The following is a 71,071-nucleotide window of genomic DNA, read 5'->3' as shown; positions in this document are numbered from 1 at the left end:
CCATAAGGGTCAAAATTTTCCATTATGCATTGCTAGTATGCAATAATTGAGCAGGCTTATTTATAAATTTAGATTTTTTTGGCCTTCAGTTTTCCTTCAGGGTCACACATTAGGGTGCTTCTATTCTTTCTCCAATTTACCTTTCTAATCTTGTTAAGTCTATATATATTCTGTTTTCTAATTCCAACTTATTTCCTTTTTTACTATTTCCCCCTTCTGTATCCATATAGACATTTCCTATCTAATCCTCATTCATAATCATGTTTCTTTCTATAGTTTCCTCATTTCTATCTCACATCATAAGATTTAGGACTGGTGAGATCACGTAGTCCAAATGCTATCTTACAAGATTTAAGAAATGTGTTCAAGGCCACAAAGACAAGAAGCAGATTCAGGATTTGCTTATCCTTCATCTCACATTGGTTTCTTTAAGCCTTTTTCCCTTTCTAAATTATTGTCTTTATAATCCCATTTCTTTTTAAATTAATCCTTAATTTTTTCTCTTACTGAATAATTCTAACATTTATTTCTATCCCTTCTTTTTACTTGTATCAAACCTTCCATTTTATCCTTCCCACTATCATTTTTCCTCCTTTTAGTCTGGGCTGCTTCCTAAATTCCCTCCCCTTTCTGTGTTTCCATCTTTTCTCCAGTATTATTTTAATTCCTATCCCTTAGTGAGCATAGAACGACTATACTAGAAGTTCATATGAGGTAGAGCTCTCATTCATAGGCAAATAAAACCAAAGCAGGCCAAGAGAATTACTGATATATAACCAAGCTTGTGCAAAAACCCAAGTGACCAACTCCCAGATCTATGGTTCCTTCCATGAGACCACGCTACTTCTTTCTCTTACATTGTTTGCCTGCCTCTCTGCCCCTCCCTATGTATACATGCGCAATAACATATATACTCATGCATATGTGTATAAGCACACCCATATTCTTTTGGCCAATCCAGAACAGGAAGCAATGACAGGCTTTCCATTTGACTTTGAAATACATTTACAACTATTTTGAGATTACAAATTTAACTTCCTCGTCATTTGGCTCTTCCCTATAATTAACTTATCCTTATTTCCTATTCTCTTCCTGCCGCTATGTCCAGTTTTTTCTCTCTATTCCCTTTTCCTCTTTGATCCCCACTTCCCCGTTTCCTTCTTCTACCTCTGACCTCTCTGTCTTAAATTCTAGCCACTCGTGCCCACCTCCTCCTTCCCGTCTCACAATCTCTTCCTTAATCTCTACCCTTAACCATAGGGTTATATTATAGTTTTTCTACCCATCTCTACAGATGATTGATTCAATGTGGAAGTTGTCAATCACCGTCCCCATTTCTCTCTGTGTGGCTTGGTCAGTCCCAGCTCACATTCAGCTTCCTGCCCACTAGTCTTCCTGAAACTTCCATCTTAATCCATGAGTGGGTGTCCCCCTCCCCCCGTACACTATCGGTCTACCTTTAAGAGAACATGCCTTTATCCATGTCTATGTCAGCAGATCTTGACTGACTGTAACATGGCTTCTTCTCAGACACAGTGTCTGTCAAAGCCAAAGGCTGCCCCATGTGTGGGGATGCATGTATGTGGGTAACGTGTAAAAAATAAGTGTTTCTGGGATGAAATGTCTGTCTGTCTAGGTCTGCACATACCTGTACCATGCCTTCCTGAGAGAACACGAGGCCTTGCATATGATATTGTGAATCTGTGTGACATGTGGAGCTGGTGAGGGAATGCGTCTACCCAGTCCCAGCTCTAAGCATCCATCGTGTGTGTGTGTGTGTGTGTGAGCCCAGTGTAACAGACCAAGCAGAACCAAACCTCCCTCCTCTCTTGTCTCCCTCCCCCCACCTTCTTCTTCTCAGGAAGCTCCTTATACTTCTTAGATAAGATCTTCGTCAGATCCAGGTTGCTCATTTCTGGGTGAAGTTTTGCATACTTAGCCCGCTTCTCCATAAAAAATCGGAAATAAGGGGTCAGAGGCTTCTTGGGAAAGTCCGGATGTTTCTGGAAGGAGAGAGGCCAAAGTGATAGCCAGGCTCAGCATTCTCCTCCCCTTACCCCATACTCATTTTCCCTCTATCCTTATCAAGTCTCAAAGAGACCCACCTTGAGTTTTTTGCCTTTGTAGGGATTCTTGACATGCTCCTGCGCATCTAGAATAAGTTCTGTCAGTGTTCGGAACTTTCTTACCTTGAGGAGGACAAAAAAAGATATTGGGGATGTCAGGGACTGAGATCCTGACCTAATTTTCTTAAATAATAACAATGTTACCAGGGTAAAAAGCAAAGCTCCAAGCTAGGTAACACATATATCAGCAAGAAAGAAAGAATTGGGGAGGGGTGTGTGTGCGTGGAAAAGAGGTCCACATCTATAGATACACAGAAGCACCTCCTCTATCCAGTACTAGGGGAAAGACAAGTTTTGCAAAGACAACCACACACACATTAATAAGTAGATAAGAACACCCACATGGAACAAATTATGGTAGCCTGTCTTGGGAGATTAGAGCAAATATGGGTTCAAAAGAGATGGTTACCTCATTGGAGATCTCAACCCATTTAAGTTTGCACATATCCCCAGAGAAATCCTTAAAGGCAACTTTTTCCCAGTCCATGTGGGACTCTGTGGTTTTGAACTTGGAGCTGTCATTAGAAGGCAGATTGTTCTTCATGCATTCCAACAAGGTCAGCATATCTTCCTGGGACCAGCGGTCTGTTGGGAAGGGAGGCAAGTGAATGTCATTATCATAAAAGGTTCCAACTCAGTAGAATATAAGCTCTCTGAGATCAGAAACCATTTCATTTTTGTCTTTGTATTCTTGTCGCTTTACTGGATATACTTGGCACATGGTAGGTGTTTTCATAAATATTTCTTTGCCAGATTGCATTGACCTCCAAACTCCTCTAGGATCCAACTTGTCTCCATTAGGAATACAAGACAGAAAATTTATCATCCCACATAAAAGAGGGGAGCTGAGGCTACCTCCAATTTATCATCCTTAGAAACCCTTTAATTCCGGTCTCCTACCACTTCAGAGATGGGAAAGTAGCATCCAATTGATCAAGGACCCAAGTGACACAGCTATAATAACACCTATTTCCCTTTGGTGCTTCAGCAGTGTTTTGATAAGATTACAGATTGGAAAGGGACCTTAGATATAACCTTTTCCAGTCCTCTTATTTTATAGATGAACAAAGAGAAACTCAGAGATGAAGTGACTTGTCTATGGTCACATAGTAACAAGTAGCAGAGCTGAAATTTGAACTCAGTCTTGCTGCCTTTACACATTGGAAATTAATTCTAGATGCTTTTCTTCTAATAGTCAATATCAAAAAAGATACTGAAACCATATGGAAAAGAACAGAACATCAAATTAATGGACAGAACTTTAGTTTAAGCTAAGTAGGAGAAGCAACAAAAGGAGGCAAGCTTATAATATGGAGTCCTTTTGGGGAGGAGGAGGAAAGGAATGGAGGAAAAAAAGGAAGATTTCCTATCATATTATTCACATAGAAAAGGGAGGAGCAAAAGCTTGCAAGGACATAGAGGATGCCCTTCCCAATGGGGCCGGATGTAAGGCCCACTGCGCAGCCCACGGAGTTCAGCTGGTTTCTCTGAGGGGAGGAAGTGGGGGAGGCAACACATGGTAACAGCTGCCAAGTTGTAGCTGAGGCTTTACACCCTGGCTGTGGATGTGGGAGAGACCCTGAGAAACTCACACAGATGTTTATCACTTGAAAGCAGAGGGTAAAAGGAGGGACATCTTTAATGCCCCATATCCCACAAGAAAGGGGAATTTCCATAGAGGTAAGAAAAACAGAATTGAAATTGGTCTAAAGTGGGAAGAGAGAAGAACTACCCCTTGGTTGGACAGGGAGGTAGACTGATAGAAATCTGAAAAAGCAATAGTCCCAAGCAGAAAGGGCCAGTATGGGGGGAGGGAGGTGCCTTGGGAAAGAATTGGCTCAATTCTCTTAAGAAACCAAAGATGGGGATTTGAAACAGCTGTTCCAAACAAATCCAAGTCCAGATCCAAAGCAGGCATCTGGGTTTCGTTTTCTGCATTGTATCTATATCTGTTTAAGGATGGTGAGGGAGAAAAAAGGGAGCTGTTAAGCAGCTGGCCCAGGGACCCAAATCAAAGTGGTTTATTCATTTTCATTTTTATCCATTAAGTAACCTGCAACAGACAGAAGTCCTTTCTAGCATAGGTCACATGGACCCATAATCCTCTCAGGGCAATGCCAGATGCTCCACTCTCTATCCTCTTCTTCCCTACCTCCTCCCCCTGACCAAGCTGGATTTCTTTAGTTTTCCAAGAATGAAAAGTGAATTTGAACTCTGTAGTTGAATACAGATTAAGGAGTAAAGTAACCATAATAAAGCCACCCCCAGAAAAATCATATTAATAAAATGGAAGTTTTGGTCATCTCCCCCTGCCCCCAAAACCCCAAAGCCCAAGCTTCTTCTACATATCCTTGCTTTTCCAAAATCAAAGTGAGATATGAATTCTTTAAGGTCTCACATTAAATGAATTTCACATCTGCCTCCATGGTGGGATGGAGCCCAAGAGAAATGGGCCATTTTGTTTTCTGAATGTCAAATACTTAAGCAAATTCTTATTCCCAAAGATCAGGATGGATAAAGGGATGTATTCTATGTATATGAGGAGAACAGGGGACATTTCCTGAAAATGGATGACAAATAACTTAGATCTGCCCAGTCTTTGTAGAAGCAGAAAGAAGCAGTGCTTTAAGGGTGTTTGGAGAGTTGTAATGTATTAAACATTTATTGGGCACCTGCTGTGTGCAGATCATTTTGAGGATACAAAAATAAATGAAACAGGTTGTTTGCCCTCAAGGAGCTTCCAGAGTCTTATATTTCGGGCTTTATGGGAGTTCCTTCAAGGTCCCCATCCCCAAAAGAATGATTTGCTCAAAGTACAAGTAGCAGGTAGTTCTGAAGGCAAAGCACAGAATATGTTGGAAGAAGTGAAGAGAACATCATATCTCTAGGCTTACAGACTTCTCATCTTAAATGAGAATAAATGGTGTTGGGGAGAAACTGAGGCTAAGGAAGTGACAGCTTTAAACCCCCAAAGAAAAGAGGCTTTTTAAGCACTGGGTGGGGGTGAGAATAAGAGTTCTCCCACCTTGGCCTTTGGGTACGGCCATCTCCAGGTCGGTGGGGCAGTCAGCTTCTCCGTTCATTGTCCAGCTATCCAGCTTCCACTTCTGTCCGGTTGAGCCAGCCCGGGAGTGAAAGGCGTTTCACCCTGGAGAGAGCACACCCATTCCCCAATTCAGCCAGGTTGGGAGCAGCAGGAGGTTCCCCTTCAACTTCTCCCCCTAAAAGAAAGGGGGCAGTCTTCACACTTCCCACCCACTCTCTGGACTGGCAAAGGTCCCCGTCCCCCCCTTCTGTCACTCCTCCCTACTCCTCCCCCCTCCCCTTTCTCCCCCTGCAGCAGGGCTCAGCCTAAGGGAGGTGGGCAGGCTTGCAGGAGTACTCCCAGGCCCCCACGTGTGTGGTTGCTCAGGGCTCCAGGGTGCAGCGAGCTCCACCCCAAAGAAAAAAACAAAACTCTCTCCTCGCGCAGGGGGAGGGGGATGGCCGGAGGGGAGGGGGGGGAGGAGAAGGGCGGGTAAAGGGCGCGCGCCGCCGCGGGAACAGGCGCGCGCGCGCGCCAGTCTCCTCCTCCTCCGCCCCCCCCTCCATTCCCTGCTCCCCCCGCCTCCGCAGCCCGGCGGGGACCCGGACGCTGCGCAGGCACCGCCAGCCCCGGAGCGCCGCGGCCGCACCGCCCCCGGGGACCCGGATCCGGATTCCTACCGCCCTCCCCCCCCTTCCCCGAGCCTCCAGCCCGGGCCAGTCCGCCCCGGGCCGAGCAGCTGGAGCTCCCCCTGCCCCCAGCCCCGGGGGACCCCGCCGCCCCCCGATCCGGAGCCGGGCTCAGCAGCAGCCGCGGCCCCAGCGGCCGGAGTCAGCACCTCCTCGTCCCCCGGGCCCCGCGGCCCAGTCCGGGCGGCGCCCCCGCCCCGGCCCCGGCCTCCGGGGAGCCGAGCCAAGGCCGAGAGGGAGGGAGGCAGCCAGGCGGGGAGGCGGGCGGGCGGGCAGGCGGGGGCGTACAGGACTCGCCGTCCCCGCCGCCCCCTCCGGCGATCCGGGAGAACTGCGGCTCCCGCCCCGGGAGGAACGCGGGCTCCCCCGCCCCGCGGCCAGGCTCGGCCTGGGCCTCCCCGCGCCTGGCTGCCCCGCGCGTCCTCCTCCGTCTGCCCCGCGTTCTCTCCCCCAGCCTCCTCCTCCTCCAGCTCCCCCCGGGGCAGGATTTCTCCCGGGGGCTCGGGCCCCCTCGCGCGGCCTCCGTCCTCGTCCTCTTGCTCCAGCTTCCTCGGCCCCAGCCCACGTTCTCCGGCCCTTTCTCCCCTTCGGCGCTCTCGGGGTGTCGTCTCCCCCGAGCTCGGCCCTCGGTCCCCTCCCTCCACGTTGCTCGATCGCCTTCCCCCGGCGCAAAGCTCTCGCTCTTCTTTCCCAGCCCCGGCCCTGATTACCGGGCGCAGCTCCGCGTCCGGACGCCCCGCTCCCGCGGCTCCCTCCTCCCCCGCTCTGCCGGGCACAGCCGCAGCTCCCTCCCGCGGCAGCTCCTCCTCCTCCGAGCGCGGCTGGGGCGGCGGCTGCTGAGGCGGCGGCTGCTGCTGCTGCTGCTGCTGCTGCTGGGGCGGCGGCGGCGGCTGTGGCTGCGGCGGCGGCGGCGGCTGCTGCTGCTGCTGCTCCTCGCGGCGAAAAGCACAAAGCACAGCGCCCTCCGCCTGCAGGCAGCCCGCCCGCCCGCCCGCCCGCCGGCCGGCCCCGGGCTCTGCTAGCACACCCCCCGTCGCCGCTGCAGCCTCCGCCGCCGAAGCGGGAAGGAGGAGGGAGAAGGGAGGAGGAGGAGCGGGGAGGGGGGGCGGGAGAAGCGGGGCAGCGAGCGCGTCCTTCCCCGTAGAGCGCACACCGACCCCCGGGGAGCGAGCGCCCGCCCGCCCCGAAGGCTCCTCTCCCTCCCACAGCCCAGCCCGGGCGGGCTCCACGGGGGGCAGCTGGGAGGAGGGGCGGGGAGCTGGGGGGGACCCGGGCGGCCGAGGCGGAGGGAAGGAAGGGGGGGGAGATGGCGGCAGCAGCGGTAGCTGGTGGCGGCTAGGGGGGGGGCCGAGGGAAAGAGACACGCAGCCGCCCGGATGGCGGCTGAGATCGGGGCCGGGGAGAAGGAGTGAACTGGCGGCGAGAGCGACCTCCCCAGACCCGTAGGAGAACTAGCAGCCTCGGCGAAAGCTGGAGGGCGCAAGGCCCGTGCTCTGGAGAGGGGACACCGTGGGTCCCTTAGACCTTGAGAAAGGAGCAAAGGAATCCCCTCCATAATCTTGTATCTTTCTGCGGAGCTCGGCACAGAAATTGATATTCTTTCTCTCCCTTCTGGGGAATAATCTCTCCCTCGGCTGGCTAGCTCTTCATTACCATTACCTTCACCCCCAAATCGGCGCTGCGGGGCCGGGGGACAGGCTGGCTGCAGAGCAGCGGCTACCGCATCTCCCCTTTCTCGCTGGGCTTCGTTCTCCATCCCCAAAAAACCACGGTTCCAAAATGCTGCTTTAAAAATTGTAGCAAATTTTGCCCCCACCCAAATAAAATTTTCGTTTTTCTCTACACCCCGGAAACGCCGCGGGAATCGGGTGAAGTGGCGCCTCCAAGGAGCAGGCTCAATCCAGCTTGGCGTGGCTCGCTCGGGCCTTCCCCGAGCGCATGGAGGTCCGCCTCCCGCAGCTCCTCTCGGTTCCCCCATTACCCTGAAATACGGCGACGCAGGGGCTTTCTTACCCGGCTCCGTGTGTCTAGGTGTGGGTGCGCGGGCCGGGGGGAATCCGGGGAGCGCTAGCTGGGCGAGGGAGCGGGTCGTGGAGCCGATCCGCAGCTCCCGCTGCAGCCGACGCCAGGGGAGCGAGTAGCCAGACAAAGCCCGCGATGGCGAAGCGGAGGGACGGCTAATGGCGAGCCACACGCGCGGCGCTCCGCCCGCCCCGCTCCGTCCGCCCGCCCCGGCGCAGCGCAGCAGCGCTCCGAGCGCTCGCCCTGTCAGTGCCCCAGCCCCGCCGCCGCCGCCTCCCAGGCCTTCCCCGGCCTCTCCTTTCCCCCTCCTCTTCGGCCGAGCTCCCTCAATCTCCCCCCACCGACCCCTCCCCTCCCGCTGGGGGGCTGGAAAAAGAAAAAAACACACTTTCCCCCATCTTTTTGGCTGTTCCCCTTCCTTCTTGCACTCACCTGCGGAGCCGCCGGGAGGGCCGGGGGTGGGGGGCGAGTGGGGCTGGTGCCGGGGAGCGTTGGTTGAAAGCTAGCCAAGCTCTGCAGCGCCCGACCCGGGCGTGGACTCCGCCGCCAGTCCCCGCAGAGAAATCGTCCTCCTACCCCCGCCTCCATCGCTCTGCTTTTTTCTTCCAATCAGCCGGGCGCTTGGCGGCTCCTCCATCCTCCAGCCAAGCTCCACAGCCCTACAGCGGACTCCACTCCTCCATCTGCTCTCTCCGGCTCCTCTCTTCCCTACCCTGGGCTGGAGAAGAAGGGAGGGGAGTGGGGGGAAGAGAGAGAGACGGAGGTGGATTTATTAGGGAACCTGCTTCTCTTTTCCCCTCACAACACCCCTCCCTCTCTTCTTTTCTCTTTTCTCCCTGGCTTCTCTCCCTCTTGCTTCTTTTCAACTCTCCCTTCTCGCGACTGGGGTGGTGTGTGTCTCTGTGTCTGTGTGCGCGGTTTTTTTTTTTTTTTTTTTTTTTTTTTTTTATTGCTCTTTGCTTTTGCAACACTGAAGCCAAAAGAAGAGGAGGAGGAGAAAGAGAAAGGGGGGGGGGGGGCATGATATGTCAAATTTCTCCTCTTATTTTCCAGAAAAAAAAAGCCCCCCACTCCCTCCCGTTTCTGTTCCTTTAAGGCCTTCTCGGGTGTTTTTGACCCTTCGTAGAATTTGTAATACGCGTGATTTTCTCCAAAAGTTCTCCCCTAGGGTGGGCGATGATGCTGAAGAGGGAGGCTTGACACCAACCGGAGAGAAGACTCCCTCTACCTCCCACTCCTAAACGGGGGGGAAAAAAAGCCCAAACTCGAGGGAGAAGGGAGAGCTAGGAGCAAGGCGGAGCTCCGGGAAAAGGGCTTAGGAGAGGGTGGAGACGAGGAGTTGGATCTGCCTTCTCTCCTCATCTCAGTCTGTCTCCTTTTCGCCCCAGCGAGATCCCCCTTTAATTTTTTTTTCTCCCCTTTAATCTAATTTCTTCCAACTCCACCTTTGTTGTTATGGGCGTCACGGTCCGCCTAGCCAATCCCCACCACGGGATCAGCTTGCTTGTCAAAAAGGCTTGGGTCATCCCAGAGAAAACGGGCGACTGGAGCAGTCTCTCCCCCTACCCCCCAGCGACCACCACCGCCCAGCGATGGGAGGCGCAGGAGGGACCCCGGCAGTCCCAACCCCGCCTGCAAAGGCTGCTCGGGATCCCCCTCGATTCCTCGGCGGCCTTTTTCCTGCTAGGCCTGCGTCAAGGGCGGGGAGGGAAGGAGGAGGCATTTCTCAGCTTTTACTGCCCCTCCTGTGCTTGGGAGTTTATCCAAGGAGGGAGTTGTAGGAGGGTGGGGGGCGCTTCGGCCCTCCCCCCCCTCCGGAGGTTTATGCTAGCTGCTGGTTTCTCTGCCCTCCACCGAGGAAGTGGCTCATCAAGCCCTGGAAACCCAAGGGGCCGGCTAGGAGAGGGAGCCGCGTTACCCTACGAGGTTAGCCCTAACGCGTGGGTGAGAAGTGGGGGAGGGGGTTTGCTTTCCCCCCAAAGCAGCGCCATCTTCCCGGGCAGAGGGCTGCCAGGCTCGCACAGCGTCCTCATACACTCTCTTGTGCGGATACAGTTGCTTTTCTCACCCACAAGGCATGTGTTTAGGGGGTTGGTCAGACGCTTGTGTATTCCCTCCTGTTTCCAGGGAAGATTCAAAATACTTTCCGAGGATAAGCTGACTACTTACATAACCGGGGTGGAGAGCTCAGTCCAAAATTTGTGCTGTATTCTTTTGAGTAGGGTTTATTTCATTTAGGAAATTATCCCTAGTGCTTAGACTCAGTACACAATCAATGCTTGTTGATGGTTGATATCGTGACTATAGTGGATGTGTTCTCTGTACTCAGAAGTATGTTACAGACATTATTTCCACCTGACAGGGCCTTGGAAGGTGAGAATGCAATGGGCTTCCCTTCCTCCTTCCCCCACTGTACAGAAAAAACCTGAGGTCCAAGACCTCCCTCCTCAGAGTTAAACCTGGAAACCTGTGTCCTGGCTGTCCTGGCCTGCACTTGCATGCTGCTGGGCCAAGAGGCGATTATGTAAAGTACTTTGGAATGAAGTTATGTGTTCCTGACTTATAAGAACGGGAATTATGGATTTTTTTATTCCTTTATTGACAGAAGTCACAGATGGCTCCCTTCCCATTTGGAAGCAGACTGTTTTGTTTATGTCCATTGCCTTCCTTTGATGGTAGGAAGTGAATAGCAGGGAATCTGTACATTTGAACCCAACTGCACCCAGCCTGAACCAACCCTTCTTCCCCTAGCAATACTATTCTCCCCATCTGCCCCCTTCTCAACCTCCAGGATTCCTGGCTTGAAAGACACTGAGCAAAATTATAGGACTAGTATTTCTAAATTCCTAGCTTGGACTTTTGACTAAGCATGAGCCTGACTAAAAATTCTCCAAATCGCTCCTTATTGTTTGAAATGCAAGCCCACAAAATAGTACTGAAATTCTTCATTGGTTATAATAGTAAAAACAGGTAATTGATATTAATTTCATTCAAAAGCTCCAACATTTAGAGTTAGAAGGAATCTTTAATATCATTAAGCCCAACTGCCTCATATGACAGAAATTATGACACTCAGAATCATGCATTAATTACATTCCTAAAGTCAAATTTGAACTCGGGCTTTTCTGACTCAGTCCAGCAGCATTCTAGACACTCATTACTTCACTTATCTGTATTAAAGCCTAGGCAGAATAGACTCAGGGAATTCTGGAAATTTTGCAGTTCATTCTGCTATGTGGAAAAACAGTAGGGAAGCCAAGTTTTTTTTGTTTTTTGTTTTTTGTTTTTTTTTTAAAGCTTTCCTTACCCCTCATGGAACCTATATTCTGCTACAGGAGATAGATGGAACATGTGTGTGTGTGTTATATAATAGAAGGTTAAAGCATGATGTCGATTTTTTTCTTCGCCTTTCAATTTCTTTCATTTCTATTTTTATTGTAATGGGCATGATGGTCTGGTCAGATAATCCCTCTCAGCTTGCTTATGGAGGCAAGGAAATGTAAACAAAATGTACACAAAATTTGTGGATTTTTGAAAATTAAATTTTATTTTTTTGTTTTCACTATCCTTAAATACTAAAAAAGTTAAGTTTCCCTATACATGGCAGAACACAAACCCATGAATCTCCATTTCAGACTGTTTTTAAAAGTACATAATAAATTCCACATTTTAATTTCAAAACTGGCTTGTCTGTGCTTTCTTATGAATTTCCTTCTTTTCTACAAAATTTGTAAAAAAAAGTTTCAGTGCACTCTTTTGAAAAATCACTTTTGCTAAACTTTGTTGCCCCCATACAGCTGTCATCCCAAGTCCAGGGGGAAAAAAAATTCGATGAACAAGCATAGTCAAGCAAAATGAATTTTAATAGCCATATCCAAAAATATGCCTTTGCCTTGTTAGTCTAATATCTCAGTTAGGAGATGGGTAATAATGCTTTTTTATAGCTCCTCTAAGAGATATAATTGGTCATTGCTTTGATCCAGAGTTCCTGTCTTTCAAAGTTGTTTTCCTTTATAATGTTATTGTCCTTTTACAAATCATTCTCTTGGTTCTGTACCACTTCATGCTGTCCAGATTTCTCTGAAATCATCTTTTTTGGTCTTTTTCTTTTTTTTTTTTTTTTTAATAGTAACAATAGTTAGGCACTCCCCAATTGCTGGACACGCCCTTACATTCTTGTTCTGTTTTCCCCCCTCCCCTACTATCCCCTTTTAATATTCTCTTAGAATTGGAAAATTTGTTTTGTTTGTAACTGTTCCTTCCCTGCTATTATCCTTCCTCTTAACCTCAAATTATATACTGTCCTCCCCCATTCTTGTTTCCCTATTGAATTTGACATATTTCTACAAAAAGCAAAACTGCATTGTGTGTTTGTTCAACCCTCCTTTGTCTATTTCAAATAAAAGTAAGGCTTAACTGATAACACTCCTCTTAACCCTTACTCCATGCCTTTTCTATTTTTTAACTGCATATCAATGATAGGAAATATCTAATTTCAACCATTTTTTTCTCCTTTCTACACTAGTATAGAATCTTCCTTTTATTCTATCATCTTTTTTCCTTCTAAAAAATCTTTAAAACAAAATCAATATCCCATCAAGTTTGTTTTTCTAATTTAGCTCCTGCTATATTTTCTCAAGATATTAAGATTCTAAAAAGATACTAGTTTCTTTTTCTATTGGAGTATTAGTACTGTATCATTATATAAATAACTCCTTCCATTTGCTAAACTAAGTTTAGTATTCTAGGTTTCTCTGGACTCTGATGCTGCTATTTCAAAATTCTACTTGGTTCTAGTCTTTTCATCAAAAATGCTTGAAATATGGGGGAAAAAATCAATTTCCCTTTAGGATTATATTTAGCTTTACAGGGTAAATTATTCTTGGTTATAAATCCATTTTTTTTTGCCTTTTGGGATATTGTATTCCAAGATCTTCCCTATATTATAGAAGCTACCAGGTCTTGTGTGATTCTGTTTGTAGTTCTTTGGTGTTCAGATTGTTTCCTTTTGGATGTTTGCGATATTTTTACTTTGATATGGGGATTCTAGATTTTGACTACGGAATTTCTAGGATTTGTCCTTGTAAAAAATATTTTCCAGGAAGTGATTAGTGGGTTCTTTTTGTCTTTACTTTACTCTTCTTTTAATAAATCTGGACAGTTTTATGATTTCTTGAAATATAGTGTCTAGGCTTTGGGGGAAAAATCTTGCCTTTCAGGAAGTTCAGTGTCATAAGAATTATCTCTCTTTGACTTGTTTTCTAAGTCAGTTTTTTATATCAGCTTACATTTTCCTCAATTTTTTGATTTTGTCCTAATAATTTTTAATCTTTTGTTGTTAACTTCTTTTGGTTCATTCTAGTTTTTAGGAAGTAATTTTACTACTTTCACTCTTAATCTATTAATTCTCCTTCCAATTCTTTTCTCCAGATATTTAATGTTATTTTTTATTTCTTCTAGATATTCATGGAGTCCTTGTGGAAAATCCATTTTTTCTTTGAGTTTCTGCTTGCAGTTGTTATGGAATTGCTTTTCTAGGATAGATTTGTACTGATATCTAGATCTACCATGATTTTTTACACTAATCGGTATCACCTTTAGATGGTTTGCTCATTTTTTTCAGCTTTATTTCTTAAATTGGACTTTCTTTCAAGGCCTACTGTACTTTATTGGAGTGAAGTGGTTAGCTCTTACTTGGCCTCCCCCTAGATTAACTGGGTTAGTGTGTTAACCTGTACCTCTTGGAAGTGCACAATGATGGATCTTCAGGGCCTCCTATTTCATCTCAGGCCCAAGTGTTAGGGAGCTCAGAGCCCCAGGGACCTGGGTTGACCTGAGCACTAGGCACTGAGCATTATCATTGTTACTCCCCAGGTGTCTTGCCCTCTCTCCCTTTTTCTCTTGATCTCTCCACCCTTCTCTCTCCCTGTTCATCCCCACCTTCTTTGGTTTATTCCTAATAATTCCCCCAGGAATATCAGTTAATCTCCAGCCCTAAAGTCAGGAGGACCTGAGTTTAAATATGGCCTCCGACACTTAACACCTCCTTATGGGATCTTTTAAACATAGAGTCCTGAAGGCTACTCATTTCTTGGGCTTATTTGTGATCTAGCTAAAAAAATTAAGAACTTCTTTGCCTGACCTAACATTTATTTTGCTGGCTACCCCTTTTCTATTGTTTGTAGTCTTCTGACTAACTTTCAGAGCACTTCAAGTGGAAGAAATAATTTACTGAAGCTTCTCCTTGTATTAATAATTATTTCATAGGATACAAGTTCCAAGTTTTTTTTTTTTTCTGGAGCAGGTATATAGGAATTAGGTTATCTGTTTCTTTTCAAGGAAATATTTGTTTAGAATGACTCCAAGCAAATGGGAGGAATACTTAGTATCCCAAGTATCCCTAACCTGATTTGGGGCAGACTAGTCAGTTAAGAGACTGGAGACCCACTTCCCCTTAGGGATAACAACCACAAGTTGCAAACTTGATTGAGGCTTCAAGTCTTGGGAGAGTTTCTTTTGGCCCTCTTGTTGCCCTTCTTCCTACGGACCAGGACCTCACCTCAGAGCTTCCTATTAAAGTGTCTTCGTTGGTGCTTGAATTAGGTGGACAGCTCAAAGAGTTTCTGACCCTCTTCGTGTCTTTAAAAACACCACGTCAACTGGTTTCTTTTCTATTACTTTTAAACATGTCAAGTCTCCCCCATGCCCAAAAAAATACGCTAAATTCCCCTTTGGCTATTATCTTATGTCTTTCCTTTTCTCAAACTCCTTTGAAAACATTGTGAAATTATGTGATGATCAACTCTGATGGACTTGGATCTTTTCAAAAGTGAGGTGATTCAGGCCAATTCCAATAGATTTGTGATGGAGAGAGCCATCTGCATGCAGAGAAAACTATGGGGACTGAGTGTGATTTATAAAATAGTATTTTCACTTTTTTATTGTTGTTTGCTACATTGTTTTCTTTCTCATTTTTTCCTTTTGTTCTGATTTTTCTTGTGCAGCATGATAATTGTGGAAATATGTATAGAAGAATTGTACATGTTTAATATATATTGGATTACTTGCTATCTAGGAAAGGGGTGGGAAGAAAGGAAGGAGAAAAATTTGGAACACAAAGTTTTGCAAGAGGATATGTTGAAAACTATATTTGTATGCATATTGAAAATAAAAAACTATTATTTTAAAAAAAGAAAATATTGATGTCTGTCCTCACTTTTCATTTCTTCTCTCATTCATTTTTTAACCCTTTGCATTCTGGCTTTTGACCTAATCACTTAATTGACACTTTCCAAAGTTACCTGTGCCATTAATTGCCATATCTGTTGGTCTTTTCTTAGTGCTAAGCCTTTTCAACCTTTCTGAGTTTTTTCCTACTTAATAGTATTTTATTTTCCAATTATATGTAAAGATGGTTTTCAACATTCATCTTCATAAGATTTTGAGTTCCAAATTTTTCTCCTTCCATTCCCTCTCCCCAAGACAGCATGCAATCAGATATTTATTTTAAATGAACAATCATGTTAAACATATTTCCACATTAGTCATTCAACCTATCTGTTTTTTTACCCATCTACATTTGATACAATTGAATACCCTTTCTCTTTATTTATTTAACATTTTTACCCAGTTACATTTAAAATAATTTTTTCTTATCTGTTTTTAAAACTTTTTAGTTTCAGATTCTTTCCCTTATTCCCACCCCCCAACTTCTACTAAGAAAGCACATGTGAAGTTATACAAAACATTTCCATAAAATTGACTATCCTTTCTTCCTGGATACTCTCTACTCTTGGTTTTTGAAATACTGTTTCTGGATTTGATTTCTACTGAATATGACGTCTATCTATCTGACCATATTCTAATTTCCTTTGCTGGCTTACCATCCATAAGATATCCCTTATCTGTGAGTGTTTCTCAGGGTTATATCCTGGGCCCCCTTCTTCTTCTATATTCTTGGTAATATCACCAATTCCTACAGATTAACTATCATCTCTGTGAAGATGGCTCCCAGTTCTTTATATGTAGCCTCAGTTTCTTTCCTGAGCTTCCATTACTAATCATCTGTTTGACTTTCAAACCCAATGTTCCAGGAACCTCTGAAACTAAACATGACTAAAACAGAACTCATGTTTCCTCTCAAACTCATTTCTTTTCCAATCATGCCTATTTTTCTTGAAGACTGACTCTTTCTCTAGATCATTTTACAGATGAGGAAACTGAGGCAAATAAGGTTAAGTGATTTCCCCGTGTCACATAGCCAGTTTCTTAGGCCAGATTTGAACTCAGGAAGACTCATCTTCCCGATTCCCTAATTGTTCCATTGTTTTAGATAACATGTAATAAATATATCATATTTAATTATATAATATATAACATAATTACATATGATATATATATACAGAAATTTATCAGACTTTTTAATGATATGTAACATAATTATATATTATAATGTACGGTATATTGTGATATATAATATACAATTTAAATAATATAAGCATAACCATTATATTTAACATTTTATATGTTAATTACAGGAATATAATAATTAACTTTATATTCGTGATATATATGTATTTGTCACTCCCTCCCTCACTTTAAATGTGCCTAGCACATAGTAGGCATTTAATACTTATTGATTGATTCCTCCTCCCAGCTAGTTAAAAATGCCAAGGATGGTAGTAAGTATGAGCCTTGTTCGAAAAAAAGGTACACTATCTTTAATAGTAAACTTATGAGGTATTATTAAGAAAGTTCCAACTTCTACAATTATGCTTTTCTTCTTGGAATTAATAAGGGACCAAGATAGATAAAACATTTAACAAACCTTATTGTTATATATCAAGCACTATATTAAAATTTCAGAATACAGATATAAACAAAATGAAAGCTAATGCAGAAGTTACATTCTACTGGAGAAAAGACAATACATAAATAGGAGTTGAAAAGAGTGGGAGGGAGTAGGAAATTTATCTTGGGGTTCAAGGTAGAGAATTAGTCTGGTATACCATAAGATGAGCTGTGGTTGTTTGGTCATTTCAGTCATATCTGATTCTTTGTGGCCCTATTTGGATTTTTTTTTTTTTTTTTTTTTTTTTTGGCAAAGACATTGGAGTGGTTTGCCATTTCCTTTTACAAGAAAAAGGAAAACTGAAATAGAGTTAAGTGACTTGCCCAAGAATCAAAAAGCTATAGTCTGAGGCCCCATTTGAACTCAGGTCTTTCTAATTCCAAGCCCTATGCTCTATCTACCCAGCTGTAAAGTCTTAAGGAAAAGGGCCATTAAAATTCCTTATACACTAAATGTGAGATGGGATGATTATAATCCTTAGCAGGAAAAATAGACCTGATGATGACTTGCATATTTGTTTTCAAAAGATAGTCTAGCTTTCATCATTAGATTGACCACAATTTTCAAAGATTCTCTGCTAGTATACAGAGTGTATACCAACTGAAGAAATTACAAATTAAAATTAAGTGTGATTTAGATTCCCCTCATTAGTGACAATTAATTACTTAATGCTCTGTAGTTTAAAAAAAAAAAAAAAAGTATTTTTGTTCGGATATTAGTTGATCAAAAGGCCTATGAGGTTCCTAAACTCAGAAATTCTCTGGTTCCATAGATAAAGCAAGTGGGCCCTAATGAGCCTTCCAGAAAGAAGCTAAAGGTAGGGATGAAAAATACCTTTCAGGTGTGGAGAACAGCTTGTAGGGACTCAGAGAGGGGTATGATGAGTTTGAGAAATAGCTAGTAATCCAATTTGGCCCAAACATAGAATTCATGGAAGAATAGAATGAAAGAAACAAGAGGAAAAGTTAAATTTGGTCAGAATATCAAGGGCCAGATTTGTAAAGAATACTCTGGAAGTATTCCCTCTAAGATTTCTGTCTTTTAGGAATTTTTAGGAAATGATATTGCAGTATCCTGGGCTGAAGTCACTGGTCTCACCTGAATGAAAAACCTTATCATGACCTAATCAGTGTCAAGGAGACAAAGTCTAATTCTCAAGTCCTCAGATTTCAATGGAATAAGTAGCCTAATCAGTTTCTAAGGGAAGATTGATTCAAGTGTAGAGAGAAAACAGGATTTCCTGAGATTAAAAAACTCAGTCTTCCTCAGACTAAGAAACTGAGATTAAGAGTCTCAGTCTTCAATTAATATTGAAGGACTAAGAAACTTAGTCCTGAGACTAAGAAACTCAGAAACTTAGGCAAACTTACTAAGGAGGGATTGCTTTCTTATTAAATTCAAGCAAGGAAAATTTCTCTTGAATTTACTTTTGACCCAGTTAGAAAGGGAATGTGAAAGAAAGGAAGGAAAGAACAGAGAAAGAAAGAGAGGAGAAGCAGAGCAAGAGATAGTGAAAGAAAGAAAGAAAACTTTAAAAAATAGCATTTGCTCAAAATGAGGCAGCCTGGCCTACTGGAATAGAAGAACTTGGGTTGACATCCTGGGTTAAAACCAGTTAACAAGGCATTTAATCTTTCAGTTTCTTAAGCTACTTTTATTTATTTATTTTGTTGAGGCAATTAAGTGATTTGCCTAGGGTCACTCAGCTTGGAACTAAATGTCTGAGGTCAAATTTGAACTCAAATCCTCCAGACTTCAGGGTTGGTATGCTATACACTGCCCCACCTAGCTGTCCCTCCGAAGCTACTTTTAAATACCGTTTCTTTTCTTTTATTCATTCATTTATATTTATTTATTTTATTATTTATATATGCCCAGAAGAGAAAGATTTTATGTGAATTGTTCTTAAAAAAAAAAAATAAAGCCAATATATCATTTTCAAAATTACTTGTCTATATCTGCCTTTGAACCCTACTTCTGTTCTCTGTTGTTGTTTTTTAATGCTACAATGTCTTTTGTTATTGTTTGGCATCATTATTACTAGTCTTCTTTCCTAAAGCTTCATTTTAAAAAACCCTAAAATTTGTTGCAAATAGAAATAGTCAAATAAAATAAATTCACACATTGGTTATGACCTTAGAAATGTGTATCTTTTTTTAAATTAAATCTTTTTATTTACAAAGTGTATGCATGGGTAATTTTTCCAATATTGTTTTATAACTTTTTGTTGCAAATTTTCTCCTCCTTCTCCCTCCCCTCCCCCAAGCTGGCAGGTAGTCTAATACATGTTAAATATGTTGAAATACATATTAAATCCAGTATATGTATACATATTTATACAGTTATCTTGTTGCACAAGAAAAATCAGATCAAGAAGGAAGGAAAAGAAAAACTGAGAAAGAAAACAAAATGCAAGCAAATAACAGAAAGTGTGAAAATGCTATGTTGTGTTCCAAACTCAGTTCCCACAGTTCTCTCTCTAGGTGTAGCTGGTTCTCTTCATTACTAAACAATTGGAACTGGTCTGAATCATCTCAATGTTGAAGAGAGCTAAGTCCATCAGAATTGATCCTCATATAGTCTTGTTGTTGCCATGTATAACGATCTCCTGGTTCTGTTCATTTCACTCAGCATCAGTTCATGTCTCTCCAAGCCTTTCTGAATCCTGCTGGTTGTTTCTTACAGAACAATAATATTCTATAACATTCATATACCATAATTTATATAGCCATTCTCCAATTGATGGGCATCCACTTAATTTCCAGTTTCTTGCCACTACTAAGAGGGCTGCCACAAGCATTTTTGCACATGTGGGTCCCTTTCCCTTCTTTAATATCTCTTGGGGATATAAGCCCAGTAGTAACACTGCTGGATCAAAGGGTTTGCACAGTTTGATAACTTTTTGAGCATAGTTCCAGATTGCTCTCCAGAAGGGCTGGATTTGTTCACAATTCCACCAACAAGTATCAATGTACTAGTTTTCTCACATCCCCTCCAACATTCTGCATTATTTTTTCCTGTCATTGTAGCCAATCTGACAGGTGTGTAGTGATATCTCAGAGTTGTCTTAATTTGCATTTCTCTGATCAATAGTGATTTAGAGCACCTTTTCATGTAGCTACAAATAGATTCAATTTCTTCATCTGAACATTGTCTATTCATATCCTTTAACCATTTATCAATTGGGGAATGGATTGAACTATTATAAATTTGAGTCAGTTCTCTATATATTTTAGAAATGAGGCCTTTATCAGAACTCTTCTATGTAAAAATTTTCCCCCAGTTTATTGTTTCCCTTCTAATTTTGTCTGCATTAGTTTTGTTTGTACAAAAACTTTTTAACTTAATATAATCAGAATTATCTATTTTGTGATCAATGATGATCTCTAGTGCTTCTTTGGTCACAAATTCCTTCCTCCTCCACAAATCTGAGAGGTAAACGAATTTGTTTATGATATCATTCTTTATGTCTAAATCATGAGCCCATTTTGACCTTATCTTGGTATATGGTGTTAGGTGTGGGTCTGTGCCTACTTTCTGCCATAGTAGTTTCCAATTTTCCCAACAGTTTTTGTCAAATAGTGAATTCTTGTCCCAAAAGCTAGGATCTTTAGGTTTGTCAAACACTAGATTACTATAGTCATTGACTATTTTGTCCTGTGAACCTAACCTATTCTATTGATCAACTTCTCTATTTCTTAGCCAATACCAAATGATTTTGATGACTACTGCTTTATAATATAGTTTTAGATCTGGTACAGCTAGGGCACCTTCATTGGCTTTTCTCTTCATTAATTCCTTTGAAATTCTTGACCTTTTGTTCTTCCAGATGAATTTTGTTATTTTTTTCTAGGTCAGTAAAATAGTTTTTTGGGAGTTTGATTGGTATAACACTAAATAAATAGATTAGTTTAGGTAATATTGTCATCTTTATTATATTAGCTCGACCTATCCAAGAGCATTTGATATTTTTCTAATTGCTTAGATGTGACTTTGTGTGGAAAGTGTTTTGTAGTTTTGCTCATAGAGTTCCTGACTATAGTTTAGGTCTTTGTGACCTCTTTTGGGGTTTTCTTGGGAAAGATATTGGAGTGGTTTGCTATTTCCTTCTCCAATTCATTTTAAAGATGAGAAAACTGAGGCAGAGTTAAGTAAACTTGCCCAAGGCTACACAGTAAATGTCTGAGGTTAAATTTGAATTCAGATTTCCCTGATTCTAACCATTGTGCCATCTAGCTGTCTGTTTTTAACCAGTATCAAATAATTATTGCTTATAGCTTATTATAGCTATTATAGCTTAGTTTGAATTGCTTTGTAGGTGAGTTTGTGATTGAGTAATGTTTCCTTTGCACTTCCTTTCCAGTATTTCCTTAATATTCTTGATCTTTGCAAAGTTCTCTGGAGGATTTTTTCCCCCTACGTCTGAAAGGTGAATGTTTAAGAATGGTCAAAGAGTAATAATAAATTTGATGAAAGATGTTTTTTCAAGGATTTGCAAAAATTGAAATTACTATTATTACTTTTAAGCAAATAAAAAACTATAATCATAAACCTTGTATTCTAGGTCCAGTATTCTATCCATTGTAATACCTAGCTGCTTCTAAGAGGAAGAGCTCCATTTAAATGAATTAATTAAATTTTATTTTTCAATGAATAAAAGTTGATTTTTACCTCCCCTCCATTGGGGAAAAATTAAAAAAAAAAAAACCCACAGTCTTAAATTCTTCTAAAAAACGGGAATTTTCATGCAAAACAAATTCCTTTTTTGGCCATTGTCCAAGTGACTGGAACTCAGATCTTCCTGAGTTAAGGAATGAAAGTTCAAGAATTGACAGCAATGGTAAAGGTTGGGGGTGGAAGGTTTTTTTTTTTTTTTTTTTTAATTAAGTTTTACTTTATTTTTCCAAATAATAAGAATGAATTTTCTCTTCCTCTTGCTGCCCAATTCCCCACTCTACGAGGATAAAAAGAAAAACAAAATTCTTGTAACAAATATGGATTGTTAAGCAAAACAAATTCCCTCATTGACCATTTCCAAAAATATATACCTTAGTCTGTATATTTAGTCCATCTCTCTGTCAGGAGGTAGAGTTCATCATTAGTCCTCTGACATCAAAGTTGGTCATTAAATTTATCGGAGTTTTAAAATCTTTTAAAGTCATTCATTTTTTACAATATTGCTATCATATAAATTGTTCTGGATTTGCTCACTTTATTCTGTATCAGTTGATTCAAGTCTTTCCAGGTTTCTTTGAGACTGTCCCTTTTATTATTTGCATGGCATGATACATAGTATTCCATGATTACATTAAAATCTAATACTTTGCTCAGCCATTCCTCAATTGATGGATATTCCTTTAGTTTCTGGGGTTTTTTTTTTGTTTGTTTGTTTGTTTGTTTGTTTTTACCACCATAAAAATCATTGCTACAAAACTTTCTGTACACGTGGGTCCTTGAGCATTTTGATCTCTTGGGCTATAGGGTTAGTAATGATATTGCTTGATATTGCTGGGTCAAGGAGATTGTACCCTTCAGAATTGGACATAATTTCAAACTGGTTTCCAGAAGGGTTACATCAGTTCATTACTCTACCAACAATGCATTAATGAGACTATTTCCCCCCAAACACTTCCCTTTCTGTTTCTTTTTCCTTTTTTCTTTTAAGATTATCAAAGCATAACAAACCCCACTCAAGTCCTCTATTTTCTTTGACTCCCTCTATGACTCCTGGTGACATTAATGTTCTGAAAGAACTTATCATTCTTCCCCACTTATAATGTGAACAGTTCATCCTTATAAAGTCCTTTCCAATGACTTGTATATTTACCTTTTTATTTTTCTCTTGAGTTCCATATTAATATTTAAAAATTTCCATCAGCTCTGGTCTTTTCTGCAAGAATACTTAAGAAGTCCTCTTTTTCATTGAAGATGAAATAGATTAATCCTGTAGATTATATTCAGTTTACTGGGAAAGTTATTCTTGATTCTAATTCTCTATATATTTGCTGTTTAGAATATCATATTCCCTACATTCTATTCCATTACAATCATAGTGTTAAATATTGTGTGATCCTGAGTGTGGTTGTCATATATCCATTTTGATCTCATCTGGGTAGATGGTATGAAATATAGGTCTAAACCTAATTTCTGTCAGACTGCTTTCTGATTTTCCCAGAAGTTTGTGTTAATTAGTGAAGCCTTATACAAGATGATGGGCTAGCTAGTTGATGCAGTGGCTAGAGCACTAGGACCTGGAGTCAAGAAAACTCATTTTCCTGAGTTCAAATCTGTCCATAGAGACTTGTTCTTTGCTGCTGAAATATGTATCTATATCTATCTATCTATCTACTGATCATCATGGTATTATAGACTTGGAACTCTGAAGGAGTAAGGTTTTCTAGTCCAAAGCTTCTTAACCTGTGGGTCGTGACCCATGTATGTCACATAACTGCATATGGGAGTCATGGGACTCTGATTTGTTATCAGTAAATGTTTGATTTGTATACCTATTTTAAAAACCAGGGGTTGCATAAAAATTTTTCAGATGAAAAAGTTGTGAGTGGAAAAAGTTTAAGAAGCCATATTCTAATCCAATTCCTTCCTTTTACAAATGAGAAAACACAAATGAGAATATGTGTCATGTTTATTAAATTTGCAGATTCTATTCCACATGTATTCCTAAAGTGCTTTCTATAGGTAAAGTACTGTGCTAGGTTTGGGAATATAAAGACAAAAAAAAATTCCTGCCCTCAAGGAGCTTACATTTTTCAATTTTACCTCCTTTAATTATGCTTGGCTTTATTGTCCTTTGTAGATATTGCATTGTTGTTTTGTTTTGTTTTTTCTTCCTCTCCCCCCCAATTAAAGTTTTATGTTGATAAACGAATCTATCGGTGCTATTTTTCCAACAACATATACTCACATCATGAATGTGTCACATTTTGGTAATTCTCACAATATTTCCAACTTTTTCATTATTATATCTGTTATTGTGATTTGTGATCAGTTATCTTTGTCATTACGATTGTAATTGTTTTGGGGTATCAGGCATGAACTGTGCCCCTATAAGATGATGAAATTAATCGATAAATATTGTTTGTGTTCTGACTGCTCCACTAACTTGCTATTCCACCTTTCTTGCTCTTCTCAATCCTTCTTATTCCCTAAGTCACAACAATAATGGTTAGGCCAATGAATAACCCTACAATGCTCTCTAAGTGTTCAAGTGAAAGGAAGAATTAATCAGTATTACAAACTTCATTGTTGTCTTATTATAAAAAATTGCCACAATCTCCCCAAACCTTCAGTAACCACTACCCTAATTAGTCAGAAACCATTGACATTGAGGTTAGTGGTTCCACTAACAAAAAGATTGCAACTTGCTGATGGCTCAAATGCTGGTTAATATTTTTAAATTAAGGTATATACATAGTATTTTTTTACATAGTACTATTTCATACTTAATAGAATACATTATGTCAAAAACATAGATTTTATATGTACTGTGAAACAAAAAAACTCATGTGACTTGTTTTATTCAATTTTCATTTTTTTTCTGCAGTCATATTTCCAACATAGGCCTATACACACATAGGTAAGTTGGACATAGATAAGATAAAGCCAAATAATTTGAAGAAGGGAGATTACTAGCAATTATGTATGTATGTATGTATGTGTGTAGGAAGTATTCTAAGGTGTGAAGTCAAAGAGGGAATGTATTTCAGAAATGAGACATGATATGTATAAATGGACATGGCACAAAGCTGGGAGGGATATCTAGAATATTCAAGGATTGAATCATAATCTAAAAAAAGACATCAGGTGAAACTTGATAGAAGTAAGTATAAAATTCTACTCTTGAATTTCAAAAATCAACTAGAAAATTTCTTATTAAAAAGATCTAGGCATTGTTTTGTTTTGTTTCTTTTTAAATGTGATGATCAGTTTAGTGCCAGCTCTGGAATCATGAAAACTGAATTCAAATCCAGTCTCAGATATTTACTAGTTGTATGTCTCTGGCCAAGTCACTTAACTCTGTTTGCCTCAGTTTCCTCATATATAAAATAAACAGGAAAAGGAAATGACAAACTACTTTATTGTTTCTGCCAAAAAAAAACCCAAATAACAGATATTTGATCTGTTTGTCTGACTCAGGATAACAGAGTCAGACAAAATTAAAGCAGCTAAACAACCCCAAGAATTTTATAACATCATAAGGTTTGCAAAATATTTTACAGATTTGTTATTGTTGCTAAGTGATATTATCCCAACAACAATCCTGAGAGATAGTTGCTATCATTGTTCCCATTTCACAGATTAGGGGGACTAAGGTTGACAGAGGTTAAGTAATATGTCCTTGTTAATATACCTACTAAGTGGCTGAGGTAAAATTTGAACTCAGGGCTACTTGACTGATACATTTTCTGGTTACCTAAAATGGAGTCCAACTTGAGCCACAAAAATTTTACTGTGATCTTAGATTTTACTGAGAGGCCTAGTGTCCTGAATGAAGAAAGTGTTAATGTTTCTGGAAATATACCACTTGTTTGGTGTTTGGTATCAAGTGCCATATTTTGGGAAGGGCATTGCTATAGTGAGGGATTAACCCTCTCAAAAATAGACATTTGTCTTAGGACCAAATACCAGGAGCTTCTAACTCCATCTTCTCTTTTTACTTTCTCTGCCCCCCCTTCTGAAATCATCAAAGAAACAGCCAAGGGTAATTAAAAATAAATAAATAAACAAACAAATAAATAAATGTGTGTATGTGTGTGTGTGTGTGTATGTGTATGTGTATGTGTGTATACATGCATATATGTGTGTATATATATATGTAACATATATATATATTTCATTAACTATTTCCCAATTACATGTAAAAAATTTAACATTTGTTTTTTTTTTAATTTTTGATTTCTAAATTCTCTTTTATTCCTCTCAACCCTCCCTTATACCTTGAGATGGCAAGCAATGTAAAAATTATAATATAAAGTCATGCAATACATTTCTATATTAGTCACGTTGTAAAAGAACACACACACACATACAAAACCCTAAGAAAAATAAAGTTTAAAAAAAGTATGCTTCAATCTGTACTGTTTATCATTTCTCTCTCTGAAGATGGATAACATTTTTCATCATCGGTCTTTTGGAATTGTCTTGAATCATTCTCTTCATCAGAATAGTCAAATCTTTCACAGTTGATCATCAAAACTATTTTACTGTTACTGTGGTTCTATCTACCTCACTTTGCATCAGTTCATATAAGTCTTCCCAGGTTTTTCTGAAACCATCCTGTTCTTCATTTCTTACAGCATAATACTATTCCATCACAATAATATATCACAACTTGTCCAACCATTCCCCATTTCTTATAGCACAATGGTATTTTATCACAATCATTAGTCATTCCCCAAATGAAGGTAATTTGAATAATACTTCCCAGTTTCCCTTGAGGAAGATGGTGGATGGAAAGGGAGCCAGTGTCTTTCTGAACTCCAAAAGCTTCAGTGGGAGGTGCTGACATAATGCATGGAATCCAAAAAGCGTGAAGAGCAAAGAGGCAAATAGCTGCAGGATCAACATGAGGCAACATAGAGTAGAAAACAAAGCACCATTTGAGTCACTGAAGAAAGAGATTTTGCCACAGAGGGCCGCTTTGTCTAGAGAGAGGTGGCCTGTAGGACCAGGGTGGAAAACAACTGAGGTTTTAACAGAGCCAGGGCCATTTCTCTGGCCTTGTGCTTATGAAGAAGCATCAACATTGCTGGTTGAAGCTCTAACACTTCACAGAACGGGCTCTTTGGGTTGCCCTAGAAATAAGGTAACTAAAACCCATCAATGACAAGAGAACCAAATATCATGAGGCAGAAAAACAGGACAGAGACATCCTGGAGCCTCCAGGGAGTTCTGGACAGCAATGGGAAAGACCTGTGTCACTTGCCAAGGATGGAGGATATTGGAACAAACTAAGCATTGTTATAGAACAGTGACTGGAAAACACCTGCCAATAGAGGAGAATCATAGAAACAGAGGGGAGATTGCACAAATCCTTGAGTAAGTGCAGTCTACTGAATGAGGGTAAGTAGATCTCAATTCTATATTCATTGGGGTATGACTCTTTCCTGTTTCTTTTACAGCATATATTAAAGGGAGGGGTGATTAAGAAAGTCCTTGACCAGTTAATGAATTCTCGAATCAAATTGAGATTGTTGGGTATGGGCCTTTGTTTAAAATTATATTTATTTATTTCTGGTAAATTTATTTATTTTTAATACACATTACTTTATGAATCATGTTGAAAGAAAACAAATCAGAGCAAAAGAGAAAAACCATGGGAAAGATTAAAAAACACATAAAAAAGAAGTGAACATAGCATGTGTTTTCAGTCCCCTTAGTTCTTTTTCTGGATGCAGATGGCATTTTCTGTCCAAAGTCTATTGAGATTGCTTTGGAAAATTATATTTATTTTGAATGTAGTACTGGAGTTGATCAGGGAATCCCTGGAAATTTCAATTTCTCCTTAGCTCACTTAATGAAATTAAAGAAGATAGCAGGCATGTCACAGAGACAACTAGACGCTAATATCAGTTGTTGGTTTTTTTCCTTAAGGCACAAGACAGTCAGAAACAATTTTTATTAATTTAAATTATTTTAATCTAAGTATTTTAGCTTAGGGAGGCAGTTAGCCCATGTCTTTTATTTTTTTTCCTTTAAAGTTATTTTGAATCAAACATTATTTCAAATGCCAATCAACTTATTATTATTATTACAGAATCCAGCTGTGTGCTAAGGAATTGGGAGTTGATCCAACCAGCCCAGAACTGAGCAAATGGAAAATTGGGGATGGATGTGAGAGGTGTTATTGAGGGAGAATTGATAAGACTTGGCAACTGAGCAGCTATTGGAGGTGGTAAGGGAGGGTGAATAATCAAGGTTACTAATTCAAGTGACTGGAAGGATTGTGATATTCTCAAGATAAAAAGGAAAATTTGGAGGAAAGGTGAATGTTAGGGAGGAAATGATGATTTCTGTTTGGGATATGCTGAGTTTAACAGACTGATGGTCTGTATGTGTATGTGTGGGGGATATATAGTGACTATGGATCTTGATAAGTCTCTTGCCTCCAAAATGCCCTAGGAAATTCTCTATGACCAAATTGTGGAGAAGGCACCAAACATTGATAGGTGCAGTTTTGTTTTCTTTATTAAAGGTTTTTATTTTTCAAACCATGTGTGAACAATTCTTCAATATTACCCCTTGCAAAACCTTGTGTTCCAATTTTTTCCCTCTTTCCTCTCTGCCCTCCCCTAAGTGGCAAGTAGTTCAACATATGTTAAACATGGTAGAAATATGTGTTAAATCCAATATATGCATTCATATTTATACAATTATCTTGCTGCACAAGAAAAATCAAATCAAACCAGGAAAAAAGGAAAAGAGAAGCAAAAGAAAATGCAAGCAAATAACAACAAAAAGAGTGAGAATGCTATGTTGTGAACACACTCAGTTCCCACAGTTCTCTCTCTGGGTGTAGATGGCTCTCTTCATTACTAAACAATTGGAACTCGTTTGAATCATCTCATTGTTGAAGAGAGCCACATAGATGGAGTTTTCTTATCTGGGAGTTCCCTATATCAATGATACCATAAGTCTAGCAGTTAGGTGATACAGGTGATAGCAGTTAGGAGATCAGGAGAAGGACTAGGATTGAATATATAGATTTGGGAGTCATCTGTATAGAGATGATAACTGAATCCAGAAGAACTAAGGAGATTTCCAAGAAAGAAAACATGAGAAAAAAGAGAAGGCGTGGGCGCCATATATGGCTGGGGGTGGGGGTGAGGGGTGGGGCAGAAAATGCTTGATGATTTTCCAACTCTAGACCTATGGTTGATGACATATAAAAGAGCATTCTTTTAAATAAGGCAGTTGGGTGGCACAGTGGATAGACTATAAAGCCTGGAATCAGAAAGATACCTCTTCCTGAATTCAAATTTGGCCACAGACACTGACCCTGAAAAAGACTGTTTGCCTCAGTTTCCTCATCTGTAAAATGAACCGGAGAAGGAAATGGCAAATTACTCTAGTATCTTGACAAGAAAACCCCAAACGAGGTCACAAAGAATTGTATATGACTGGAAAACAAGAATAAACTACTTACTTCTTTGGTCTATTATGAGAATCAAATTCTATAATATAATGACAATTAATTATAATAATGATAATAAAGCAGTGTGGTAGTAAAAAGAGAGTTGGTCTCAAGGCTAAGAAAGCCTGAGTTCAAATCCTGCCTTTGATACACAAAAGTTATGTGATCCTTTTAGTGCCTTACTTGGTAGATGGAGCTCTCTTACCTGGGAGCTCCCTATATCAATGATACCATAAGTCGAATCCATAACACTAATAAAGTAATAATAAATAATGATAATGATCATAATAATGCCCTGCTATAGATCCTTCTAGACTACTGAGCCTTTCTATGTACCCTACAACTGAGCCCTCCTATGTATGTTGCCCTTAACAGCCAAAACTATCTCTTTTTAAAAATTTAAAATAGTTAAGTCATTAGTGAATGACTTTTCATTCATTTATTCATTCATTCATATGTAAGTGTAAAATATTAAAGTACATAGTAGGTTATCATCATAATTATAATTATTTCTCTTAAGTCAATTTTTTCTTTTTTTCTTTAATATTTTTATTTTCCCCAGTTACCTATAAAATAATTTTTTACATTTGTTTTTAAAACTTAAAATTCCAGATTCTCGCCCTTCCTCCCCACTCCCACTTCCCTTTAAAAAGCCACATGTGAAGTTTTGCAAAACATTTCTGTAAGTCATATGGTGAAAGAAAGCATAGATTTCCCCCCCAAAAAAAACCCTCAAGAAAAATAAAGTTTTTTTTTAAAAAGTATCATTCAATTTGTATTCAGATACAATCAGTTCTTTCTCTGGATATGGATAGCATTTTTCATCATAAGTCCTTCAGAGTCGCTGTGGATCATTGTATTGCTGAGAATAGCAAAGTCATTCACAGCAGATCATCCCACAACATTGCTATTACACAGTGCACAGTATATTTCATTAAGTCTAAATTCTTAATCCTGGTTTTTCCTTATTCTTTCTAACTTTAAGGGGTTCCGGTCTGTTCTAGCAGGACTAACCAGGCCAGAAATTCATATAGTAATGAACCTTTATTATTGCATGTCATACCCCAAGCCTAGAATGAGATATTTATGGACAAGAGGTGACTTGGGGGTGGGTGGGGGGGTGGGTAGGGAAGCAGAGAATCACAATGGAAGGATATGGGGATAGAAATCCCTGGACATTTGGACTGAGTGAGGTTCAGGTAATAACAGAAAGAAGAAAAGAGGGATCCGTAGTAGGCCACTAAGAAGTTGTCTTTTGGCTATAAGCCATCACTACTCTTAAGTTGACATGTGGAATACCTGTGGTCTATCATTTCCACAATAAAGTAACTTGCCAGGGCAGATTAGGGACATTGGTTTAATAGGGAGGAGATAGGTTCATGGTCATGTCTGGGTAGTTCCTCACCTCTGATATCCCAGGAAAGGAGATAGCTTGGAGAACTGAGTAGAGAAAGTTAGTGTTGTTACTGTATAGGGTATATAGAGATTCATCCTGCCTGCTTCTGGCTGATCACCTTTGCTGGCTCAGTGTTTGAATGCTTTGAGCGGGTTGGAGGCTAGCTCTGATTCAGGATGGTTTGGAGCCTTCTGGTTCAGAATTGAAAGAAAATGAAGTAAATGCTTGTAGAGCATCTATTAGCTACTAAAAGGAGGTTTTGCATGGAAAGGATGCTCAGCAAGGATATAGCCGTGATTCAGATGGATAAAGCTTCTCTATCTTTTTTTAAATAATAGCTTTGTATTTTAAAAATATATGCAAAGTTAGTTTTCAATATTCACCCTTGCAAAACTTGTGTCCCAAATTTTTTCTCCCTCCCTTTAGCCCCACTCCCTTCTCTAGACAGCAGTAATCCAATAATATATTAAATGTGCAACACAAATATCATATATAGTTTCTCTTTCTATACATTTAGTATGGGGGTAAACCAGTTTAAGAAGGACCCCTTGACTTCTCATACATTAGTTTTTGTATGTAGGGCACTAGGGTCAATAATTTGAATTTTTGTCCCCTGAGCGGATTAAGTCTCGAGGATAGTTTAATCCCTTTTAAGGAAAAACTAACATTGTCTGTGTGGTGAAAGGCATTCGGAAATTACTCCTAATAGATGCTACCTCCTTGTGGTAATTGGGCAAACAAGTTAAGTGACTTTCCCAGAGTCACATGGCTGGTAATATCTGAGACTGGTTTTGAACTCAGGTCTTCCTGACTAATCATTGCTCCACCTACATGCTGCTACCTCCTAACACTCACACTCTCACATTCAAAAAGTTTGGTGTAGATAAACATTAGATTCATTAAGAAAACAGGCAGGGAAAGGAAAGGATAAAGTCAGGGAAGGAATTTTGTTGTTGTTCGATCGTTTTCAGTTTTGTTCGACTATTCATGACCCCATTTGGGATTTTCTTGGTAGAATTACTGGACTTTTTGTCATTTTCTTCTCTAGCTCATTTTATGGATGAGAAAACTGAGGCATACAGGGGTTTTGCTCAGGGTTACACAGCTAGCAAGTGTTTGAGACTGGGTTTGAATTCGGGAAGAGAAGTCTCTCTGATTACAGACTTGGAACTCTACCCACTGGAAGAAATAAAAGTTAAAAAGAAATGCCTGAAGCTTCAGAGGGTTGATCATCAAAGGGAGATTAAAACAAAGAAGTATAAGAGATAAAGAGATTGAGGTTTGACCTTGGTGAAGAGTAGTAAAATATTTTAATTATGGATTTTTTTTTTGTTAGATTCTGTCTCTTTTCCCTCACCCTATGTTGTTTGTAAGAAACATACTTAAAACATAAAGATTCACATAAAATTAAAATGAAGAGCCAAAGCGGAATTTATTATGCTTCAGATGATTTTTTAAGTAAGGGTAGTGATCATGATCATAGACAAAGCAACAGGAAAAATTACCATTGGTTAAAGACACCATAGATAATGAAATAATGTTAATAATTTAATTCTATATCTATCCACATATATCACATGGCATATCATCTAAAAACTTGAAAGAAAAAAATAATCATTGTATAGACAAAAATTGACAGCAAAACTGTCATTAGAGAATTCTCAGTGTGTTCCTCCCATATCTAGACAAATATGATAAGATAAATAAAAAAGAAGTTAAGCACATAGATATAATTTTAGAAAAGTTATAAATGATAATCTGGCAATTAATGAATGAGAATAGAAAGGAATATACATGTTCTTAGCTGGAATAACACATTTACAAAAAATCAACTATTGCTTATAAGCACATGCAGAAAAGCAGAACTTTTAAATATTCTTTATCAGGCACAGTGCAATAAAAATCACAAGATATGGAGATATGTTTAAAAGGTGTACATATATTTAACCTATATCAGATTATTTACTGCCTCAGGGAAGGGAGAGGTAGAAGAGGGAAGGAAAAAAATTTGAAACGCAAAGTCTTGCAAAACTGAATGTTGAAGACTATCTTTACCTGTATTTGAAAAAATAAAATACTGTTAGAAAAAAATTAAATTGTCAAAAAATCACAAGAGCATAACATATACAATAACAACAGCATTGTAAAGAAATTAATTTTGAAAAAAATAAAAATTCTTGATCAATGCAATGATTAACAACAATTCCAAAGTATTCATAATGAAACGTGCTATCTATCTCCTGACAAAAAGTGATAGGCACAGGTGATGGCTTAAGATATACAATTTTTAACTATGACTGATATTGAAATTAACTTTGCTTGACTAGGCATATTTGTTACAAGTGGTTTCTTTTTCTTTTTTTTTTTTTAAATGCGAAGGTAGGAGGGAGAGAAAAAAAAATTGGTTTTTGTTTTTGTTTTGTTTTTTGCTAAGGCAATTGGGGTTAAGTGACTTGCCCAGGGTCACACAGCTAGGAAGTGTTAAGTGTCTGAAGTCAAATCTGAACTCAGGTCCTCCTGACTTCAGGGTTAGTGCTCTATCCACTTTACCACCTAGCTACTCCAAGAAAAAAAGTTTTGCTAATTGAAAAAAATAAATTTAATTTTAAAAAGAAAAGAATATCAGTTAAACCTAGGAGAGAGCAGAAGGAAGTTCAGGAAGGAATGCATATAAGCAAGGCAATGTATATGTATCACATTATTTATTTATTTATTTTGCTCAGGCAATTGGGGTTAAGTGACTTGCTCAGGGTCACACAGCTAAGACGTATTGTGTCTGAGGCCATAATTTGAACTCAGGTCCTCCTGACTTCAGGGATGGTGCTCTAACCACTGCATCACCTTGCTGCCTCAATATCATATTAAATTTGAAACATTAAAAGACGGTAAAAAAAAAATCCTAAAAATTCAATTAATTTAATTAAGACAGGTGTTCCTTTGTTTATTATCATTGACCATAGTGAAAAAAGACTCTTTAAAGGAAGTAGTTGGTTTTAAGAAGAGATTTTCTCCAAGAATATGTAGGATTAACATTACAGCTCTGTTTGGTAAATCAAAACCTTTAAACTTAAACTATGTGTAGTTGTACCTATGCAGTCCTGGCTAAGTTTAGTTGATTGATGGACAGATAAGTCACTCCTTTGTCACTTCCTTAGCTGGGCTAATTTCTTGCTGGACTAGATCACTTATGTTCTTCCTTTAGCTGGTTCCTCACCAAATCCAGTTGGCTCCCAACAGACTGTTACCTGTCTTGTAGGACTTATGATGCTTCTTCCAGTCTTTCAAAATTCATAAGGTTATATTCTTCTCTGTATTTTCTCCAGACACTCATTCACCTAAGACATGGTGAATGTATGTCATGGTCCCCTTTCATAGCCTAATAAAGCCTATGGATTTATTTTCAGAATAATATTTTTAAATGCATAAAATCAAATACATATGATTGCAAAGGAAACCAATTATATTATACATGTTATTAAATTTAATTAAAATTATTATTTTGTTTAATACTTTAATTAAATAATTAATTAAAACTAAAAATAATTTAATTAAAATTATTTTAAGTTTTTTTAAAAATTAAATTATTTTAAAAAATGGTTCTCTGTGGACCCTACCTGTCCTAATATCAGGAAAAAAAACGAACACAAAAGACAGAAGAAACAGAGGCAAATACATTTGTGACAATATTGCAGCCAAGTGGGGCAGAGATCCCCAACATGGGAGCTTATCACAATTCTTGCTTTGTTACCATGCAGTAAGATTACAGAAAATAGTCAGATGTATTCTTACCAGGCTCACCAAGCTTTCACATGAGTTAGTACCAGACAGGGAAATATTGCACATGCCCTAAGGACTGAGTCCTTTTGACTCATCTCTTCTCTGCATGTGTAAACTTCTTTTACCTTACTGGGTAACTTCATTTTGTGCTTCATGATTCCTATAAATTACAAATTGGAAGATTCTTGGGATAAAAGGTATTCTAATTTAGAAATGTAACTCTGCCTGTCTGAAGCTCCTCTAAGCAAAAATGCTTTCATATTAGCTAACTGTGTGACAGATTTTTGCTGAGACAGAGTATTGTTTTCTTCCACAATGTTTATCAAAAAAAATTAAAATATTCAAATGAACAGAATAGGAAACCTAATCTCAGAAAGAAAAATATAGCAAGACATAAATGAGCCACCAAAGGTGGGGGAGTGGGGGGAGGGACACAGAGAAACCATTCCAGGTGAATTTATTTATGAGTGAATTCTGGCAAATTCTTAAAGAACAATTAATCCTTATGTTACGTAAATTGTTCTAAAAATTAGAAAGAAGGCACTCTACTACATTCCTTTTATGAGATAAATATGACCCTGATTTTCAAATAATGAAAGGATAAAGCAGATAATGAGGTCAACATCATTAGTTAATTTTGATGTAGAAATTTTAATGTGAAATTTTAGAGACTATAGCAACATATCAAAAATATTCATTATGACTAAATTAAATTTATATCAAAGCATGCAATCAAGGTTCAATGTTAAGAAAACAATCAACAGTCATATAAATGATAAATTCTAAACAACTCATAATTAAAAGTTTTAGACAAAATACAATTGTATCTCATCTATGATAAAATATCCTAAAAAGCACAACTGTGGATGTATCATTTAGTTTGATCAAAAGAACATATATAAAACTATGAATTAGCATTATTTGAACTAGCATTATTCACATTAAATGAGCAAGTAAGTTTTTTGTTCAATCATGTTCAACTCCTTGTGATGCCTTTTTCTTGGCAAAGACACTAGAGTAATTTGGCATTTCCTTCTCCAGCTCATTGTATAGATGAGGAAACTAAGGCAAACAGGTTTAAATAACTTGCCCAGAGTCATATAGTTAGTGTCTGAAGCCAAAACTGAACTCAGGAAGATGACTCTTGACAGCAAGCCCAATGGCTATCCACTGAACCACCTTACCTGCCCCTCAGTAAATTTAACCATAAATCAATTCTACACTATTATATGACAGTATCAGAAATGCTAGATGTATCAATAACATAAGATGAAGAATTAGAAGAAATAAAACTATTAACAAAAAGGAAGCAAAATTATGCTGAGCCGTATACAAGAAATTGGCTTGGTTAGAAATCCCTTAAATCCATAAGGAAATTTATCATGAGGATTAGTAAAATATCAGGATACAAAATAAGTCCGTAAAAGCCATGTGTATTTCTATATGTTCCTAACAAAATTCAAGAAGAATTGATGGGAAAAATAATTGTTTTAAATGTAAACATAAATTGCAAGAAGTATCTGGGAATTAACCTATCCAGACAAACATAAGGCTCAGGGAAATCCAACTTCAAAATACTCTTTACAAAAATAAAGGAAGGCCTAGATCAGTGTTCAAGTATGAAATATGTGGAATGCAGTAAGCAGAACTTGGAAAACAATACATAAAATGCTATAATTATGTATGGAAATAATGATAACTCCAAACTGAGACCTATGTGGTAAATACTGATTGACCAACTTTGGCTCCAGAAAAGAGGTGAGAATATATACTGCCTCCCTCAGGATTCTTAGAAAGAATGGGAATAATCATAAAATAGGCAAAATTGAATATGTTGTGATTATAGAAATTCTGCAGGACAAAGTTCTGAGCATGATCAGTTTGTTAGTTAGGCTAGCAGTAACCAATCCTTTGGGTCAGTGGTCTCTCTTGGTGACCAATAAAGACTCACAGGGTCTTTTAAAAGCAAGATGACAGAAAAATGACATAGTCAAAATTGAGATTACATCATTTAGACCCCTCCCCCTCAAACCTTCTTAATTACAGGCAGGACATTTGATGCTAGTCACAAGACAAAAGGGGCAGTTGGGTGGCACAATAAATAGAGTAACAGTCCTAGAGTCAGGAAATGCTACATTCCAATCTGACTTCAGACACTCACTAGCTATGTGACCCTGGGCAAGTCACTTGTTCCTGTTTGCCTCAGTTTCCTCGCTTATAAAATGAATTGGAGAAGAAAATGGCAAACCACTCTAGTATTTCTGCTAAAGAACCCTCTGAAAGGGGTCACAAAGAGCTGGACAAGATTAAATAATAAACAGAATATAAAAATTCTTGGGGGATAGGAGTAAATGCTACAATTTGATTTTTTTTAGGCTAATCAAATTTCTCTGGAAAGTGGGTGATGGATAGATTTCTAAACTGGAGTTAAGTAAACCTGGTTTAACATTAATTCTAATTGGATAGGTGTTTTTCCGAGCATTTTCAGCAGGGGGTGGGGAGGAGGTATATCATAAGGCAAGTATAGTGAGCAAAAATCAATAGCAATGATATTGTTTTTCACCTTGTAACTTTGAGTGAAGGTAAATTATTAGTTGTTTTTGATGATTAATGATTAGGCAGTGTAGCTCTTACTTATAACATTCATTTGAATTGATAGGTTCTTTCCTTCCAGATTGGGGAATCAAGGAAGCTGAATTGGGTTAATGGTAGTATCAATTTGCTCTTCTATTTCATTAAATTACTTTTTACTCTGAATTAATGTATCACTTCAACTTTGTGAGTTCAAATCTGGCCTCAGACACTTAATAGTGTGATGTGGGCAAGTCATTAACCCTCTTTGCCTCAGTTTCTTCATCTGTAAAATGAGCTGGAGGAGGAAATGGTAAATCAGTCCGGTATCTCTGCCAAGGAAACTCCAAATGGGATCATGAAGAATCAGACATGAATGAAAAATGACTTAATAACAGCAATGCATCACTTGACTTGATATGGCAATCATTAGGTAGAGACTGAGAATACAGAAAAATGATAACCCCAAACATGAGAAAGAACAATATGGAAATGCATACATACTGATGCCTATAACCCATGTGTGGTGAGAGCAATAGCCTAAGAGATTTCCCACCCCATACAGTCTAGACTAGTTTTTCATGAATAGGTAATATTCTTTATATTTGATTGGCTTAGAGGATTAAGGCTTAACCCATTAACACGATCATGTTACTGGTCATGTAGGTATAAAATATCCAGAACAAAAGGAGTTGGGACTCTTCCCTGAAGCTTTGAACCACAGACCATCAGCATGAACAATACTGAGAAACTATGATCAGTTGAAGCCATGATTTGTCTTGGATTAATAATCCTTCCCTGCTCTGAATGACTTTCTCCTGCTATGACTAGGTAAGCCTCCTTCTTGTTAGTTTTCAGATTATGAGTTTCTTATTTTGTTCCCATTTTAGACTGAAACCACTAAGAAATTTGCTTGAGTCAGAACTAGCCCATTACATCATACTATTATAATGACTCGAGAAGTAGATACACATGCTCTGGGTGGGGGGAGGGAAGAGACAGTAATTTTGGGGTATTTCAGGAATTATATTCAGAAGAATTCTTTAGGAGGCAGAGCCAAGATGGTGGAGTAAAGGCAGGAACTCACTGTACTCTCCCCCAAACCACTCTGAATTTAAATAGTGACTTTAAGCAAATTTTAGAACATCAGAACACACAAAAACATGGAGTAGAAAAATTTCCAGCTGAAGACAACTTAGAAAGTCAGCAGGAAAGGTCTGTGACACCAGGGTGGGAGTCCAGCCTGCAGTCCTGGTACCAGCACAACCCCAGCCCTAGCAGGACAGGGACTAAACAAGAACAGGCATATATGTATCTCTGAATCAACAGTAACACTGGTGGTTTTTAGACCTTGGAAGGTTGGCAGAAAAGGTTTGTCAGTAAGATAAGAAGGCTTTGGGAAATCAGCAAACTAAGAGTGGACATGGGCAGGGGTGGCAGTGACAACTTCTGGAGGTCTCAGCTCATAGGATACCTCTTTACTAGCACGAAGGAAGGACTCTGTTGTTTTAATATGCTAACTCTTATAGCAATAGTGGAACAAGGATTCTCCTAAAAGTTCCAGTGTAGAAAAGAGTGCTTCTGCTCAGGTCCTTAGAGAGTTCTCTGAAAACAGCTGCACAAAATCCCTGAAGCTTGGAACAGTGTACCCTCTACCCTAGAAACAGAGTACTACTCTAACAAAGAGTTAAAAAGTGAGTAATAGGCTAGGAAAATGAGCAGACAACAGAAAAAGTTTCTGATCATAGAAAGTTACTATGGTGACAAGGAAGATCAAAACATACCCTCAGAAGATAATAGAAAAGTTCTTTAGAATAATGCACATGTAGATCTCTTTGGTCCTCTCAGGAGTTTAAAAACCATTAAAGCATAAAAAATTTGATGGGACTAGATACCTACTCTTTACTATCCAAACAATTTCTCCAGATCCATGCCTTCTTGAACCCTGATCGGGGCATCTTAGTAGTCATTTTCTTTTCTAAAAAAATTCCTCTTGTTGCCAATCACATTCCACTGAGAAACTTAGCATTCCTGATTTCTCAAACTTAGGAGGCTGCTTCCAAGACTGGATATCTAAATCCATGCTGGGATTTTTTGTGGTTTGTTTACCTATGATCAGGCAAAGATATACATAGCAAGGTCCAAACTCAAGCTTACCTAGTAGAACCCCCCCCCTCCTTGGATGCCATCTCTGGCAGTTGTCCTGCTGCTGGGGTGGGGATAAGGGTACCAGCCTTCTTCCCTCTACCCCTCCAGGGATAATATTGAATAGTACTGACCTGATCTATGGAAAAGAGACAGATTGCTCCATTTTAAAAAATCCATTGAGTCATTGGCTCTTCTTGTTCAGCGTCCAGTAAGGAAATTATTTAATCATCTCAAAGTACAAACCCCTTAGTGCTGAGGAGTACATGCCCCTGGATTCCTTAGAATCTTCCATGGGAGCTCTGGGACATGTTCCCTAGGATGATGCCATAGGTCTAATCCCATATATGCCTCCTAGGTGAATGGGTGGAGTATTTAATTCAACTTTTGTTCTGTGCTTTGTAGGACTTGAGTTACTTTCCTTCCACACCTCCACTTTTTTCCAGTTACCTAGTCACAACAACAACCATCTAGAAAAAACAAAAGTATCATTCCTAAGACAGAGACCTGGTATCTCTGTTTATTTTTTTTTTCTCTTCCTCATCTTAGATGAATGAATCAAACTGAACAGCTTACAACCAAGCATGTGAGTGTCAAAATGTGGGAAGAACCATCAGAAATTCAGCAATTAGAGTTGCTCATAGCCAGGTTTGGTGAAGAGCCATTGCTGAATCAACTTCACAGCCATGACATCATGTGCATGAGCTGTCCATTGGCTTCACCACATCCAGAAGTGAACTTGGTAAAGAATTTGTGAAAGAAGAAAAAGGTTCTCAGGGACAGGGTCCCTGGGTTGGGGAAGGAGAACTGTTTTGTAACAATCACTTTAAGTTTGTGCCTGCCCTCCTCAGAGACTGAATGAATATAAAGAGCAGTGTTTATCTCCCAGTTTGGTTATTTCTATTATTTTGTTGTTTGTATTTCGTTTCCAAAGAAGACCAATGACATCACAGGATGATGTTTTGACTCACTTGTGAATTGAATTTAAGTGAGACAGAATCAGTTGCACAAAATCATCAGCCTCACATTCTCTTCCAGAATCATTGAAGTCCAGTGGCAAGATGAAAGTCAAGATGATTGGCAATGACCCAGCATGCAATGGATGATCTTCAATATCTGACTGAGCTTTAAGTGCACCACAGCATTTGCTTCAGTCACCTTCAGGGATGCTGGAACAAATTTTTTCTTTGCTCCTTTCTTTTCTTCCTTTCTCCCTCCACCCTTCCTTCCCTCTCTTCCTCCATTCCTCCTTTCCTTCCTTCTTTTTATCAATTGACTACCTGCTTCTTATAAAACATTATACTAGGTATGGTGAATGAGCAAAGAAGGATAAGCTATCTTATCCTTCCAGAATTTTACAGTCTAGTCAGAGCAGATTAGGCAAAGTAACAATTATATAAAGGAGTAAAAGCCAAAAGAAAGATGCACAATTGTCAATGCTGTAAAGTTACCCATACATATAACCTGTAAATAAAAGGCTATTAAAAAAAAATAAGAAAGATGCACAATTCCAAAGGTATTTAGATCTTAGGCTGCTTTAAGAAAAGAATGTTCAGAAGTAGGGAAGTGGTAGTTATTTCATTGTCCTCTGCCTTCATCAGACCATACCTGGGTACCAGATTTTATGAGAGCATTCACCAGACGTCAGTCAGGAATGTGAAGCACATGCTGAGGATTAATAGAAAGAAGGAAACAAAAATTTATTAAGTACCTACTATGTGCCAGGTTTTGATCCTCAGGAAAATCCTAAGATAGGTATTATTATTATCCCTATTTTACAATTTGGGGAAACTGAGGCAGACAGGCATTAGATGATTTGCCCAGAGCTATGCAGCTGGTAAGTGTAGAAGATAAATCAGACCTCAGGGTGAGAGGTTCAGGAAAAGAAGCAGTCACTTTCAATTCAGTCATCCAGGAAAGCTTCATTAAGGAGGTGGTACTCCATTCAATTCAATTCAATAAATGCAAATTTATTAGGTACTTTCCATGGACCAGGCATTGTGGAACACACTGGAAATACAAGTTAAAATGTAACCCCAGTGCCAGAACCCGTTAGTATGAGACTCTCTTTCCTGGTATAAACTAATACTACAAGCCTGAAATAAGGAGCTGGGCAGAATTGGCAAGAGTAGGAGAGAACTCTTCAGGGTTTTTTGGTTTTTTTGTTTTTTGGTGGTGGTGGTGTTGGGGTTGTTTTGTTTTTGAATTACTGAGTTTTCAGACATTGTGCACTTCTGGCTCCCAGTTTTGAGACAGAAGATGGAAGATTGCCAACCTCATTTCAGGATACTGGGAAGAAGCTGAAATGAGAGAAGCTAGCAGTCTCCAGGCCCCTATCCCCAGCTTGATATACTAGAGACTTTGGGGAGTTTCCCTTTGGTTGAGATCTAGGACTCTATCTCTTGGATTAGGTAAATTACATTTTTCCCAAAAGGAGAGCTTATTATTCTCTACTGTCTCTTACATGTTCTCCTGTGTATACTTTTTCTGATTCTGTTTTGCTACAACAGGGGACAAATAGGTTTCTCTGATAACTGCTATGTGTGTTCCTTATGGAACTGTTGGTGGGAATGGCATCAAATCTTGGGGTCCTGCTTGCCCATTAAGAAACAGTGATTAGCAGCTGGCTTGGCCAAAGGGCTATCAAACTGTGCATACCCTGTGATCCAGGAGTATCACTACTTGGTCTATATCCCAAAGAGATCTTAAAGGAAGGAAAGGGACCCACATGTGCAACAATGTTTGTGGCAGCCCTTTTTGTAATGACCAGAAACTGGAAACTAAGTGGATGCCCATCAATTGGAGAATGAATAAATTACGGCATATGAATATTATGGAATATTATTGTTCTGTAAGAAACAACCAGCAGGATGATATCAGAGAGACCTGGAGAGACTTACACGAACTGATGCTGAGTGAAATGAATAAAACCAGGAGATCATTATACACCGCAGCCACAAGATTATAAAATGATTAATTCTGATGAATGTGACTCTTTTCAACAGCAAGGTGATTCAGGCCAGTTCCAATGGTTTTGTGATGGAGAGTGCCATCTGCACCCAGAGAGAGACTGTGGAGACTAAGTGTGGATCACAACATAGCATTTTCACTTTTATGGTTGTTTACTTGCATTTTGTTTTCTTTCTCATTTTTTCCTTTTTGATCTGATTTTTCTTATGCAACAAGATAATTGTAAAAATATGTATAGAAGAATTGCACATGTTTAACATATATTGGATTACTTGCCATCAAGGGGTAGGGGTAGGGGAAGGGAAAGGAGGAAAAAAATTTGGAATACAACATTTTGCAAGAGTGAATGCTGAAAATTATCTATGCATAGGTTTTGAAAATAAAAAGCTATTAAAAAAAAAGAAGTTGGCTTGAACCTGAAAATCATATTTCCCAAACTATTTAAGGGAGCAGATAGATATAATTCTATCTTGGTACTTCTTGCTCAGAAGAGAGCAGAACAGCTTCCAACCTCAACCACCTGCTTCCCCTTCTGGCAGGAATTAGTCTCCCCTGGAAAAAAGTCAAGGGAGAAGAAGCTAAAGATGTCTCTTTTATCTCATTCCAAGCCACACAATAGCACCCCCATGCTAGTGAGGGAAATAGCCCTCACCACAAAAATATAGCACTTTCATCAGCAGGATGATTTCAGAAAGGCCTGGAGAGACTTACATGAACTGATGCTGAGTGAAATGAGCAGAACCAGGAGATCACTGTACATGGCAACAGCAAGATTATGTGATGTTGATCAACTCATCAATGAGATGATTCAGACCAGTTGCAATGCTCTTGTGATGGAGAGAGGCATTTGCACCCAGGGAGAGGACTGTGGGAACTCATAGCATTCTCACTCTTTTTGTCATTGTTTGATTACATTTTGTTTTCTTTCTCATTTTTCTCCTTTTTGATCTGATTTTTCTTGTGCAGCATGATTATTGTGGAAATATATATAGAAGAATTACACATGTTTAACATATATTAAATTGCTTACTGTCTAGGGGAGGAGGTAGGGGAAAGGGAGGGAAAAATTTGGAAAACAAGATTTTGCAAGGGTGAATGTTGAAAATTACCTGTGCATATGTTTTGAAAATAAAAAGCTTTAATTAAAAAAAAAAAAACAGTTTCTGTCCTTAAGCACATTCTACTGGGAATGAGTTTTACTATAGGACTATGGGATTATCAGCAATCAAATTTTATTGAGTCCTATATGCCAGGAATTGTGCTAAATTCTGGGAATACAAAAAGAGGCAAAAGATAGTCCCTATCCTCAAGGGACTGACAATCTGAGAGAGACAACATGCAAACAAAAATATGTGAAATGAGTTATATGCAAGGCAAATAGGAAATAATAGAATAAGAATAGAAATAGGAAATATTAAAAACAGGAATGTACAGGGAATTGGGGGTTTGATAAGGCTCCTGTAGAAGGTGGGATTTTATGCAAATTAAGACAACGCTAAAATACCACTACACACCTGTCAGATTGGCTAAGATGACAGGAAAAAATAATGATGATTGTTGGAGGGGATGTGGGAAAACTGGGACATTGATGCATTGTTGGTGGAGTTGTGAACGAATCCAACCATTTTGGAGAGTAGTTTGGAACTATGCTCAAAAAGTTATCAAACTGTGCATACCCTTTGATCCAGCAGTGTTACTACTGGGCTTATATCCCAAAGAGATCATAAAGAAGGGAAAGGGACCTGTATGTGCACGAATGTTTGTGGCAGCCCTGTTTGTAGTGGCTAGAAACTGGAAACTGAGTGGATGCCCATCAGTTGGAGAATGGCTGAATAAATAGTGGTATATGAATATTATGGAATATTACTGTTCTGTAAGAAATGACCAACAGGATGATTTCAGAAAGGCCTGGAGAGACTTACATGAACTGATGCTGAGTGAAATGAGTAGGACCAGGAGATCATTATATACTTCAACAGCAATACTATATGATGACCAGTTCTGATGGACCTGGCCATCCTCAGCAATGAGATCAACCAAATCATTTCCAATGGAGCAGTAATGAACTGAACCAGCTATGCCCAGAGAAAGAACTCTGGGTGATGACTAAAAACCATTACATTAAATTCCCAATCCCTATATTTATGCACACCTGCATTTTTGATTTCCTTCACAAGCTAATTGTACAATATTTCAGAGTCTGATTCTTTTTATACAGCAAAATAATGTTTTGGTCATGTATACTTATTGTGTATCTAATTTATATTTTAATGTATTTAACATCTACTGGTCATCCTGCCGTCTAGGGGAGGGGGTGGGGAGTAAGAGGTGAAAAATTGGAACAAAAGGTTTGGCAATTGTTAACGCTGTAAAGTTACCCATGCATATAACCTGTAAATAAAAGGCTATTAAATAAAATAAATAAATAAATAAAATAAAATAAAATAAATTAAAAAAAAAAAAGAAGGTGGGATTTTAGTTGAGACTGAGAGGAAGTTAGGGATTAGAACAGCTGGAAGGTCCTTGGAAACTGTCTAGTTCAAGCTCCTCATTTTACAGATGAGGAAACTGAGACCCAGGGAAGTTAAGGAACCTTTTTGCTGTCATCATTGGAGACAGGATTTGAATACAAGCCCTCTGACCTCCCCAGTCAGAAAAGGTGCTTTTAAACCAGTGCCAGACAGGGATGCTGGGAAAGACATCCTGAGAAAAAGGAATGTCATCAAAGGTAAGAAAGTGAGGGGTTTGCGATACCAAATATTCCAGTCTGGCTATAAGCGGTAAAGCTTGAAAAACAGGGTTAGGTCATAGAGTGCTCCCCATTCCCTCCTCCAGCCTGGATTCCTTGCTTTTTGGAGTTTGTGCTGTGGGCAAATGGCTCAGGGAGATGCTTGGGGTCTAATCTCTTCTTTAGCTTTACCCTCGGAATCTGCTATATTCCCATCTATTTCTGGTTATCTCTTTTAAAGTCCTCTTCTGTAGAACAACTTGAAGAGATCTCTTCTGTCTCTTGTCAGGTAAAGACAGAGACACTGTCTTTGAGTTAATAAAATGAATTTCTCCCAGGTTGGGAAAGAATGGGCTTTTTTCCCCAGCTCATAATGAATAATTTGTTTAATTGATTTGAAATCATCTATGAGGGATTCTTAAGCAGGAGCTTTTGAATTTAAAAAATTATAACCATATTTCTGTATCTTTGATTTTCTTTTAGAATCTTATGTATTTTATTTTATACATTTACCCAAGATTCTTCTGAGAAAGGGGTCATACATTTCACTAGGCTGCCCCAGGGTTCTTTGATACAAAAAAAAAAAAGTTTAAGAATTCTTGAAATGTTCAAACACCTAATTTATCTTCTCAGGCCAAGAAGCCACAATCACCAACTGACAATGATTCTCAATAAACACCTTTAACATAACAATAAGCTTCAAACTCTCTTTATGTTACAAATTAGGGGAAAGGGGACCATGGAAATTAAACAAAAATCAGTGCTTCAGTCATTCCCTTCTTTTTCTGAAGTAAGGCCTGAAGTCTGTGAAATTTCAAAATTCCCATTTTGCTCTGCTTTGCAAATAGGGCTTTGGGTAGTAGAACTGGGAAGTGGGGGGGTGGAGAGTTCCTTTTCCAGGAAAGCCCACCTTCCCTAGGTGCCCACAGGGCTAATCCTTGAGGACATCTGTCCACTTTCATAGACTTAGAAAATCTAGAAAAAACCTTGTCTATTCTAAATTCTTTTTTAGATAAGGAAACTGAGGTCCAGCCAGAAGCAGCAATGGAGGAGGGGGAAGAAAAGCGAGCCCTTGCTGGACACTCTGCAGTCTGACTTGGCAGAGCTGGATGGAATCATACCTAAGTGTCTGACCCTGAGAGACAGGAAGGGCCAAATGCAGGTCCAGATGGGAAGGAACAGCTGCAGGGGCAGAGAGAAAGGTTGCATGCTGCATCTGGCTCTCCCAGACCCCTTGGCAGACAGCCCGAGCTAGGGAGGGGTCAGCTGGGGACAAAAACAGCTGGTAAATATAGATGGGAGAGAGGAAGCTGAGCAGCCACAGCCTTGTCCCAGGTTCCTTCTGCAGGAAGGGAGGGGAGGGTTGCTGCAGGGGGGAGGAGGCCTGGGTGTGGAGGACATTGAACTGGTGTCCCAGCTCTCCCATTCAGGAGAACAGGATGACACATCATCTAGCTGCTCTTGAGGGTCCTGGTTGTTAGAGCTATAGGTACATCTTCCTTTTAAAATCTATAGAACGATTCTATATCTCTCTGTGTGTGTGTGTGTGTGTGTGTGTGTTCAACATATATATATATATATATATATGTATATATATACATATATATATATATATATATATAAATTCTACATATATCAAAGATTCTCTATATATAAGAGTCTAGAGTTGGGTCCCAGTTCTGTCAGTGTAAACAACCTCAAGTTAGTCATTCTTCTGTTTGGACCTTAATTTCTTTATCTTAAAAAGGAAGAGATGGACTAGACTATGGTCTTTAACGCCCTACCTCACTTTCCTATTCTATGAAATGTAGTTTAAGAGAAAGGAGAAGCCTTGTTCAGAAGGGGTTTAAGTTGAAGACACAGTGAGGTAGTGACATCTTGTTTTTTGTTTGTTTTTTTTTGAAAAATAATAATAGCTTTTTATTTTCAAAATATATGCAAAGATAGTTTTCAGCATTCACCCTTGCAAAACCTTGTGTTTCAAAATTCTCTATCTCCCTTTCCCTCCTCCTCCCCTAGAAAGCAAGCAATCTAATATATGTTAAACATATACAGTTCTTCTATACATATTTCCACATTTATCATGCTGCATAAGAAAAATAAGATCAAAAAGGGGGGAAATGAGAAAAAAAACCAAAAAGCAAGAAAAGAGCAACAAAAAAGATGAAAAAACTATGTTGTGATCCACATTCAGTCCTGACAGTCCTCTTTCTGGATGCAGATGGCTCTCTATCACAATCTATTGGAATTGGCTTGAATCACCTCCTTGTTGAAAAGAGCCATCTCTGTCATAGTTGATCATCACATAATCTTGTCACAATGTGTACAATGTTCTCTTGGTTCTACTCACTTCACTCAGCATTAGTTCCTGTCAGTCTCTCCAGGACTCTCTGAAATCATCCTGCTGGTCGTTTCTTACAGAACAATAATATTCCATAACATTCATATACCACAACTTATTCAGCCATTCCCCAAGTGATGGGCATCCGCTCAGTTTCCAGTTGCTTGCCACTACAAAAAGGGCTGCCACAAACATTTTTCACATGTGGGTCTTTCTCCTTTCTAATGATCTCTTTGGGATATAAACCCAGTAGAGAAACTGCTGAATCAAAGCGTCCTACTGTCTTTCATCTGGCTCTCATTTTCATGTCTGCTCTGGCTTCTTTCCTCACTCTTCCCAGTTCGGTGGGGCGCTGTCCTAAGACATCTCCCCAGCCCTAGAAGCAGAGTCCCACCTCCTCCCAGAGCCACATGTCCCAAGCAGCCAGTACTGCCTACATGGGCACCTGTGCCCCGGCACTAAAATTCTGAGATGGCATTCATCAGAGACAGTTAAAAATAGATTTATTGGCAAAACAAATTCACAAGCAATGGGAAGGGATTTTTTAAAAAATTGTTGTTTTCTTTGGGTAGTCCCCTCAATAGTAGCAGGGAAAGAGGGATGGGAAGGAGGAGGGCTCAGCTTCCAGGAATGGAAGCCAAATGTGTCATCATTATCCCCAGTTCATCAGGTCTTTCTTCTGAGTTATCCTTCCTCCCACCCTCCAATTATAGATTCTTCTGACTCTTTTTATATTTTTGTTTTGTAAAAAAATAGATTTGTTCCTCTCACTTCCAGGGGGAATTCCTACCTTCTCCTCACTCAATTCTTTATCTTTCAAAGTTTTTGCTGAGGAGAATGGGGTAGATCCCTGATTCCCCAGGTAGTAAAGCTAAAATGTGATTAATTTCTTTTTAAAAAATACACAATAAATTACAAAGCCTATCTCTGCCCTTTTCTATTCTTTCTGACCATTTATTCCTAGTCAAATTGTCTTTCTTCTCAAAGATCAAATCTTTGTTCCTTGTCCCTTTCTCTCTCCCCCCTCTCCACCCCTTTCTCAACACACACACACACACACACACACACACACACACACACACACGATTTAAATCCTATTGACTAAGGTTAAAAAGGCTCAGTTAACTTTTTACTGGAATGTGTGCAGGAAAGTGGTAAAATCATTTTAAATTCCTGCCCTGATTACTCCCTCCAACTCCCCCCACTCCTTTGGACAAAGCCTTTTTAGCACCAAGTTCACCAGCTGAGATGAACAGCTACACGAGCTCCAGATTGGGGGAATGGTTGCATAGGATTGGGGAAAGAGGAGAGAGGCAAGGCCAAAATCCACACAAACCCACACCACACTCCTGTCTGGTCCCAGCTGCAGAACAGCCTGTGGCAGATTGTTAAGATGCCCCACAGTGTTTAACTGGAGTCTGACGTTTATGGTGGAGAGAATTCTGGACTGGTTCTTCCATTAACTAACTATAAGTACCTTTCCCTGGGCCTCAGTTTCCTTCTCTAGAAAAGTAGAGAGTTGAATGAAATGATATTTAAGGTCCTTTTCAGCTCCAGGGGTTCATGTTGTGTGATGGTATGATTATATGAAGGTGTGAGAGGTGTGTGTCTGTATATCTGTATAACTGTGATATGTGTGTGTGCACATCTCTATGATTCTCTCTCAGGGAATATATATTTATGTACATCTCTATAACTAAAGGAATAGAAACTGAGGAATCCCAGGACTAGGAGCTGAAAGGAATCTTAGAGGTAATTTAGTCTAATTCCCTTATTATACAGTTGGGGAAACTGAGAGCCAGAGAGGTTTCTGTTGCACTTAATTCTTGGGGCAAATGTACAAATAACAAAACAATAAAACCCATAAATAGTAGTTTTCCCTAGAGGTTCCTCCTCACCCCCTCCCATATTTTCAGCTCCCCATCCTAGAAGTGGGCAATCCTCCTGGGCCCAAAAGGAATGCTTTGCTAGTTCAGGGTCCTCTATTTTCATCCAGAGTAGGTATAGACTTCCCTAATGCTGGAGGCAATGAAGGAGGTGTCTATGTCCTAAGAGAGTATGGGAGAATGTTAGGGGCAGTCTTGGGTCCAGCTTCATATTCCTGGCTCACACTGGCATGGGTACTTCATCATACACATCTCTACCTTCTTCTTCATCAAAGGTGATCTCAGTATCATCAGCATCAAGCTGGAGTCAAGAGAAGTGAGAGAGGAGGGAAAAATTAGTCTTAAGGTGACAAGGTGCTGGGGTCACAACTCTCCCTACCACACATCAGGTGCTCTTTATAAACCCTTTCCCTGGGAGCACTCATTCAACAGAATAACTCAAGTCTATAATTCTTTGCAAAATATTTTCCTCACGACACATTGAGGTAAGGAAGGGAACATTATTATTTTAATTTTATTCAGAAGGATCCTGGGTCTGCTGTACTACACTGCCGTAGGAGGATAGGGACCCAGAAAATCTTTCCTCCCCAACCCCAACTCCCAGATACAAGTTTGCTCTGACTCTTCTTGCATCCATTCCACTTCTCTTACCTTAACTGGACCAGCCCCTCATCCTAACCCACAGTCCCACTTACGCATTGGAGCTCCAAGTTTCGAAAGATGAGGGGCAGCAGGAATCGTCGCAAGGGCACGGTGAGGATGAGTATAAAGGGCAGTGCCAGGGAGGCAGACGTTGATTTTACCGCCCACAGCACTACCAGGCAGATAATTTGGATGCCAGTGAACAGGTGCATACGCCAGGTCTTTACCTGAAAGGTTTGGGGAACAAGAGGCCAGCCTAGTCAGGGCCCTGGAGACCCCCCCCCAGTATTTTCTCCCATACCACCTCTCCTTCCCCATCGCCCTTCATACTCGCTTGACATAGGGCTCATCAGGGTGATATTTGGGAGGCTTCAGGAGCAGCAGCATTCGGTCAAAGAGCTGGATGCCACTCAGCGATGTGACTCCCATGTATAGGAAAATGCCAAAAAGGACGGCCATCGGGATCTTCGACAGGATGGGTTTCATGTAGATGGAGACACCTGGTAATGGATGAATTGGGGAAGAGATTTGTTAAGCCGGAGGATGGGGCAGCTTAATGGACTTGGGGTCTTTGAATATGATAATCCATGCATGTGTTTTGAAAATAAAAAGTTTTAATAATAATTAAAAAATAAATAAAGTAAAGCCAAGCTAACCTGACTGAGTTAGCACTTGGAGGAACAATAGGGAAGAAGAGGAAAAAGCCCAGGAGGGACTTTTCACCCCAGGCTTCCTTAAACCCTCTCATCCTCACTTTCTCCCTCCTCTGAGTTTATTTATTCTCTTTTTAGTGTCTAATTACATACTATCCCTTGGAATTAGCTGTCTTTTGATATGGCACATTCTGTCTTCCTAATCTCCTTGAGGTTAGGAACCCTACCTGATACTTTTTCAGGGTACTCTACTATGTCAAATTAATGCAGGCAAGATATTGCGTCTAAGAACCAAAAGAAACTGTAGTACTCAGAAAAACAGTATGGTGCAATGGTTAGTGTCCCTTGGAATCAGGAACCACCAGGTTTGAAACTTGCCTTTGACACCCAGAACACCCCTAAGTGTCCCACAATGTGGTGGTGAGATTGAAATGAGATAATTTGTATAAAGTGCCTTTTGAATTTTAAATGCATTCTATATTAATCAATTAGGTGTTTAACTGGATAAAAATAGTTAACTGGATGTATTGCTAAACATATACTATATATTATGTATCTAATAGGTAATAGTATTTATAAAGCTATATAACATACTATGCATATAGGTTGTATTATATTATATTATATGCATAAATATAACATCACATATAATATATTACATTATATATTATGTGTAAATAATATGATAAATATAATATATACAGTATGTAATTATTGTATATATTACAATATGTACTATATATACTGTAATATATACTATATATAAAATATGCATAATATATAATTCTGTATTGCATATCATATCATATATTATGTGAAATATATATTATATAAATATATAGTAATTACTGTATGGCATATACAACTATATACTAATTATTACTTAGTGAAATTTGATAAAATATACAATATTTAATGATATAATTTAATCTTGTGTTTAATAATTTAATATTTACTACTTATCTAATTTAATAACTAACAAAATTTAGTAATGTGCTAAGTATTACTAAATATATTGCTGATTATTATATTGTTCAACCTCCTGACACTGACCCTAGAGAGGGGAAATGATTAGCCTGAGCAAGTCGGTAGCAGAGCCAGCGCGGGACCACGGTGGGTAACGGGCAGCTAAGAAGAGCATGTACCGCGCCGGGCACTCTGCTAAGAGACCGGGGACAGCGCGAAAGGCATATCCCGCGGCTTCACGCTGACTCTGTAGGAGCAGGACCCTCTGTGAGGGGTTCCGGTGCAATTACTTGGCGTTATATGCAGGGGCAGCAGGGAATGGGATGGAGCGTCGGGGGTAAAGGAACAGTGGGGGACTGGACTTCGCGGGAAGCCGCCCCCGGGGATGTCGCTCACCCACGAGCACGGAGACCAAGAGTCCACTGAGTCTTTGTTCCTTAACCTCCTGGACTTGAGCCCGATCTCCGGGAGCAGTGGCCTTGCCCATGACAGTGAGGGCATTAGCGTGGGTCACGCTCCGCACCGTGGTGGCACTGAGCCAGGGCATCCCGAAGAGGGCGCCCACGCCGCCCATGCCCACGATCAGCAGCAGGTCCAAGTGGAAACCGGAGCCTTTGATCAGCTTGCGCTCCGGCTTGCTGACGATGAGCCTGGGAGGGCGACCAGGGAGAGGATGAATGAGCGGAGGCAGTGAGCTAGCTCCCTCCAAACCTGCCTCCTTCCTCCCTCGCTTTCCTTCTTTCCCGGCGCCCTGCTCTTCCCCTCGTTTCTGGGTTTTGACTCGGTATATCTCTGCCCTCCGTCTTCCTTTCTGTTCCCTTTGTGTCGGTCTTTCTGTCCTGCTTGTGGGTTCCTATCTCCCTCTTGCCTTTCTTACTCTCTCCTGCATCACATTGCAAGTCTCCCAGACTCGCCTTTTTTTTTTTCTATCCCCATACCAGGCCCCCCTTATCCCTTCCTTCTCTGTCACCCAAGTTTCTCTCCCTATTTCCCGGTCTCTCTTTCCTTACTCTAACTCTTTAGAACCAAAAAGTTTTCTCTTTAGCCAAAGAGAGTCAAGGCCTTAGAGGTCATTTTTAATGGTCACAGTACAATCTAATTGGTCACAATCCATTCCATTTCATTAAAAAGAAAAATAATTTCATTTTTTTCAATTAACAAAAGGTGGTTTTTCTTTCTTTCACCTTCCCCACCCCGGGAAAAAGAAAAATAAAACCAAAATCTTGTTAGCAAATATGCATGATCAAATGAGACAAAGTCCTGCACTGGCCCTGTCCATATATATATTTATATAATTTCATTTGACTCCATCATTTCTCTGTCAAGAAGTGGTCATGTTTGTATATTAGAGGAGAAATTGAAGCATCCCAGGATTAGCAGTCACTAGGTGGCATACTAGAGTAGAGAAAACTGGTGGAAGCCAGTCTCACACACTTACTAGGAAGCTGGATGACTTTGGGCAAATCACTTAAGCTCAATTTCCTTTTCTGAAAAATGGGCTTGATAAAAGCACCTTCTTGTTTAGGTTATTGTGAGGATTAAAAGAGATAATATGCATAAAGTTCTTTGAAAGCTTCAAAATGCTGTAAAAATCGTAGCTGTTAGTGTTATTCTCATATCTCCAGAGATGGAATGGACTTCACACTCTTAGTTCTACTTCATTTCCCCCTCATTTTACTGCTGAGGAAATGGACAAACAGGAAACGATCTATCCGAGAAAAATGTTTTGTCCGATGTCCTGTAGTAAATTGGTGGCCAAGCTACAAGACTAGGACTTCTGATTCTTGATGCAAGTCTCTTAAGACCCTTGTCATTCCTCCTTCTCTCACCTTTACTCTGCCAATTATCCATCTTTCTTCCCTAGCCAACCTATGCCAACCCTGGCCCCTGGCCCAGCCCTAATCCCTGCCCTACCCCTATTTCTGCCCCTGTTCTTACCTCAGCTCCATCCCCTGTCCCTTAGTCCCAGCCTCAGCCCCTAACACCAGCCCCTTCCTCCTGCCCCTAATTCCTACGGCTAGCTCATGGATCCTGTCTCAGCCCTTTGCCCCTGTCTCTGACTCAGCCCCTAGTTCCTGTGTCATCCCCTGGCCCCAGTCCTAGCCCTTGCCCTTTACCCTAGCTTCATCTCCTACCACCAACCCCTGCCCCTGCCCCTTGCCTACGTGGTAATCTGTGTCTCCAGGAAGATGAGGATGAAAACAAGCAGAGCCGGCACAACAGAAGCAAACTTCATCCAAAGGGGGAAAGTTTTGTTCAAGCCCAGGGGGTGAATGAACCAGTCTCTGGCCGTCTTATTAGAGATTTCAAAACCACTGGGCACTTGGAGTTTCTGTGGGAAGAGGAAAAGAGGGAAATTGTGGCTACTGAGATTGTGGAATTCAGCTTCTCTACAGATGAAAAGGGATAGGAGTTTGGAATCTTCTTAGGGGAAGAGAAACAGGCTTGAGAATCAACAAAGCCTATGGGAGTCCATGGGCAAAAGAGCCCAGGGATTGTGCCATTGGGGATCTTAAGAAGGAGGTTTCAGGAGACACTGAGGGGACTAAGGCATAGGGAGAGGGGGAGGTGCTGCATCAGGAGGGAAAATCTAGTTAAAAGGATGTGTGTTTAGGGGACTGGCCCCCAGGAGTTCTAAGAGTGAGGAAGATTGATATTCTAAAGGGGGGGGGGAATCCTGGGGAGTTGGAAAGGCAACAGGGATGTAGTTTGTGTTGGATTGTCCAGCAAAGAATTCTCACATTATAATTGAATGAGGAAAAGTTTGGTGAGGGACATCTGAAGAACATAAAGTCTTTGGCAGTGTCAGAGGGATGTTGGGGAAAAGGGCTCACCTGGGTATAGGTGTCTTTAATGAACACATCCACCACAACCATAATGAAGATGGAAATGGGAACACCAAAGTCTCCGATTACTCTGCGTAGCTATGGGGGTGGATGGATAGATGAATTATCAGACTCCAGCCCTTCCAGGCCCAGAGACCCTATTCTCCCCTATTTCATGTTGGTTCTCTCTCTCTGTCTCTGTCTGTCTTTGTCTCTGTCTCAGTTTTTCCCCTATTTTCTGGTGACCAGCAGTTTCTATAAGTTCCTGCTATTTCTAAGGATTCAGACAGCCTTCACACTCTCCCTCCCCTTTTTCCAACAGAAGCCCCAATCCTTTATCCCACCTCAAAGCTATTTTTCCTCCTCTGAGATTCTTTTCCTTTTGTCCCCATTCTGTTTCCAGAGGCCTAGAAACCCCAACTGTGATAAACCAGATCTGAAGATTCTCAAAGGAGTGGGGGGGTAAAAGCAGGGGGAGCCAGGTAGGTTGCATTGGGGGTGATAGTGGAGAGAATGGGAGGATAAAAAGCAAAAAGCGGGGAAGGTAATAGAAATGGAGGAACAAATCTAGTTTAAAGGGGAGAGCAGGAAGGGAGCTTTGGGGAGGGAATAACAGCTGACAGATGGTGAGGGGGCTGGGGCAGGGGCAGACCTTTCCAGGGAAGAAAGAGCTGTTCTTGAACTTGCGAAACGTGATGGCAAAATAAAATGTTCCAGCCATGAGCACAAGGGAGAGAAGGGCAGTGTTGGGCAGGGCCTCTGTGGGCTTGGGGTGCCAGCTCACATTGCTGGTATAATTTCTCCTCAGTGGATGCTCTTGGAATATCTAGAGAAATGCAGGAGAGGGAAAAGAGAGGGCCTCAGCTCAAAATGTCTACTCCCTCCCCATTTCCCCACCTACCCTCCAGCTTCCAGGACTGCCCTGGGCCCCTTCCAGGCCTTTTCTGCCCAACTCCTCTTCCCATATCCATCCTTTGCTTGCTCCTTTGGTCGCCATGGTAACAGAGTGGGGCTCCTGATTTCACAGCTCAGTTTTAGAGATGGGAAGGATACAGCTGGGGGTGGGACTGGGGGCATCTTAGGCCCCATCTCCCCTCCCCCTCACTGTTAACTTGTGGGGGCGGGAAAGGGAGAGTGAAAGGCTGTGAAGATAAAAGAAGGGAGATATGGCAAGAGGAGGGATAGAATTTAGAGGAGACTGGACAACAGAATGAACCCCAATCCAGGGGGTATTCAGACAGCAGCAGAGACACCTTGACATCCAATCCCATTCTCTAGGCAGCATGCCAAGGAGTGGAGATAGGGACACAGCCCCAAATGAGATGAGCAAAGAAAACAGCATAGGAAGAAAACACAACAAAGGGATAGAGTGACTTCAAACCCTTGAAAATACCCCAAAAGTCCCAGGCTTTTGCTAGAATCTACAGTGGAGAAGGCATTTGAGAGTCCTTTGGGCAGCAAGGAGTTCAAATCATTAATATTTAAAGAAACTAATTCAGGTTATTCATGGGAAGGTCAAATACAGAAGCTGTATTTTAAATACTTTGGTCACATAATGAAAAGGTGGGGCTCATTGGAAAAGACCTCGACGTTCGGAAAGAGTGAAGGCAAAAGGAAAAAGGGACAGCAGAGAATGAGATAGATGGATAATGTCAGGGGAACAACAAAAATGAATTTGGACAGACTTTATGAGATGGGGAGGATGGAAGGACCTATAAAGAATTGGACATGACTGAAAGATAAAAACAGTCAACAAATAATACTGTATGCCAGACATTAAACTAAGGGGTTGCAAAGAAAAACAAAAACTTGGCCTCTGCCTTCAGAGAGCTCACATTTTAATGGGAGAGACAATGTCTAAACTCTGTGCGTAGAAGATCTATTCCGTATAAATGGGAGGCAATCTCAGAGCTGCACTCTCGAAGGTGAGATTTGAGCTGGAGCATGGGTGGGTACAAAGGCAGATACTTGCTCACCCAGGGGCAGGAGCCTGGAAGCCAGCCCCCCTCCCCCGACACACACAGTGCCCTGACCGAGATGAGTTTGGAGAAGGTCTCGTAGATGAAGATGAGAGAGATGAGGATGGAGAAGATCTCCTGGGTGTATCGAGAGATGTAGCGCACCAGGAAGCTTCCCTCAAAGGCCACCACCAGGATCACCAGCAGCACCAGCCAGAAGCCAATCCACACCCGGCCCACGATGTATTCGAAGCCGTTGCTCTTGCAGAACTGTGGAGTAGAGCACAGAGATGGGTCAGATGGAGCAGGACGGAGGGATGGGGAAGCATCAAAAGGAACAGGAGCCTGGGGAGGGAAGACTGAAAGCTGTGTGAAGTCAGGTTGGAAGGAGAGAGATGAGGGAGGAACAGATATACGAAAGGGAGGGGGGGGACAGGATGAAGTCACGGAGACAGGGCCATCTTACCCCAAAGAAGGCCTCCTCAAAAACAAGCAGGGGTCCTGAGAAACCGAGCACAAGCAGAGGCTGGGCACTCAGAAGGGCAAAGAGAATGCCCTGCACGGCCGTTGAGATGAGTAGTTCCGAGACCCCCATCATGTTGTGAGTCTTTTCTCCTGAAGAGCAAAATCAGAAGTCAGATAGGAGAAAGAAATGGGGTGGAAGCCACCAGCTCAAAGGGACCCAGACAAGCCAGATGTCTGATCACAGCTCTGAGCCCTTAGGGTGGGGTTGTTAGAGAGGACCCTGAATGGGGGGGACACTCACCTAGGAGGCCACCAAAGGTGACGGCGGGTGAGAGCGCCGCGAAGTAGATGAAGACCACAGCGGCGAGGACCTGAGGGCTCAGTGCATCAGTGATGTCACTCAGGTACTTAGGGTAGCGGCGCCAAATGTCCCGAGCTACGCCCCCAAAGAGTTGGCCTGTGCGCGCTAAGGGATCATCCTGGCTCATGGGAGCCCCGTTCAAGTCTGAAGGGAGAAGGGAGAGAAAACCTCATTCAGACACTTCCTCCTCTGGCTCCCTGGAAGCTTGGGGTGTGGGGGCAGGAAAAGCTGGGCAGCCACTGAGGAGATGGGGTCAGCCAGGGTAAGGAGAGACGTCCCAAAGCTCAAGGTGGTGGGACACTGTGGAAGAAGTTATCGAGAATGTAGGAACGCCCTGGAGAGAAGGAGGAAAGTGAGCAGGGGGAGGAGGGAGAGCCATAGAATTCAGAAGCTCGGATAGATTGTGCCTCCAACCCAAACGCCACATTTTATAGAGGAAGAATGTGTGGCTGGAGCCCTGAGTCACACAGAGAATTAGTGGCAGAGCCAGGACCCCAATCCGAGATCCTCTGATCTCAAAGTCCTGTTTTTGTTTTCTGTTTGTTTTCAGATTTGAACTCGGGTCCTCCCAACTCCAGAGTTCCATCTGTTGTGCCATCTAGTTGTCCTCCCCAAAGTCTCTTGGCTCCATCAGGTGAGGGGCAGGCTGGGAAGGCGTTGAATGGTGAACTAAGGAGTGTGAAGAGGATCTCAGGGTGCATACCTATTCCTTTGTAGAAGTCAGGATCAGGCTTAGAGGGGCTGAGCTTATAGCGCCGTCGAAGCAATTCTTGCTGCATAGGTACCAGGGTACGTAAGGCTGACTCTGAGGGTGCATCCGTGGGGGGCAGCACCACGCTACAGTCCAAGAAACTCTCGAGAGATTGAACCAGCTCCTTGCGTTCGTGGGCTAGGTAGGCATCTACTCGGAATACCTGGCAAGGAGGGGGAGAGAGGTAAATATGACATGGACCCCCTGGGGCCGAATAGTCCTGCAACTCAGGACCTCTTAGATAGCACCATCTTTGCTCTTAGGAGCAGGCTTTCTCCCAAAGTTATAGGCTTGTACATTTGGAGCTGGATAGAATTTTAAAGGTCATATGGACTAAACTTACTTTCTAGATAAGGAAGACCCAGGGAAAGAAGAATAATTGACAAATAAAGACACTATCCATATCCTGAGAAAGAATTGATAAATAGAAGTATGTACAGAATAATTTTACATACATATATCAATTTGTGTCTATGGTAGCCATCTCTATGGTAGGGGTAGGGGGAAGGAAAGAAAAAAAAGAAATTTACATGATAATTATATTTATGAAGGGACCAGCAAGTCATAAAATGATAGATTTGCAGTTTTATGTACAGTCATATTTTTTATTGTACTGTGTTGTGGAAATTCTTGTTTTGTTCCCTGAATTGAAAATATAATAAATTAAAAAATAAAACCCAAAAAGATAAAGAAGGCCAAGTGTGACTATAATTTGCCCAAGTTCACACAGTTTGTAAATAGTGGAATTGGGTTTCCATTTCAGGCCTTTCCATTCCCCTCCCTCTGCACTCCTACAAGGGTCTCATTTCAGGACCAAGAAGAATACTGGAAGGAACAAGAATCTGAAACTTACTGAACTAGATTAAATCAGGATATTGGGGTTAAATATGAACCCACTGAACCAAGCTGATCTAATTTAAACCAGACTGAAGCAGATCAAACCAATCTAGACGGCACCAATCTGGGCTGACCCAACTCAAGCTGGGTCAAACCAGATTGCACTGTGTCTGTGTCCTGTGCCTCGAATAGATACACTTCTCATCTTGATTCCTAGCTCCCTTCAAAAATTAACTCCAAGACTACCTGCTGTGTAAGGCCTTTCCCTGATTCCTCTACTTCCCATCACCTTTGCATATGGTTAGTTTATATATATTTACAGGTGTACATGATACCTCCCTCATAGAACATAAGCTTCTTGAGGGAAAGGACCATTTCATCTTGTCTCTGTGTCTCTCATGTTTTGTATATTGCCTGGAATAGTAGGTGGTTAATATATACACTTATAGCATCTAGGTGGTACAAGGGATAGAGCCCCAAACCTGGAGTCAGGAAGACTCATATTCCTGAGCACAAATTTGGCTTCAGACAATTCCTAGCTGTGTGATCCTGGGCAAGTCACTTAACTCTGTTTGCCTCAGTTTCCTCATCTGTAAAATGAGCTGGAGGCAGAAATGACAAACCACTCCAATGTCTTTGCCAGGAAACCCCCAAATGATGAGTCACAAAGAGTTGGATGCAACTGAAACAACTACATTTGTGCTTATTGATTGCTTGGTTGATTGGATGGTTGATGGTTTATTGAACCAAACCAAAAAAAAAGAATGAATCAGGGGGAGGTCAAATGAACCCAAACTAGATTGAAATAGGCTAAGTTGAGGAGAATAGATCAATTTGGATTGAACTAGATCAAACCTGGAAAAACTGGATTAAATATGGCCAGTCAGGCTAATGATTACGCCTAGGCGATTCGTGACTTTACTCTCCCATCCAGCCTTTCTCCTGCCCTTTATCGTGTTCTCCAGGGACGCACCCCTACCTTCTCAGACATCAAGGTGGCAGCAGCCCGGCCAAGTTGGGTGTAGTCCACGTGGGGGGCCTCGGGCCCTAAGAGCACCATGAGGAACCGCACAGGCACGGGGAGGTCCACCGCTTCCAGCCTGGCTGCCTCCTGAAGCCTCACAAAGCCCAGGATGGGCTGCTTCAGGAAGGAGGCCCGACCTAAGGGATGGAGGGGAGGAGGAGGGAGGAAGCTAGGTGAGGCCCTGGTCGGTTGGCTTTGTGGGAATGCAGGGGCACAGGAGAGGCAGGCTGGGGGAGAGTTTGGGGGCAGGAGAGAGTAGAAGGCAAAGGAAGGAGTCAGGAAAAAGAGACGGGAAATCCAATGATATGTTGCTGGCAGAGAGAGGCAGAGAGTGGCTGGGCCTGGAGGTAGGGGAGGGGCCAGGATGGGACAAGGAAGATGGGGGGGGTATACAAACAACTCACCCACTAGTACCAATGTGGCCTCTGCATCAGGAGGGATCTTCTCCAGGATGTGAGATGTCCGTGAGCGGTCTGAGGAGCCCTCTCCCTGCCAAGAGGGAAGAAATGATGATGGGGGCTCTGAGCTATGTTCACTATATTCGCTATCCTAACCACCCCATCCTCCCCAAGTTGTGTTGCTTGGATATCTTGGGCCCAAGAAACCTGAACTTCTAGTCTCTTCCCCCACAGAATTTCCTTTTCCTTAATCTCTATGTCTCTCTAAATCTTCCTGTTGGCCCTTTCCCCAGCCTTACCTGCTCACAGTAGATCTGGTTTTCCAAGGAGGGATATTGGGCCAACAGGGGTTCAGAGGGCTCTCCTGAGCGATTTAGCACAACTGGCTTCACACCTCCCAAAGCCTCCAATTCTCCTTCATGGCTAAGGAAGACAAAGAGGGCATCAGGTATCAAATGGGGATGGAGGACCAGGTGAGCCATTCCTTAGGATTTTCACAATGAAGGAAGAAAAGAATGAATGATAAAGCATTTATTAAGTATTCCAGGTATTATGTCAAGGGAGTTTGCAGTGGGAAATCTTGGTGATTAAATCAGAGCAGTGCATTTGGTGCACTAAAAAAAGAATTAGAAGTATCAGAAAATCTGGCTTCGAATTGTAGCTATTTGACTTACCGGGGCAAGTTCATTTCTCTGGGTGTTAGTTCATAAAATGAGGGCAGCTATATATATGTGACTATATGAACTCTGAGGTCCTCTGCAGCTATGATTTGAAGAGGGGACCCAGATTATTTCTCCATTAACTTTGAGGATCCTGGTAGATAGTATTTTATCTGAAATGATGGAGACAGATTACCTGGAGGCAAAGGGATAGATGAATAATAGTCTTTTGAGGTCCCTGGCCCCCTTAAGGTAAGCTTTTCCAGAAAAAGTTCTGGATGATATTGTCTGTACTCTCTAAAATTTCTGTGCCCAAGTTTTAGTCTCAGACGCTTTACTAGTTGTGTGACCCTGGGCAGGTCACTTAAACTCGATCACCTACAAATAAAAAATTAAAAAAAAAAAATTTCTGGGCTAGAAGTGGGAAAAAAGTACCCTACAGGTTGAGGGTTTCATCAGGGGCTGGGTAAACAAGAGAACTGGGGTGGAGAAAAATACTCTTTGAGGGTGCTGTAATAGGACCTGCCTAATTTTCCGCCCTGGGGACAGAACTCGGGTGGATTTAACCTAGTTACAGATCAGGTGCCAGGAAGATGCATGTGTAAATATGTGTGTGGTGGGGAGAGGTAAGGTTACCTGTGTTTGAGCAGCAGGGCCCTTAGCAGCTCATCCCGATCTTGGGGCTGCACTTGACTTTCATAGATGAATTGGTCTAGAAGCTGGTTCACAATCCCAGGCAGGGTGGTCTCAGGCAGGTCCAGGATCACAGTGCCTAGCAAGAACATGGCAGGATCAGGGGGTGGGGGGATATGGAAGGCAGGGACACTACTCTTAACTAAGAGGGACTCTCCTCCCTCTACTCAGGGGTTAAGAAAATATCTGCCCTGACTTCACATGTGTAATGGGTATCATATCACTCTTTTCAACAGGATGGCTTATGAAGGGAGACACAGGAAAAATGGTTCTGAGAAGAAGTGGAATAGGAACTCAACACCCCTGCTCACCCCTTTTAAAAGTTTTCTGTAATTCCAGGAGACTCCAGAAAGTTAAGCAGGAAATGTGGGGGCGACCCCAACCCCCGGCCTCGGCCCGATTCTCTTCCAATTGAACCCAACGCGCCGCCTCCATCCATCGAAGCTCCTGATTCTTCCCATCCATCACCAGCTCCTGCAGCTCCACATAGAGCTAATACAGACCCGGGATAGTAGATAGGTTAGGGAGAGCAGATATGGTAGGGACTGGGTAAGTGAAAATTAGAGGAGGTGTTACCTTCACTGGGTGAAGAAGAAAGAGTGAAGTAGGAGAAATATCGGGAGAGGGATTCTAGACTCCTGGTTCTATTCATCTGTTTGTTCTCAAGTTCACTGCTCAATTAAGGAGTGAACCTGGCCCTTTCTCTCATCACTGAAGCTACTCAAAGATCCTTGTGGCAAAGAGTAGTTCCCATTTTCCTGTCCTGAAGTCAGAGGAGCACTGGAGTTGTTATCAAGAATAGTACTGAATGTTAAAGTGGAATTAAATTTTTTAAAAAATTTTTTAAAAAAGAAAAATATTGGGTAGAGGCACAGGAGCCAGGTGGAGGAAAGGAGAAAGAACTAGAATAGATGAAAGAGGACTTAAAATTGGGGAAATCAGGGCTGGAATAAAAGGAGTAAGAGGTCGGGGGCTTCATTCCCCTACCTCCATATCCAGGTCTGCCAGTAGAATGGCATCTATGTGTATACGCACCAAAGTGTGAGCAGGACCCAACAAGAGTGAAAATGTGTGTGTGTGTGTGTGCTCAGTGTCTCTCTTCTCTCCCGTGAACTGTCTTTCCCTGGGTACCCCAAGGTAAGCACTGGGGTAACCCAGCAGAGCTGGAGTTCAAAGTCAAGAACCAGCTTTTTCAACTGGGCAGAACTGTAACAAATCTGTCCCAAACTAGCAAGGAAAAAAACAGGGACAAAATTCTCCTAGCCTTGGCCCACTCCCCCCACCCTGCTCTGGACCTGGGGAAGTGCGGACAGCTTGATTCTGTCAGGAGAGGAAGGAAGCCCTGCAGTCTGAATCAGAAGCCCTGTGGAAGCATCATATGCCTGAAGGTGCTCTGGCTTGCTGGCCTAGGAAACCAGGGCCCGGTCTTCATTCCCTGGGGTCCCCTCTCTTCCTCGGTCAGCCTCTTGGGAGAGGGAGAGGAGATAACGAGCATGTGTTTGCTTCCTCTCTCTCTCTCTCTCTCTCTGTTCTCCGCTTCCTTCTCTTTCTTTTCTCCTTCCCTCTTCTCTTCCTCTCAAGCAAAGGGAGACCTGTCTTTTCTTCCTAGACCTGTGATTTCAGGGGTCTCCTATTTCCCCTCCATCCACATATTCTCTCCTTTATTTTTCCTTTTCTGCCTTTTTGAGGTAGGACAAGAAAATAGACTTTCTTGCCCCCTCCTTCATCACTTCTCATTGCCTTCCCCCCCTCAGGGGAGAGGATGTGTGGAGTCCTATCCCAGAAAGGGCTGAAAGGCCCCTCAGAATGGCACTGCTCACCTCGCGGGTGCCCGGGTCTGATAGTCTGGTCTGGTAGTCTGTGGCTGTTGGCTCCTGGGTGTGATCTAAAGACAACAACAGGGTAAGTGGATATTGCTCACCACGTCTTGCAGAGTCCCAGCCTTCTTACAGCTAGAGATGTCCTCTGGATCCTTCCCTCTGCTGCTCTGCCCAGCAACCGAAGACTTCAGAAAGGCCTTACTCCACATCCCCCCACAATGCCCACCTAATGGACTTTTGCTTGAGGATGGTCATTATACCCTCCAATACTTAAGTCCTCACATGTTGCCAAGTTGGTACCTAAGAGGGTCATCCATTGGGGATGCCCAAGTTCTCAGACCAGGTGTCTGGATTCTGATTTTGGAATGAAAAGACAGGTAACAGGTGCTTAGAGATCACTGACTAGTCACCATCAGAGTGACTCCTTCTGTAGGCTTACCTACCTTGGGATCTGACCAGACGCTAAGCCTTCCTGGCGCGCATGGTTCCAGCCCCTTTGATCCTCATCGATCCCCTATCCCTCATCCAATCCAAGACCTGCTTCTTACCACCTTCTGCACTGAACTCTGGGCACCACAGGACCAGTTGCTTATATCCTGTCTCCATTCCCCCTCCCAGCAAGGACCCCACTTACTTACTGGGGCCCCTTGTCTTTACTAAAAATTGCTGGCACTTAACTTATATTGACAGTAAACAGGTACCTGCCCTGCCCTCCCCACTGGAAACCTAGGTTAAGCAGAGGGTGTGGTTGAGGATGCTGAATCTCTGTGCCTTTGACAGTTTCTCCTTCCTTAACCCAACATCAAGAATCGGGGGAGGTAGCAGGAGGGAGGGCAGATCATTCCCTCCAAAGAACATAGGTTGCACTACCCTAATTCTTCTCTCCCTTCCTCTCTCCCTCCTGATGGTGCCCTGAAGAGGTAGATGTTAGGATTCCTTAGCTTTCAATTTCAGAGGCAGCCCTCAGTGCCCAGGCTATCACCAAAGAGGGAAAGATGGCAGACAGACTCATGTCCATATTCCTTAACCTCCCAATGAGGTCATCATACTTACTCCCCGTAGGTAGGAAAGAGGGTGTTGCATCCCTGGGGCTGCCCTCTCACACACCTAAAAGCCCATGGGTGACTGACCCTCCCCCGACATCCCCCTGTCCTCCTTCCCCCTCACCTGTGGTCATTGAAAACAAAGGTCTGTTTACCCTTCAATCAATCTCAATTGGGAGTGGGGTGAGGGGGGGAACTGGTCCCTGAAGGTTAAGGGAAGGAGGATAGGGGAGGAGGTGGGATGAGAAGCATATACTATGCTTCCACAGTACTGAGCAGCACTGAGCAGAAGGGAGAGGAAAGGGAGGGAGCTGGAAGGAAATCAGGCATTCAAGCATAGGGGTGACTCACTTGGTTGCTCCTCCATAATAACCTGAGGAAGAGGGATTCCAGGGTCATCATAGACCTCAATCTCCAGCCTTTCCTCCAATACCTCTTCATACTCTACCTGTCGGTAGGAATTTGAGAGAGTTGTAGTGAGTCTCCCTCCTTTCCCAATCCCCTCCACAGTAACCTGGGGTCCCAACCAAAGGTCCCCTGAGCTTATTAGAGATATAGGATCTGGGGAGGTGGCTGGATGGGTTGAAGGGACCCACCTGTGGTTCCTCCATAGTGTGGTTCTAGGTGATCAAGTCTCTAGTGTTGTCTTCAGCCCCACATACCCCATGCAAGGGGTACCTATTAAGAGAAACAGTCTCAAGGTTGATAGGATGATCTCCCAATTGATAAGGGACTCTAGAAATCATTTTTACTTTTTTTCCCCCTATCCTTGGCTTCCTACAGCTAGGAGAAGTCTCCGAGGCATTTTGGGGAATCTTGAGATCAAAGACAGTAGAAAAGAAATTGGAAAAGATGGCCCACATGTATTCACAGAGGCCTATTTTCCACTTCCGTAAAAGTGGAGGGGGGTGCTGTGGTACTAAGGTCCTGGATGGTAACCACACAAGATACTGAGACTGTAGGACTGGGTGCCATTATTCCAGGATTCATGTCGCTATATTACCATGGGTATCAACCTATACGATGTCAGAATTGGAAGGGACTTTAAGTCATCTAACTCCTTAAACTCCTGATTTCACAGAGAAGGAAACTAAGGCCCGCAAATGATGTCCAAATTCATAGAAAATTAGTGGTTGAGCCAGAATGAGTCCAGGGCTTGATTCTGCCAACTCCAGACCTATTTCCTCCATTCTCCATGTGGGGCAGGAAGGAGCACTGATGTGAAAACTTTCTGTTTGGTTGCCAAAGGATGCATAAGAGAACCCTAGACACCAGATAATAGATATTGGCTTGGGGAAATACCAGAGTGGGATCAGATGAGAATAGCACAGGATGAGGGGCAGCAGAACTCACTTTTACTTAACTATCCCAAAGATGGGACCAAAGGAAATAGACCGAAATTAGTGAAGCATTAGCGATCAAGGTGAGACTGTTTCCTACTAGATTCACAAATATATGTTGAGTGTAAATTAAGAGTGTGGCATGAGTTCTTAGTAGGAAAGAGAAAATAAAGTAGGACATATGGTTCCTGCCCACAAAGAGCTCACAGTCTCGTTAGGTGAATAGGATTTAAACTGACAATAAAATGCTTAAGAATGAGCTAGACAATAGTACAAGAAATTCAGTGTGGGATCAAGTGCCAAATGGACAATGGAGGGAGAGAGGGATGTCTCCCTGTGGTGGGGGATGCAAAACATTAGGATCTTGAAGTTTGGGTAGGATCTAGGTAAGGACATTCCAGTATGGAACATCGAACACAGGATTAATACAGAATAACTAGTGAGTAAATGAAGAGTTCAGGAGGAACTTACTTTCTGAATTGAAGAAGAGTTGGTAAGGTTAATAATTCACTCTCTTTGTGATTCCCCCTCTCCCACCCCTATCTGGGCTGAAGAAAGTAGAAGACTAGAAAAAAAGAGACAAGATGATCTTAGAAAGATTGTAGATTTTACAAACAGCTGGTTTAAGGACTATGTTTTATAGATCCCTTTAGGACTTCTTTCATTAGGGAATCCTCTGTAGGGAGATTTGTGTAATAACTCATGGGTTATTGTGTTATTTCTCCCCCAAATCACTCAGGAATGCACAACACAAACTTCTTTCTTTCTCTTCCCCATCTCTTCCTCTCTTTTGTTCTTTTACTTTTCCCATCACCTCTTTGCATATTCTTTTCTCTTCTTTCTCTATTTTAAAAAATATCCTTTGCTTATATCTCACATCAGCTAGTGGTATCCACCTGTCTAATTCATTCCCAGTGAGGGCCCAAGGGAAGAAAGATGTTTAGTCAACAGAGGGTTGGGAGACTCTGGGCTGTGGTGTAGCTCCTTCCTAAGGCAGCTAAATCATTCCATCTTTCTCTGATCCATTTTTCAAATCTGTAATATAGAGACAATCCCCATCCTGCCCTACTGATCTCCTTAGACTGGTGGGAGGATGATAACAGTAATTATTGACACTTATCTACAACTGGGACATGCAGCATAGGGGAGCTGATAGCAGACCTGCCTGCCTTGACATCATGGGAGGTATGTGATTATGGGCACCTCATTTTTTGGTGCCTCCAAGATATAAATTATAGACAATTGCCAATAAATACTGAGTCGATGAGACCTGGTGACCTGTATCCTTACAATAAGTTCCATCACCTGCATAAAATCATAGGTCCTGATCAAAAAAAAAAAAAATTACTGCTTGGTTAATGAAGTACTTTCTCCGCAATATCCTTGTGAGGTAGATAGTCCAAGTGTTATCCCCATTTTACAGAGGAAGAAACTGAGGCTTTAAGCCTAAGCTCATGCAGTCGCCAAGTGGGAGTCAAACCCATGTTTCCTGACCCCAAGCCCAATGCTCTTTCCACAGATTGCCTTTTGTATGAAGGCAGCACAGTGGAGACAGTGCTGAACTTTGTAGTTAGGAAGAGCTAAGGGTGAATCTTAAGCCGTCAATATTATCCACTCTAATCCTCATTTTCCCTTTGTGTAAAATTTATGGTGAAGATCAAATGAGCTATCATATGTAACCCTGAAAGCCTTAAAATGTTATCTATATGAAAGCTAGCAATTATTTTTGGAAAGGGGCAGAGCCCTCATCCACTGAGACATAACTAATCTTCTCTATCCAGGCACAGGGCATGGAGACAATGACCTGAACACTGATGATCTTGAAGGACTGACCTCACTCCTGGGTGCATCCCTTCTACCCTGCCAATTCCCCTGTCATGGTCTTGGGCTCCAGACTAGAAACTTCCCAGGGTAGTACCGTCCCTCCATAACAGCACACCCATCGCTCCCACCTTCTGCCCCTCTCCCCTTTTTCCAAGAAGAGTGAGAAACAATTGCATGTGAAAGAATGTCGGAGCTAACTAAAGATATGTGATCCCCAAAAATTATTGGAGGACCTAGTGTCCCCTTGACAGAGAAATACTAGAGGAGAGAGGGACTGGGGATATGTTACCACTGTCTAAGTCCCATCAGCATTTTTTTTCTGAACTAATCAGAGCATTATGAAGACTGAAAAGATTTCTGGACAACAGAATAAGAAGATTTGGATTCTAATTCTGGTTTTGCTTGCAGCTGAGTTTTTCCTTATTTTTCTCCTCTCTAACACAAGGGGTTCTATCTCTGATATTCTGTGAATCTGTGATGTTTGTTTGGGTTCCTGAGCAGTTCAGGAAGAAGAGAGCAGAAGAAGAGTTCCTCCCCAATTCTGGGTTCGGGCTCAGCTGAGAAGCCCTTATGACCCAGGAACCAGTGCCTCTCCTCCCCATCTCTCCTATCCTGCCACACTCCATGGGCCCCAGCTGTTACTCTTATAGAGATAAGCAGCCTTCAAGCCCCTATCAATGCTCTATTCCTGTCAATAGCCTCAACCCCACCCCCCTGCACTTAGACTGTCAGACTCACAGGCCAAGTCAGATAAGAAGATGAGCTGATGTTTTTAGGACAGGAAGACTTTTGACATTGAATAGCCTATCTCTCTTGGCAAGAGTTGGAAGTGGTTTAGCAGGTGTCAACAATGAAAGGGAGGAGATACATGACAAGGGTTTCCTTTTCCTAGGGGAGGCAACGTGGCACAATGGAAAGAGCACTACTTTTGGAGTCACAGGCTCTGGGTTCAAATCTAATATTATCTTTGTGACTTTGGGCAAGTTAACTAGACTCTCTGAGCAAGCTACTTGGCCTTTCTGGGCCTCAGGTTCCTCATCTGTAAAATGGAATGTAGAGAGATGAATTGGATAACCTATAGCATCCCTTCCATCTCTAAATCACAACCAAAGAGCTTAAGCGTTTTTGTGTGTCCTGGGCTCTTCTGCCAAGCTATGTGAAATCTATGAATCTCTTCTCAAAAAAAAGCGTTTTTTTAATGTACACAATAAAATACATAAAATTACAAAGGAAATCATTTATATTAAAATGCAATTGCCAAAATATTTTGAAAATAAAATAGTGGGCCACAGTTTAAGAGTCTCCAGTAAATTGGATAAGGATAATGAACTCGGACCAGAAAGGTTCCGATCCTAAATTGGACACTAGTTGTGTGACCGGATAAGTTACTTATATCCTATAGGCCCAAGTATCTTCAATTTGTAATTAAGGGGAAAAAAAACTTTTAAGGTTTCTTCCAGTTCCAAACCTATGACCTTATGATGCTATGATGATTCTTTCCAGAAAGGCTTGCTTTGAACACTCAGGAATCGACTATTCCAACCCCAGACCCTCATGCCGAGACCCTCATCCCATTGCAGTTTCCCATGCTCATTACAATTTTCCATGCCCATCGCACTTTCTCATGCCCATTGCAGGTTATCTGAATGAAGAGACTTGAAGGTCTTACTTGAAGCTGCTAAAAAGACCCCTTCCCTCCAAACTCCTCTCTATCAGGATATATGAGGGACTCCAGGCTCCCTCCCTAAATGAGACCAAGGATGGAGACAGTACCAACTGATGACTTTTTCTTTCTTTTTTTTGTGAAGCCATTGAATTTAACTGTCTTGCTCAGGGTCACACAGCTAGGAAGTGTTAAGTGTCTGAAGATGGATTTGAACTGAGATTCACTTGACTTCAGAGCCAATGCCTTAAGCTGGTAATTTTTTCAAGAAGAATGCTAACCCCCCCAGAAATAACTGCATGTGAAAGAATGTCAGAGCTAACTGACTTATTGGATCCCCAAAACTTATTGGAAGACCTGGTGTCCCCTTGACAGAGAAACACCAGAGGGGAGAGGGAGTGGGGATATGTCACCACTCTGGCAGAATATTATTGGAGAGCCGACTGAATGAGGTCTCAAGCACAGTTGACCTGCCCCAGAGTGAGGGAAAATTACTAATTTGCAGTGTCCTCACAGCCCCCTCTTCTATATGCACCTAACAATTTCAATGCTGCCTACTTCTAATTTTCTTCTTCCTTAATATCACCCAATCTCTAATCCATGCAGACATCGAGACTTGGGGGTATCACTGGCATTGATAGTTTGATGTCTCCCCCATGTCTCTTTGTGACTCAAAATCAGGAGGGGGATTCATATGCTTCTAAGCCACCAGGTCAGATAAGCCAAGGCATGGATTCTGACCTGGAACTATCAGGAACTCTTTTGAGATCAGTGGTAACATGGTACCCCTACCCCATGACCTTCCCACCCCCTTCCCCACCTTACTTACCTGATCTTTTGCTGGCTAGGTTCCCTTGATGAGATCTTGGGGTGCCAGGTATCCGTTCAGACTAGCTGAATCTCACACCCTCTTTGACAGCACCTGGCCTTCTGTCCCGCACCCTGGGGCAGCTCGCAAACCCCTGACTCATGCCCCCGCCTCCTAATCTGCCCGCCCCATGGGCCCTGGGTGCCCCTTTTCCCCACCCCCCTACCCCACCCCACTTCAGCCCAATGCCCAGTAAACAGAGTTATCATGGACACACATCTGGACAGCTGTCCACCCCACCCTTGGTTCTTCCAGCCCCCAACGCGGATCATTTCTTCCCACATCCTAGGTTCCCCTTGGCACTTGCTTTCCTAGATCTCTTCATTAGGGATATGTTTTGATTCTGAAACCACAAAGACTTCTCTGACAACATAATGTGCCTTTCTACAAGCTCTATATGAATATCCATATCTCCTTGATCTTCTCACCTTCTGTCTTCTGTGCCACATTCTGCGTGCTATGCCCTTGTCACTATCAATTCTTTCATTGTCTTTCCTTCTTCCATGGTCTTTTCCTTTAGCTCTTTATGTAACAATCCCGATTCTTCTCAAGGTCACTTGAAGGTCTGGCTTCTAGATGCTGGAAGTTGTGAGACCCAAGTGTTTTGGAAGCAAGTCTACTTTCTCTTCCTCCAACCCTTCCTCTTAGGGGCTGCTCAGTTTTCAAACCTTGGGAGCTCATTTGGACTTTGAGGGCACTTAGGACATTGTTGGCACTCAGTCAACTTGGGAAACAATGACAAAAACAACAATAACCACATCCCAACACCAACCGGCTGACAATGCCAGCTATGTCTGTGTGGGACAGGCTTCCACTGTCAGGTATCTTGTCACTGTCTCCCCGTCCCAGTCTCCTGAGGTGAACAGACAGGCTGGCATTCCTGGGGCCCCTACTGTGCCCACAGGCACCAAAAAGCTGCCCAATGCAGTCCCCATGCAACTTTAACATTACATTTGCATTCTCATTTGAATATATCTACATATCCTATGCATTTCTCTATACTCTGCTTGCTCTCTAACATCCAATTCTGTCCTTTGGGAGGGACATAGCTGTTACAGGGGCTCTCCTTCGAATCCAGTTTCACTTATTGTTTACCTCCACCTCCACAGTCTCCCAGGGACCTACTGGCAGATCCAGTAACAGAGACACAGAGGGAGGCAGAGAGTTAGCTATGAAGACAGAGAAACTAGTTTTATCTCTGACTTTATTCCCAGAAAGGAACATTGACAAGAAATGGAAAACACAGAGAGAAATTCTGAAGTGAATGCTCAGAAATAGAGAGAACAGTGGAGAGAAAGGCGTAGTTAGCAAGTAGGAATTAAAAAATGGATATGGAGAAGCAAGGAAAACTCACACATAGAAAAAGCAATCAAATGACAAAGAAATAGAAATGGAGAGAAAAAGGAGACCCAGTTGCAGTGGGCACTGGAAGCCCACTCTTTGGTATGAGGTCCCTGGGTCCATGGGTTGATTATTTTCTGGGTTGATTTAATCTTATAATGGGGCAGAAGGTCAGTTGAGACAGCCCCTACAGAAACTTTATCACCCACTCATACCTCACATGTGAGTGATTTCTCTTTTGTGGCCAACCACAATGATAGAT

General features: G+C 41.5%; 2 protein-coding genes and 1 long non-coding RNA gene across 10 annotated transcripts in view; 1 reads left to right on the top strand and 2 right to left on the bottom strand.

Annotated features, from left to right (window-relative positions):
• UBTF (upstream binding transcription factor) overlaps positions 1–8,719 on the bottom strand; it is a 21,193-nt gene extending 12,474 nt beyond the window's left edge. For 3 of the 6 annotated variants that reach the window (XM_031966021.1, XM_031966025.1, XM_031966024.1), the window contains exons 1-5: positions 6,551–6,638; positions 5,152–5,274; positions 2,536–2,711; positions 2,106–2,189; positions 1,848–2,003 (exon numbers count right to left, since the gene is read on the bottom strand). In XM_031966021.1, the coding sequence (XP_031821881.1) occupies positions 1,848–2,003; positions 2,106–2,189; positions 2,536–2,711; positions 5,152–5,209 (474 nt within the window). In that variant the 5' untranslated portion in view covers positions 5,210–5,274; positions 6,551–6,638. Of the gene's footprint in view, positions 1–1,847; positions 2,004–2,105; positions 2,190–2,535; positions 2,712–5,151; positions 5,275–5,989; positions 6,010–6,550; positions 6,639–7,853; positions 8,085–8,294 lie in introns of those variants that run through there. The other 3 variants (XM_031966022.1, XM_003768380.4, XM_031966023.1) reach the window with 3 other exon arrangements.
• A 17,419-nt stretch (positions 8,720–26,138) lies between these two features.
• On the top strand, positions 26,139–41,263 carry LOC116423291. 2 transcript variants are annotated; one of them, XR_004233845.1, is made up of 3 exons: positions 26,139–26,793; positions 37,275–37,439; positions 39,792–41,263. It is a non-coding gene; the product is annotated as an uncharacterized LOC116423291 (long non-coding RNA). The 2 variants fall into 2 exon arrangements; XR_004233844.1 differs by lacking the exon at positions 39,792–41,263 and adding an exon at positions 39,303–39,698 and having other exon boundaries at positions 26,140–26,793.
• Positions 41,264–47,278: 6,015 nt separating this feature from the next.
• On the bottom strand, positions 47,279–69,565 carry SLC4A1 (solute carrier family 4 member 1 (Diego blood group)). Of its 2 annotated transcripts, XM_012548424.3 has the most exons (21): positions 69,430–69,565; positions 65,585–65,678; positions 64,370–64,451; positions 64,125–64,221; positions 62,731–62,795; positions 61,222–61,402; positions 60,854–60,989; positions 59,858–59,981; positions 59,565–59,649; positions 59,116–59,297; positions 57,252–57,462; positions 56,489–56,692; positions 56,189–56,337; positions 55,798–55,992; positions 54,417–54,590; positions 53,774–53,863; positions 53,105–53,271; positions 51,336–51,589; positions 49,651–49,820; positions 49,374–49,547; positions 47,279–48,979 (listed from the first exon to the last, which is right to left on the bottom strand). In XM_012548424.3, the coding sequence occupies exons 3-21, from the start codon at positions 64,382–64,384 to the stop codon at positions 48,899–48,901; spliced, it is 2,754 nt and encodes a 917-aa protein (XP_012403878.1). In that variant the 5' UTR covers positions 64,385–64,451; positions 65,585–65,678; positions 69,430–69,565; the 3' UTR covers positions 47,279–48,898. The 2 variants fall into 2 exon arrangements, with proteins under 2 accessions (XP_012403878.1, XP_003768447.1); XM_003768399.4 differs by lacking the exon at positions 65,585–65,678.
• Positions 69,566–71,071: the final 1,506 nt, after the last annotated feature.

The sequence above is a fragment of the Sarcophilus harrisii genome, chromosome 4 (assembly GCF_902635505.1).
Source record: "Sarcophilus harrisii chromosome 4, mSarHar1.11, whole genome shotgun sequence".
Taxonomy (NCBI): Eukaryota; Metazoa; Chordata; class Mammalia; order Dasyuromorphia; family Dasyuridae; genus Sarcophilus; species Sarcophilus harrisii.
The sequence above is the reverse complement of the archived record's forward strand: the minus strand, read 5'-3'. Positions and strand labels throughout refer to the sequence as shown.

What these genes read in the sequence shown, in the direction of transcription:
- SLC4A1 (XM_012548424.3), bottom strand. An exon ending in ACCAGATCTACTGTGAGCAG is followed by an intron (nt 59,650 to 59,857) that starts GTAAGGCTGGGG and finishes CCCTCTTGGCAG; the next exon opens with GGAGAGGGCTCCTCAGACCG. An exon ending in CCACCTTGATGTCTGAGAAG is followed by an intron (nt 57,463 to 59,115) that starts GTAGGGGTGCGT and finishes CCTCCTTGCCAG; the next exon opens with GTATTCCGAGTAGATGCCTA.